Raw genomic sequence first — 72089 nt, 5'->3', positions numbered from 1 at the left:
TGAGAATCTTATAGAATATACAAAGACAATAGGTAGACCTACTTGGCAAATTAAATAATGCGAGCGCACAGCGCAAGCTGCAAAATGTTGATATTCACACCTTAAAACAGACATTTTTAGAGCACTTAAAATAAATCAATTGGTAAATCAAACAAAATAATGAAAGCTCGATGTCTGAGCTAAAATATGTTTTGTATATTAATTTCAAAGCCTTTTGAGCAAGATTTGTATATCATCGAACAGACAATGCAAGCGCGAAGCGCGAGTGAAAGTTTCAAAATATAGTGACATGAAATATTTTTAAAAATTGTTTTCCAAGTCTTCCCCTTATTTTATTCACTCGTCTTCCTCCTCTTATTTTTCCTCTTCTTTTTTCCTCCTTTCTTTCCCCGTCTTTTTTTCTTTCTTTCCCCATTTTTCATTTATTTTGCTCCGCCAATAGGGGGGCCCGGGCCCCTCGGCCCCCCCCCTGGATCCGCCTATGAGCTATTGAGAGGCGCTGGAAAAACCATCCACTATAGTTTTTACCCGGCCCTACCAGATATTCAACGTGACGAGGGGCAAATAAGATACAACCTTTATACATCCAAGTACATTAATGATAATAATAATAAAAATATTGTAAAATAGAGATCTTCACTATGACACCAATCTTTCACGACATATTCTAAAGATCATGCCAGTTTAGGTTTTTTGGAGCTGCAAGAGGAATGATCTCATCAACTGTATCAAGTAATAATGAAAATAAGTACTACGTACCCACTCCCTTTATCCCCTTGTATGGGCCCATCATACAAGGGTACAAGGGCACCCAAGGGTTCATTACATGCCGCCGCGCACAGAAAAATCAAGCCATAGAAGTCGTGTGTTGTGGACCCAAGAAGTGAGATCCCAGCACACGCGACCCACTAGTTAGAAATCCACTGCCAAACGCGGTTCTCTATGGTATACTAACCTCGCAATACGTGTGAGTGGTACAAGGGTTAGTATAATACTAACCTCGCAATACGTGTGAGTGGTATGGGCCAGCTACCAAGAATAATGAGAGTTATAATATTATTTCTGTAAGTTTTGATTTTTTTAATTTTTTTGTTTGTTTCAGATTTGTTTTGAGTGGGGGGGGGGGGGAGCTTCGGTTTGCATTATTAATTTACTTTTTCTCACGTCCATTGTTAGCTACCATAGATTTTGTCGATTGTTTGTAATTGTCGTCTAAGTTTCAAGCAAGAAACTTGCTACTAATCCTATTATTTTAGAATAAAAGCACTGGTAAGTGGTAATGATTAAAGTCTTTGGAGTAGTATAAAAATACAGTAGTGACGTATTTATTCGATATTGACTGTATCTCTTATCCATTTCTCTTTCTTTTCTCTCCTCTGCAGTGGTTGGTAGATCTAGATTATACACCGGTATCCGTACCGGTAATGAGAATTGTAAATGTGCAGTCCCAGATGCTGTGTTATTTGTTTGTGAAATTGTGTGAAATGTAATAAGATGCATTCACGAATATGTAACACTCATATATGTAACACTTATATTATAACCTCGTTCGTAGGATGAGTGACATTATAAAAAAAAAATTCCATTAACTTGATAAGAAATATATAAAATTCTGAACCGCTAATTCCTTTCAAACACTCTAGGCGACACGTACACCCCAATACTTACCCGTGCTAATAAACTGGGACTCCACTCACGCGCGTTTGGGCCTCCCTAGCTTAGAACTAAGCACTAATATCACCTTAAAAACTAAATCTACAAGGTATGTATAATCTATTTACAAATTTAATAATGTTTAATCGGTACTCACCGGTTCTTTTGTTGCATTTTCAGACCATTTCTCACAATTCTTCGTAAATATTTGCGGCAAATTTTGTCGCCATAGACAGCTTAGCGTCCATCTTTATTGATAAATGGAGCGCCCTTTACGATAGTTGTTAATGCCGCGGAGAAATCGTTAGGCATTTTGGCCTGTGTTCAAGGCGTTCTTTCTGTTTTATTTTTTATATTGAAGATTGTGCATTTGTTGAATAGCGCCGTCTACGTCAGGTATGAGATCGAGTGTATAAATACACTCTTCCAAAATAATTATGATTCCGACCTGGCGCTGTTTAACTTCAATCTCTTTCACCTAAATTAGCGATGAATGCTAGCATTATAAAATATATATTATTAACGTCTGACGAAAAGAATAACCAACCGATCAGCTGACGAGAACGCGAATCACGTGATCTTCATATCAGCTTCGATCGCGAGTCAGAAGAGAAGAGCAGCTGCCCAGAACATCAGGAAAAAGCCGTGAAAATGTAAGTTCCCCTTCATTTCTTTCATTTTTTGTTGTTGCTAACGATGCATTTACACTATAAAATTATAATTTAAATAAGAGAAAGGAATTATAGCTTGTACTTGTGATATAATGTTTAAATATCCTGTTCTCAGAGATTTCTAACCAAAAATACTACTGATGTCGCCTATGAGGTCCATACATGTAATGTTGGACCTCATTGGTACTAGGAGTGCTTTCAAATGATGATCAAAACTAGTCTTGAGGACGCAATGATGATGACTTAAATAAATAATAAAATCCTGTCATATACTTTTTCATCATTGACGTCTTGAACAGGCCTTCATAGACATGTAAGAGAACGAAGTAAACAAAGATGGATTTCCCTAGGAAATCCATCTTTTCATAACAGAATCGCGTGAAATACGTTTATTTTATTAAAGGAGAATGAAACTCTTGGAGCAAGTTAGCTTTAGTGAAAGCAGAAAAATCAAAGAATAAGATCAACAAAAGTTTGAGTAAAATAGGACTAGCAATAGAAGAGTTATGAGCATTTGAATGTCGAGATCACTAATGCTATGGAGATCCTCCCATTGGCAATGCGACCAAGATCTATGATGTCACAGATGAACAACTCTCCCCTTTTGGACACTGAAAATATAGGCCTACCCCAAAACATCTCTTTTTGCTCATTCTAATCATATGACAAACGATTCATCAATGAAATAATGTTGTGAAACCTCTGTACTTGTCCTCTCATAAAGAGAACACCTCACCTTGTGATAGACTCTATAAAAGTGAGAATATAAGTGAAATAAGTACTAAAGTAGTGAGGGAGTTGTACTTGTGTGACATCACAGATCTTGGTCGCATTGCCAATGGGAGGATCTACATGGCATTAGTGATCTCAATATTCAAATGTTCATAACTTTCTTATTATTCATTCAATCTTCCTCAAACTTTCAACAATATTTTTCTTTGATTTTTCTCCTTGATATGGATTCAGCTGGTTTCAAGGGTTTCATTCTCCTTTAATTTCTACACCTTCTTACGCATTCTTCCTACGGCATGCCCACTCTGGGGCGACACCGCTATTCCAACGCGTGTTGGAAAAGGCGACGCCAGAACGGGTACGTTTTGGCCTTGAATTTCCAGCCCATTCCTCTAAATTATGGCCTAAATTTAGGTCTAACTTATTTATTATATACTAATTGACTAATTATAATGTAAAATGGGTACTCACTGGTTCTTTTCTTTCCAAATCTTGTGTTTTCATCGCCTCTTCTGGCCAACTCTTGCGGCGGCTGTTGTCGCCATAGGATCCTGTACATGCAAATCCAGGGCGAGTTGTTACATGACGCTCGCGAGTCTCTAGGCTTTATGGCCTTTAATCAAGGCGTTCATTTTGTTATAATTTTATAATGACGCTTAAATATCGAAATCAATGTAGACGAGTCTGTGCAGGGGCATAACAGAGATGTTATATTCATTGAAGTGGTTAAAAAATCTTATCTCGGGGGTCTATATGGACATTTATCAATTCTTTGTTCTGTGATATATTGTAATATAAATTATGAACGTCTGACAAAAAGATAACTAACCGATCACTAGACAGGAATAACCGTCGTTTCTGGGGATTTATTCAACAATTTCTGACATTTTACTGTAATCCCCATTTACCGACGGTAGGGTGTACGTGTGGGCTCGCATGTGTTCTCATTCCCTCCCTTTTGTCAATTCACAGTCCAAAGTTTGATGTAATTTTACACATCGAATTTACAATCTAAGGATGTATAACAAACAAACTTTTAATATTTGATATTCCATTATGAAAATACTTAAAACGATATAGATGAAAAAGGCATGAAAAATATACTTTACCGATGTTTAATTGGGTTGAACACGATAAAAATTGTCAAAATATTTACAAACGAACGTCAACAATCACGAATGTGATATCGATATTGCTTTCGATATTATACGATCTGCTCCATATGCGAACGAAACCGAAGATAAACGATACTAGTTATACTAGTACTAGTACTAGTTATAATCGCGATATATCGATTCGAGACATTAAGTTAATAACGATAATGACGTCATTCAAGATGGCAACTTGCAAGAAACACCGTCAGGTCAGGTGAAAATGTCTTAGATGACAGATTTCTCAATCATCCAGAGGATTTTTTTCAATAACTCCGGCCCAAGGTATGCAATTACTTAAGTTATTTATATTTCCCTGATAATGGAAACCATGAAACTTTCAATTTTGCTTAAAAAACAGTTTTAAATCGCGATCTATAAAACGCTAGTTCACTATACGTTGGCTTCAGTCTATGTATGGTGAGTGGAGCCAACGTAGTTCAGCGGAACAACCAAAATACAGAGACTGAAGCTTTTGGTCTAACCGATCACCTGACCGATCAGCTGACCAGTACGTGAATCACATCGGAGTTGATCAGTCCTCACAGCGTTTGGAACACTCACCAAGAATTCAAGAAAAAAGACTGAAAATGTAAGTTTAACCTCAATCCATTATTTTTTAAACATTGTAAAAGATTATTTATGATGTTAAGAACTAATTCATACCAAAATTTTTACCATCCAATTTGTATTAAGGCGTACATTTGCCAAAGTCCTTGGGTGCAAATAGAAACGGCAATGTCTAACCGGTTTTATCACTTATGTCGCCTATGAGGTCCATACATGTAATGTTTGGACCTCATTGGTACTAGGAGTGGGCATGCCTAATGCGTAGGAAGGTTTTAAAAAATGTTAGATAAAAATGTAAAAAAACGAAGGTTTCTTACCTAACTGATGCCGCGTAGGCACTTGTAAACAACGGAAATACAATAGTGTCGACCCTTGAACGAGGATCGAGGGGTCTACGCGGCATCAGTTAGGTGAGAAACCTTTATTTTTTTACATTTTTATCTAACATTTTTTAAAACCTTCCTACGCATTAGGCGTAGGAAGGTGTAGAAATTGATAAAATAAACGTACTTCACGCGATTCTGTTATGAAAAGATGGATTTCCTAGGGAAATCCATCTTTGTTTACTTCGTTCTCTTACATGTCTATGAAGGCCTGTTCAAGACGTCAATGATGAAGAAGTATATGACAGGATTTTAAAAGTCATCATCATTGCGTCCTCAAGACAAGATCAAAACATAGTCATCTTCGATCCTTTCGTTGGTCATTGACATCGTAAGTTGCCATCTTGGATGACGTCATCATCCTGCCAGACGTCTTTTACCAGTCACTATATATTATATTGCAATTCGTGCCGCTGCTTTGTGCTTCTCGGAACTTGTCGCTTAGATATTGAAAATTCTAATCAGAAAGCCTTGATAAAAGCCTAACTCAACGAACGTAGAGGGCAGCAACACACATCTGCCAGTTTTTTCCTCTCCTGCCAAAAATTTGAAAAAATAAGGAATAAATCATCGGTAACATAGATTTCATCGGTAACATAAATTGATATGTTGATTGTTAATAAACTCATTACCGAACATAAACAAACTTATATAATTTCCGTATTGTTTGGAGTTTTTTGACAGGAACTTCTGCAACAACACATCTTCTAAATAAAACTTTCAGAATGATAAAACATTGAATACTTACAGAAAGAATATATTGATTAGTAATTATCAATAAGCAAATTAATTAGTTATCTATTCAAATCTCACTGCTGCAAAAAAAAAATCCTGATTTGGTATATTTTAAGTTTGCCTAAATAAATGATAAATTACATCCCAATTATATTACAACAAAATACTGAAAACAAGCTAAAATTGTGTAATGTGTATATTTATAATCATCAAAGGATGTAATAACTAATATAAATATAAACAAGTAGACTAGATCTCAAACTAAGGCAAGTAATAATTCAATCAATGCGATGCACAAACTGCTAGCATAACCCCTCTGAGCCGGTGCACCCATGCCAGGGCTACCGGCGACACTGCACTTATCATGATGGTCGCGTAGCACGCAACTCTCACGGCAGTTTGCTATTTCTGACAATCAATTTTGAGGAAGTAAAAAATAAATGATGGGATATTTAGATTCGATTTATATTCACCACACACCAAGAAAAATATATGAACAAGCTGTTAAAATAGGTTTAAAAACTGTCAAAACTTACCTTCAGGGCCGGTCACGAGGGTAAAGACAACATTAGACTTTCATATGAGCCAAATCCAACTTCCATGCGTCCGATCTTCAAAATTTGACATCGAGGCGAAGGGGATTTTTCTCAGCTACGTCATCAGTGAAAATAAGCCAAATTGGCGAGAAACCGCCAAATCTACACCCATTTAAAGCCACCCCTTACAGAGTAACCCAAACTCGTTCTGAAACCGCTGCCGGCACCGCGGTATTGAGATCACATCGCGCGATAGTCACATACCTATTAAGAGTAACGAAAATATTGGGCCATCGTTCAAGATTATACAAATAATGCATGCAGCCGAGTGCGTTAGTGGAAATGCAGAGCACGCGAGGTTTCTTTAGATAGGAGTCGCACTGTGCACGAGCCGCTTGCGGCGAGTGCCCAGTGTGCTCCATCTGAAGAAACCGAGCTTTCTCTGCATTTACTTTTACGCACGACAGAGCAAGTGCATTATTTGTTTTATAAAATAGCAACACAGAAACAATTTTTTAAAAAGTTACAGTACAGTTTTGTTGGACTTCTACCGCACTGGTTTGCTCGAGCGTGCAATGTCAATTTTCGTTGCACACCTTTTGCACTACCGTGCAGTGCACAAAAAAAGTTGGATGTCATGTGACGCGTATTGACCAATCGCGATGCTTGAAATATTACAGCTATTTTATAAAATATAATGTCATTTAGACCTAAAAAAAGAAATAAAAATCTAGACAAAACACTATAGGCCTGAGTTAAAAGAAACGATTACACATGCGAGCTCGCACTAATATTATGGTAAATGGGGATGATAGTAAAATGTCAGAAATTGTTAAATTAATCCCCAGAATTAAACGACGGTTATTCCTGTCTATTATTATTATTGGGGTACTCTAGTCTATGCTAAAAATAATATGATTTGAACACATAAAGAAGAATTAGACAAACAATCACTGAAAATTTCATCAAAATCCGCCAAAGGCAAGAAATAGTCTTCTTGAACATCAGTCAGACTTAATTTAAGTTAAAATGCCAACAACAGTCAACAGACAAATTTAAAACAAGTAAGTTATTGATATTATTAGGAAATTCAGTTGCGCGAGCGAAAGTGCGGACAAATCAGCTGGGCATAGATACTTGCATTGCAGTGAATGGTGAGCGCATATATCGTTAACACACATTTCGAATGACTTCGCTCCGATCGTCCCTTCGGCTGAGCGCTGGAGAACATTTTCTGAAAGTTTCATTGAATTTTGTTAAGAAAGAGCCAGCAATTATGAACTTCAATGTTGAGTGTTGTGAGGTGTTTGCGATTCTGACTTGGCCGATTGAGCAGGGTTGTTTTTATTGTATACATGTACGAGCAGCTGTGAGTGACGTCATCCCCGCTGCGATGGGCTCAAGATTAGTCTGGGTATTCAGACACAGTGGGTTTCATTTGATGTATATTTTTTTTAATTATGATTTGTGCTCTGTTAATTATGAAATTTTAATTGTTATTTGAAATAAGTATTAAGAGCAAAACTGCAAGTAAACTCCAAGAATTTTGTTTGATTAGGGATTTTTTGTTTGAATGCGTCTGAATGTCTAGAATATGGTATTGTTAATGAAGGTCGTATATTTGAATAGCACAGAAAGCCTTTTTCATGATCTAGAAATACATGTTTGAGATGTATGTTTCATGAATTTGATCTGATTATGGACCTTTATTATGGTGTTAATTGTTATTTTGAAGATTTAAATGAAATAATGAGACAATAATAATAATATTATTGAGACAACAATAATAATAATGAGACAATAATGATAATGAAACAATGATAATATTAATTAGACAAGAATAATCATGTAATTATGATTATAATAATTATTGAGACAACAATAATAACAATGAGACAATGACAATGAGATAATCATAATAGACAATCAAAATCAATCTGGCTTTATTTGTTTTGGTCTAAAAATCCTAAGATTATGATTTTTATTCTCTTTCTTTGATTTCGAGTTATATTGATTGATAATTTAATTTCTTAATATTCAAGCAAGAAAAAAACATATCAAGTCATGTTTACCATGTGCACAATTACCACAGGACAATTACCCCCAGAAATAGGTTTACATGTAGGTGTAGATTTTTGGATAGGGGTAGTTGTCCGGGGGGGGGGGGGTATTTGTCCAGGGGAAGTTTTCCTGAAACCAAAAAAGTCATATGCCAAAAAAGGTAATATGCCAATATGCCAAATCAATATGAGTACTTTCGGCCCCCCATTTTTCTTAATTTGCTCGTTAAATTTGAAAAAGTACATTAAAATGCCATTTCTTAGATATGTCTTATGTTTTAATTAGTAGTTAATGAGTAATAATGAATATTAAAAATCTGTAGACAAGTATAACTATGATGAACAATGTAGACCATTAATATGTCGAAATCATTGCACAAAAAGCTTTTAAAAGATTAAATGAAAAGCATGCTACATGTATGTAGTATAAGTGTGCCATGCCCAAAACAAAGAGAATAATAAAATTATGCAATCCTCTTTTTCCACAAAAAGCCCTGATTTTGTATCACATAGATGACAATAACTCGACTTCTGGGTGGCGGAATCTGAAAAATCAAACAGTTTTGTGAATCATAGATATTAAGCCTCATTGTGAGCATAGAAAACATGCTGGAAAGGCCTTTCCTAATTTTCACCTGAAGTGCCTGATATATTTTGGCAAAGACACTTTGAGCTTCCATGACTCCTCAGTCCTCATGCAAGCTCATGAGTAGTCGTTCTCAGCAATATAAATCCTACAAGAAGCGACTGGGAGTTACAGGCTTGCGCCTTCATCCCGTATCAGATGATGATGAAGGACACAATATAATATAGTATAGACTGGTGCGAGGTTAGCTATACTAACCTCACACTATGAACATGATTACTCAGTAGATTTTTTAGAAGTCGGTAAACATCGCTTCATAACAGAAGTAATGTTTACCAAAACTCATTTTTGCTCCACACTAAGGCTCTTCCAAGTGAGTAGCTTTAGCCATTACAAATGATATTAAAAATTTTCGCATTGAAATAAAAATAAAAAAAATAGCAAAATCTCTTACCTCGGCCTGAAAAGTGGTTTCACATATTCCATGGAAGTAAAAGGAAGCCTTGTGATGGCGCTAATAAAGTTCATAACCTTAATTCAGCTTATTGGTAGTTTTAAAACTGTTTCTCATTTCATTGTATGCACAATTCCTTTGATTTTTTGATAAAATATGGATACCAATATATGCAATACCTTCAAAACATACTTTGAGATTATTATTACTGATGATAATACTTTTTCAAAAATCATTCAAAGCGATCACAAATTGAAAAAAAAAAAAAAATTCTACGTGCCTTGAACGAAACCAGCAGTGCGAGCCTGGGGTGACTTTGGATACAACAGTAAAAAAAGTATTGTTTCATTTACATTAAATCTCCTTTTGCTATTGCCAGTATTTTTTTCCTGTATGTTATTTTAGGGGAATGTGTGAATATTACAAATGATTGTGCTCTTGTATGTTGCATTGCCTTGCATGGTTTTGTACTTTACTTTGCAGGGTTTTGTACTTTACTTTGCAGGGTCCATAAAGTGCTTGATGCCTTGATTTATATTGCCGCCAAACTTTTGGTACTCGAGGAATATAGAAAAACGGTAGCTCTAAAAGCTGATTGGTTGGATAGTGAACATTAAGGGATCATGAACCCACCTGTATAGTCATAATACCTGACCACCCTTGCAAATCTAAAAATAGGCCATGTCCAATTTCACCCCATGATTTGTCTTCACCTTTTGGGTGACTTTGGACATCAGAGGAGTACCAAATGTTTGACAGCTACATGTAAATAACTATTTTCTTTCTTTTTCAGAGTAGCAGGCATTGATGTGTTCTTTAAAGGCCCTCCCACCTTATCATCTTGATATTTTGCAAATATTAAAAGCTGACCTATACCATAACATTCATTCAAATGAAATTAGGCAACTATTTTGCAAAACTGATGTTATTCAATCTGGCCAGCTAGATATGTATTTTGATTTCCTGGCATTTTTATACAATGTACAAGCTGAAACTCTGCTTAAAACAGCCTTAAAGTTATTAATGTACAATTTTAAAGGTATTGTGGCATGTTATTTTTTGCACAGTTAAACAACTACAGTAAATGATCCAATACTTTACTTATCCAGGTGGTAAACTACTCCGTGCTAATATTGAGTAACAGGTCTGCAGAAATTCATGTAGTGCCCTTTTTAACTACACTTAATTTTTTTTTCATTTACTACATGTACTTTGAACATTTCGGCAAATAAGAATTCAAAATATCAAATTTAATCACAAAATCTGGTTAAAAAATTTGTGTAACCAAGTGTCTGTTAATGCCCCTTAAATGAAATTTCTTACATGTTTATTAATTGCAAAATGTTGTAGATAACATACCACCACAAAAACATATGTACAAGTTGTACTTGTCACTATTTGGTGGCTGTTAAAAAAATGAACAGGTTGGAGTTGTTCAGATTAAAGAAAAAAATCAATATTGTAGCCCAAAATTCTCTCATAAGGAGATTTACTTAAGACAATTAGCTATACGGGTAATTATGCAATGGGATATTTATTGTTGTCCAAAGTCACCCCAAACTCTGTCAAATGTATTGCTGTACACATGCGTGACCAATTTTTTTCCAAGCACCCCCTAAACAAGTTTAGTGCAGTTAGTGCAGTTAGGGTTGAAATACCAGTAAAGGAATACAATGTTAACACTGTAAACAAGTGTCATCCAAAATTCATTAGGTAATAATTTAAAAAGTCCCGGGGAAAAGGCTTGGGGGAAAAACATACCCTAAACACATTTTGCTATATTTAGTCTTAAAGTAAAAAAGCTTTGAAAAAACCCCGTATTATATGTTTGACCCTGCGATTGCCCATTGACCAGTCCTTCAAAACCAACCTTTTTTTTGAAAATCAGTCTTTTTGATACCCTTAATGAGTGCACGCGCGGCCCACGTCCAAAACTGAAATAACACCCCTTTAAATGCATTTTTTGTCATACATGTTTAAAGCAATTGTATTTGACTGCTCCCCCCCCCCCCACCTAATGAATATTCATGATGATATGCATATAATACTATTCACAAAATATTTCTAAAATTATAATTCATTAACTTTATTTGATGAAATTTTCAGCATTTTGCTTGGTGAATTTTATTCTATTTATATATAAATATTTTCAGCCTGGAGTAACCCTTTAACTGTGATTACTGTCGTATCCCGCTTGTTTTGACAAACAATAATTTGTCTGACTTTTTCCCAAAGCCAACGGGAATGGCTTCTAAAAATCTAAGGCCTGCCTGACAACCAGGGCAGGGGCTCCGCCACTAGGGTCCGCCACTAGGGTCCGTACCAGCATGACTAGGGCCCGTTGCATAAAATTAAATTACCTTTATGGTAGTTACCATTGAATGACAAAATTACCATAATAGTTAAACTTGCATGCAATTGGGGCCCAGGAAGTGCATACCACACAACAACAGAAAAATCATGAGACGGGTGACCTGATTAAATGTACCCAATTGAACCCAAAATAAGGTAAAACAAAGGAAAGTATGCACACACCTCAATTCTAAAATCTTTATGTTCTCTATCATCAAATCATGATTCAAACTAGTTCTCTTCCCTGTAAAATGATGCGAAAAAGATCAGCGTTCTGTCTTTTTCCTGCAAAACTACTCAACATAGCCAAGAATGGATAGAAAAAAGGTGGGTGGGTGCATACTTTCCTTTGTTTAATTTTGTTTTGGGTCGTTAGCCTAGCGATTTTGCTGTTGTGTGGTAAGACCCTGGGCTCCTCTGCTTTGCAACGAAGCCTTCTGGATTAAGGCCTGAGTTGAGTCAAAATGTTTGACTGATGTTCAAAAACTTCAAATGACCTTTAAAAAAAACGATAAAAAAAATTAGTCTATGAATTTTGCAAAACGTTTATTTTAACATTAATTAAGTTAGATCTTGGAAAAGTGACAACATGACCAAATATACCTACTTGCTAGCTAAATTCCTATCATGCCACTTCAAAAAGTTTTTCAAGTATATATTTGAATCCAATAACTGTCTTAGATGTGACTTCTAAAAAGAGGGAAGACCTTTAATAAAAAGGTCTTAAAAAGGCCTTCATGCTACACATGAATTAATGTGTGGACAAGCTAAGGGTTTCCTAAATGTACAGTTGATATTATGTACTGGTACTTTCTGGCAAGAGAATGCAGATACACCTGATCGATGAATAACCTGTCATTATTTCTCCTTTTTTATGAGTTGAATCAGTTGATGTACTAGTAAATAGATTTATAAATTGCTAAAATAAAATAGGAGCCATATTGGATTCTGATAAGCTTCAATATGAATAAGTACGTACACTGTAGGCATGCATTCCACCTTGTAATGCAAATGTCCCAAATAACAACATTAAATTACATGAAGATTGTGGGTCTATCATCAGACTTTGAAATCAAAGTAGAAACCAGATAGTCTCAGGTCTCTCCTTTTCTTCCCTTTAGGAGACTTTGGATAGAGAACACAACTGATGACTTCTACCTATGATTTAAGCAGTGTTGAACGTGAAATGGTGAATACATCAAGAAGAATGGGTTTAGGTGGTCGTATATGGGAGTATTGGCTGGCTTTCAAGTTTGTCTTCCGGTCACTTACATATAACTCTTTCACATCTAGCAGTACAACCATTGATGTTGCTATGGAACCTGTTATATGGATAGTAGAACACATCACTAAATACATGGGACCTGTAAGTATTTTATGGAGAGTGACCAGTGCCTTATTGTTGTTGCTGATACATACAAAATTCCAGGGGAAAAAAAACTTTCCATGGCTACTTCTTGAACTCGGCAGCCAAAATATGCTTCATTATATTCCATTTTACATTTGACCCTATAAGAGTTTCAGGGGCTATTTTGGGGCATTTATGGGGTAAATTTTCCTCTAGACCCTGTCCTGTGTACTTTTTCCCTGGGTAATCATTAGTGACAGTTTGTTTCTTGTCTTTATTGCTACATGTGTATTAAAGCATATAATTGTTTGCCACATTTCAACTGACGGGAACTTTGGTTGACAAATAGCTTGAAAGTGGGCCAAATTTTAATAATGTCCTCAATTGAGGCTTAACAGCATGCTCAGCACAAATAAAATGTAATGAAGATATTGATGTATAAAGTTCTGTAGGATGATCATGCTCACTGGATGTGCATTGATGTTCATCAATGTGTACTATGTATGTGTTGGCATTCAACTATGACTTTAAGTCACCTTTTGGTTTAATGTGGTGTTGCAAGAAAACATTTCAATCAAATTTACACTAAATTTCAAGACCTGTAATTGATTTTGTGACCCCCTATTTACTTGCAAGTTGATTACAAGTTTCTTGCAACACTACATAAGTCTGTGAAACACACAGTACCTCCTCTTCCAAATACCTTATTGATAAACCTGTATTTTCAGATGATGGTTGGTATGGTGATTCTCTTGACTACTGGCGTGGTACTTGTTATGTATACTGTGGTTCTACCTGTATCCATGGTGCGGTCAAGCTATGAAATTTGGATCCATCTTATTTTTGGTCAATGGCTACTGGTCAACATTTTATTCCATTATTACAAGAGTGTGACTACTAGACCTGGATATCCACCACCCGTAAGTACTGGTGTACAAGGGAGCATTTCATGAAATAATTTGTCAGTCATTTTAACTGCCAATTTTTATAAGCTACTGAAATGCTTGTATTTGATTGGCTGACAGTTGATCTGTCAGGTCACTTACAAGTTGTTTAATAAATGTTTGATTTTGGGAGGATTTGTTTTCTCTTTGATTATTGTTCTTATAATTTCTTTGATATTGTTAATTGCATTTGAATAGTGATGGTAATTGTCACTTGTGTAAATACTTGACGTTAGGTTATTTAAGTTGTGGAAGGGGGATGACACATGAGCACATGAGTTATCTCCCCTCCCCCCACCCGAACAATTGCTCCACTGATTACGCCAGTGGTATTTGCAACCCCTATTTTAGATTGCTCAATTATTTATTTACTAGATAAACAGCCTCTCTCTCTATCTCTCTCTGTATCACAGGAAGAAAATATGTCTTTATGTCTTTATGTGAACATTCTTCTCTTTAAAGAATGATCAAATCATTTTACACAAACAGAATAAGCTTAATTGCAATGATCGTTGTATTTTCTTTTATTGTAGGTTGTATCTGAGACTGGAGCAGGAGGTATATGTAAGAAGTGTATTGGACCCAAACCACTCCGAACTCATCACTGCAGTGTATGTAGAACTTGTATACTTAAAATGGACCATCACTGTCGTATCCTTTAATGTATTGTCATGGATATTTGTGTATTACATGTAGATCCGTGCACAAGGGTTTAAAATCTATATCACTACCTTCCTAAGATGGTTGGGCAATAAAGCAATTTTATCCAAGTCCAAGTTATGGTGGTGATGGTGGAGAAGAAGAAGAAGGAGGAGAAGGAGGTGAAGAAGATGTTGATGAATGAATTAATGATGAAGATGATGATGGGTATGTTGTAACTGATTGTGATAAGTATTATATGCTTCATAACAAATGCTATCCTAAAATTTGTTACATGTATCCATATCACTATGCTTAGAGCATGTCTCTTGTATTTCCAAAAGAAGAATATTTCTTTGACTCTGATGATAATCCTAGCATGGATCAACAACTGCGTGGGTCACTTCAACCATCGTTATTTTATGTTATTCTGCATCTACATGACCATCGGTACGATCTATGTCACTATCTCAGTATGGCCTCAGTTCAGGGATGAATTCTTTGATGCTAGAGTGAGTATATTAGAGACCCAGACTGGACCCAAAAGTGAAATTGACAAATCATACACCAGTCGAAAACTTATAAACTACTTAACTCAGAAATGCAAGCTTAATGCATTTTCACTGCTCTAATTGATCAGGCTTCAAAAATAGATTTTTTGTGTGCTTTCACTGGCCTTGAGACCATGACGTCATATTGTGTTAGAAGCATTGTGATTCCATAGGTTTGTACAAAAAAAAATTACTGCTTTTCAGATTACATATTTTAATTTTTTCACTTTTCTATTACAAAGAAATGTTTCCATACATTTGAGCACTGAATAGTTTTCAGTGCCATTTTGTCTGCAAATTGAAAACAAAAAATTGAATTCAGAATCTGAAAAGCAAGCGATGGAATCACAGCGCTTCTAACACAACATGACGTCACAGTCTCGAGGCTGGTGAAAGCATGTGCGAGAAAGCCTATTCTCGAAGCCTGATAATTAGAGCTATTCTTAAGCGAAATACTTAGCTGGAAAGCGGTGAAAACACATAAAGCTTGCATTTCTGTGTTACGTAGTTTTATAAGCTTTTGATTGGAATATGATTTGTCAATTTAATTATTGGGTCTTGTCTTGGTCTTTAAGAACTTTCTATATACTTAGGATGAGACCAACTTCTTATGAAAAACACCATTGTTTAGAGGGTAAGGGTGGTTGTAGTAATGGTGGTTTTGTTGCATGGTTTTGGTAGCAGACTGAAGTATTAGGCTGTGGCAACATGAGTATTACTATAAAATAATGTTTTTGTATGCCTGACCACCACTTTTATCTCTACTCTATTTTTTTTTCTACTTCACTTTATGAGCTGCAAAAGCAATGATATTTACAACCTTTTTTATGAACTAGAAAACAGAAAAATCCACTCTAGTCAAGCCCCACATAGGACTTTCATATTTCATGAAATTGCCCAAAATTAACAAAAAATATATGTAATGTTTTATTTGTAGGATTAAGGCAGTTTTAGAAATACTGTGTTAATACTAGTAGTGTGGCCTCGATTTTAGATTGAGTTCTACAATAATTAGGTACTTGTAGATATTGCAAGTATTGAAATACTTTAGACTTACTCTTTATTTCCACACTTGTTTTATTAGATACTTATATAGTTACTGCGAGGATTAAAATCCTCCAGCCTTTCTTTCAATTTCCACACATATTTTCTTCCCTGTTTTGTTAAAATATTCAATTGTAATCATTTAGCTCTCTTTTGCAAGAATTTGCTTTTAATTAAATTCTAACACGATGGATGTATCTCTTTTGTGAATGTTCTGCAGAAAACTTTTGAGAGTTTGTTTGGTGATTCTATATTTGCCAAGTCAATGGAGATCTACAATCAAGCCAAGGTAAGTATACATGGACCCTGTGTTATAGAGATATAATCAATGCTTATTATTGATCTTATCTTATTTTGTAGGCTAAAGTCAATCATATATTTGTAATTAATGGTAAGCCTTTATAAGTCTAATGTTTGCTCAAGTCAAAACACATTTTTAGACCAGATTATGCAAGGTACATGTACAATGCAGAGGAAGACAGAGGAATAGATGGCTGGAAGGAATTATTAAAGAAACTAGGAAATCTTTGAGAAAACTGAGCATGCTTTTACTGGATAGAACAGCATGGAGAAAGGGAATGATTCCTTGACACTTAACAACAACAAAATGCAAAATAAATCAAATTTTCCCACAATTAGTTTTTGTGCTCTGAATATATTTTACTCATGATTTCAATAGCAGTTCGTTTTCGGTCTGATTCTTGCAAAGGAAGCGTATTTATTTTAGTTATGTTTTCTTTTCAATTGCAAGTTTTTTCGTAATTTCTTTACTCTTTGTTTATAACAACCCTTGTTACCCTACTCTATATACTGGTAGTGTGCATATATTCAATTAAAATGTATACTATCAAACATAAAGACTGTCATGACAACATTAAAGCTTACAAGATCCTTTTTTTTTATTATGCTGAGTAGATTCCAAGTATTGTAGTTTATTTTGTATTGATGTGTTGATTCTCCATGTAGATCTCCAGGAAAGATATATATATTAACATGTTTGCCCCTTTATCCCTCAGTTTTGATGGGGCTTTTTGGACTGAAATATTTGTCATTTAAAAAAATATATATTCACACCATAGCACAACCATGTATGTAAAATGTAATAAAATTCAAATTGATGTAATCACTATTTAAATTTCTAAACTTTATCTACATTCTATAATTTGTAACTTGTTTGCTTTCACCTATTCACCCATATTTGTTATAGGTGGCAGAGGCAGCTAGTAAGATGAACGAGACAGAACTAGCAAAGAAGGGAGTACCTGTTGTCCCACCAAAATACACTTTGACTTTTTCAGAGAGCATGCACCATAAAGCAGTCGTTTATGAATTCTTTGTCTGTACAGGAGTGACCATAGCTCTAGGTAAGATGTATCTCGATAACTTTGAATTGGGGAGGGAAGTCTATCAGAAGTGGTATCAGACCTATGTTGTACAGGCATGTTGTTCTTCCAACTAAAATCGGAATTCCAATTTTTTTTTCTTCAGATTTTTAAAAAAATTTAATTTTTTTTTTAACATGAAATCCTTTTTTACTGCTTTTTTAAAGTCAAATGATAAAGCTATCATGCAGACCCACCTTGAAAAATCTCTTTCGATTTCTTTACTATGCAAGAGCTTGTAATCCCGACCGGGGAGTCTCGGACTTCTGCAGGGACTTAGCTACCCTTGGCTACTTTTCAGATTTTTTTTTTCAGAGGGGAATATCATACCTAGTTGTACAAGTTGCCAAAAGGGAAGATTAGACATTGATTTGGAATTCAGTCTTAGTCAAGGAGGGACTGACACTTATTAAAAATGATCTATCTGAGGAAATTAAAACAGTCAACTCAGACTTTCAATTTTCTACTTTTGTGAAATTATTATTATTATTTATCTGAAGCTTAAGTTGCCTGTTTATAAATCACTTAAAAGAATCAAAGAAGATTGGCTTGATTCTTACTGAACAATGCTGATTGTTTTCAGGTGGCCTAACTCTGTGGCATTCAAGATTAGTAAGCAGAGGAGAAACAAGTATAGAGAAACATATCAATGATGATGAGAGAAAGAGACTTAGTAAAGTAAAAGTAGTAAGTATGAGGAAAAGAATATTTCTTTTCAACTTTAAGTACAATTTACTGTAACAAATTTTAAGCAAAATCATCCATTTTTAAACTTCTTGTGATATACATGAGAGACAATCATAATGATCATCCCAATTCTATGAAGAGAGAATTGATTTACATTATTTTTACAATTTCTTATATTATATTAATACTTTTAATTAATTTGCATAATAGCCCATGATATGCAAACCACTGTTTCACACATAAAAAATAATCAGAATATAAAAGTATAAATGTAGCATGGATAAGAAAGTCTCTGCAATCTGATTGGCTGAGAGCTATGCATGAATATTTATAAGGCAGCATGATTGATATCAATATTCATGATATCTGCAATCTGATTGGCTGAGAGCTATCAATGAATGTTTATAATGCTGCATGACCGATTTCAATATTCATAATATCTGTTGTAAACATGCTTTTGCACAAGTTGGTCACATATTCCAAATCAAAGGCTGTTATGAATTGAATTAACAATGCATTGATGGTATCAAATAGGTATTCACACTTATTTTTTTGCCTGAAAAATATCATGATTTGAATGATATTAAAAAATTCAACCAATTTTGCAGTGTGGTAATGATAATGATTACCGGTATAATAATTATTAGGGCAATAATTATAATAATAATTATAGCCACTTGATTTGACAAGTCTCCATTATTTCATTGTGCTCTTTTTCTTTTTTTTGTGTGTAGGTCTACAAAAATCCATATGACTTTGGAATCTGGAAAAACTGGCAAATATTGTTAGGAATTAATGTGAAACATAGGTAAGTCCATATGAAAGCTTTCCTTCTTTGCCACTTCTTGCTTTTCAGTAAGGTTATTAGTTTCAGTTTTTATTGCATTATTTTGAAAATATAGGTAACTCTCATGAAAGTTATTTGATGTCCTTACAATATATAAAATTGGCCTCTTAAATAATGACTCTAAAATTAGAATCCATCATATTAAAGTATAAGGCATTGATATTATCATGGACCTACAACAAATGGACATTCAACAAGAGAATTCTGTGGCCACCACCACCACCTGTTTTCATCTGTCAAAATTGCTGTCACACAGATAACTTTCTATTTTACAGTGTGTTTATGACCTTGCCTGTGGTGCCGCGTGTTTACGTAAGGCTTGTGTGAAGCTATCATAGTCATCATGTTTTCACTCACCTTCTTTCGACCACAGACGATTATGTTCCAGCTCTGAATGACCGCACGCAAGGGAAAGCCCCTGCATTATATATACTGTACCAACAATGCAATGCGCAAATATTTACATTAGGTTTTCAGAACATGTTACGGTATTGATATTGCGCAATTGTCATCTAATCATCAAAATTAAATCCTGCTAAATTCTTCTAAAATGATGAAATTTTAACATCTTTCCGTATATTTTTCTGACAAAGTTTGGCTGCATTATCGTTGTTGATATTTTGATCTGCACAGTTATAGCAATGAATCTGTGTGCAGTTGTTTGCGATGTACGGTACTTAAAAACAGAAATGTAATGCTATTTTCTTGTTTCTGTAATGATACCCTAAAGTTGAGTGGAAGGGCTTAGCAATAAAATATCAGAACGGTACGTGGCACACTCTCTCCGTTCACCACAATATGAACAACAAAATGAGAAGGTGGAGAGTAAAATACGTTGAAATGTCTTCAGTTCTTTATTAAACCAAAATCTGTTGAAAACTTGAAATCACAGAGTAAACATCTCAGTGTCTATATCACATTAGAAGGTTGGGCTGAACTAAGCGAGAGCTTACATAGAAAACATGTTCACTAAATGGGAACGCAAACTAAACTCATACTCTCGCCCCGGTCATGGTAAGCAAGGCCATGTGTGTTACAAATCCCACGTGTTTTATACAGAGAGATAGACGGGCCAATCAGAGATGGAAAATGCGAACATTTAAGCATCCTGCATAGAGACCCCAACCAATCTTAGTATCACTCCCTAACCACACCCAATGCCTGACTTTTCGGGTTAAAAATGGGCGGAGCTTAAGACCCTGAAAAAATGTTGGTTTTGAATGTACACTTCCACATGTGTACCAAACTTCGTTAACACTTAACAACCAATTGTATTGCAAATTACTTTGCCCAACAAGGCCTGTTACTAACCAGTTGGTATCAAGTTTCCGCATGGATCTCTCCCATTCAATTATAACCCATGACCGAGCATTCACCAACCCAAACTTCCCCTGTCTGTAATAGCTCTTTATATTATTTAATCACTGATAAACAAGTTATACCCTCTGTCTAGTATTTTCCACAATTTAAATACTTCACAAAAAATTGCGATTTGCTACATTTCTGCAATCATTTTGTTGCAATTTGGCACCAGTTAGGTTTCTTCGCTGTGTGTATTGTTTTTGATGAACAAAATTGTGATGTATGGGAGCAACACACACTTGATTTCTGCTGTAAGTGACAGCAGGATTTACGATCCGCTTGAGGAGCGTCAGCGCTTTGTTAATAAATGGAGTGACCGTGCATGCTTCAAAGGAGGAGATTTGTTGAATGTCTATATTTTTGTAAGTCCATGCTTTTATTAAGAATTAAATTTCCCTTTATAAACTGAAAGAGAAGTACCTAGGGCTTTTTCATAAAGTTGATCATAAGATATGCATGATCTTACATATGACTGGTGATCCTTTCTTGTGCAATAAAAAACTTTCTTCTATTATCAAATCTTGACAAACAAAAAACTCTGCATTGAAATGCGAGTTAACAGCAATATTTCAACCCTAACTTACCTGGGCTATTTTGCGAACTTAAAGTCCTGTGAGGGGCCTAAAAGGCTCCCCCCCACCTCAGATCTCGGCTGCGGATCGCATGATCGTGACAAAAATTTGCACAAAGGTAGAGAATGACATAATCTACACCATTTCATAAGCAAATTGCACAAAATTTATTATTTGTTTTATATGAATTAATTACCCTATGCTAATTTATTCATGAAAGCATACTTTTTGTTGTAATTCACTAAATAAAGCTCCTTGAAAGGTCATTTTTGTTGAAAATATTCTTTATAGCATTCCTAACAACTGTAAAGGAAAAAATTCTGGTACCAAAAGCAATATCTTATGTATTTATTTTATTATTTTTAATTTCTTATGTACTTCTTTCTTTTTTACTGTAATGCATTTTTTCCAAAATTATTTAGAAATCATTATTATTGCTTTTTTCAAAGAAATTAATCAGGGACATTATTTCAGTCATACCTGTAAATAGCATCCCATTAAATGACTGTTGTCAATAAAAATGAGAATAATCACTCATTTATCAATTTTGGTTGAAACAAATTTTGTATTGACTTTCTACATGATATATTTTCGTTTCTGACATGCGCTTTATACTTAATGCTGCATAATTTTGTACCTGCATGCCCGGGCGTCCCACATTTGGTATCAAAAGTTTTGCAAGACTTGAAAGTAAAGAGTCAGCAGTAAAAAAATTCATGCAGCGGATACAATATATCACAAAAAAAATGTTGAGGGGGGGACTGAAAAGGCCTCTCCCCCCAGGTAAGTTAGGGTTAATCTACCTGTAAGAAATTTGAAATTTTACTTGAGCTGGTGAGAATACAAATCATTGAGAATCTGAGTCCGCTCAAGAAAGGTTTATCGATGGATCATACAGTGTTTCATAACTTAGAAACAGCTATATTTAGTGTTCACCAATTCATTTACTATTCCCTAGGGAGAATTCAAAGTGAGTTCTATTGACAAGATACATACTACAGGCTTTAGATTTTTTTTTATCAAGGGCACTTTTAATGAAATTACATCCTAAATGGGGAAAACTCATAAGGGCACACAAATATCCACAGTCAATGAATGAGATTGGTATTGAGATCAATCAATATGCCATCCAATGCAGTGATCTTATAAGAGCACACAAATATCCACAGTCAATGAATGAGATTGGTATTGAGATCAATCAATATGCCATCCAATGCTGTGATCTTATAAGAGCACACAAATATCCACAGTCAATGAATGAGATTGGTATTGAGATCAATCAATATGCCATCCAATGCTGTGATCTTATAAGAGCACACAAATATCCACAGTCAATGAATGAGATTGGTATTGAGATCAATCAATATGCCATCCAATGCTGTGATCTTATAAGAGCACACAAATATCCACAGTCAATGAATGAGATTGGTATTGAGATCAATTAATATGCCATCCAATGCTGTGATCTTATAAGAGCACACAAATATCCACAGTCAATGAATGAGATTGGTATTGAGATCAATCAATATGCCATCCAATGCTGTGATCTTATAAGAGCACACAAATATCCACAGTCAATGAATGAGATTGGTATTGAGATCAATCAATATGCCATCCAATGCTGTGATCTTAGTTGGTCTGTGATTGATTTCAGCCATGATATTAAGATATGTTTGTATATTGGTTTACATTTATAAACTGCAAGTTCTGTAACTATTCTTACACCATTTCTTATCCATGTAGCATATATAATAATAATATAGTAACTTGTATTCTTCTTCTCAATACAGATCTTTCATCATGCATGTGCTCTTACCATCATCTCATTTACCAGAAGGAGATGGTGTACATTGGATCAATCAACTGACCCCTGGTTATGTTCCTAAGAGTGTGCCTTGACCATTCTCATAATCATGTACTACAAACATTTTTTACCCTATTTATGCTATAACATTTCTTTATGTTTTGTAGCTGTATATTTTGTAAGTGTAGTTATGAATTGCTCCAGAGAAAATCCATCTTTTTTCAATTAAGCTCTTAAACAACATTTTAATGTAATGCATTTTTCAAAATTATTTAGAAATTATTTTCCTGTCCTCTTTCTCTCTCAGTCCTTAACTCTTTGTGTGCTTGATTCGATTGCAGCATTTGAACACCCATATTTATGGTGTCCTTTCGCCCCGAGATTGTTATGGGTTTCGTGTATGCTAATTTGTCTAGTTTCCAATACATTAAGGCATGTAAATTTCTGCATCCATGACATTTATGAATGATGTGCTTTATCTTTCTAAACTTCCAAATAGAGCATATCATAGTTTGTTTATGATCCACTGAATAGGAACCTCCATAGATTCCTTCACTTTCAAAATCACTAAGTGAGATAATCCTGATATCCAGGAAGTTAAATGAAAGAGAGGGGGGTCAATAATCCCCCCTATAAACAGTTCCCAGTAATAGGACTGAGTTGAAGCTTTTGTAAAAGACACTCCCAAATATTACTCCCTCTCATTTTCACTCTTACTCTTGTATGTTTTTTTCTAGTCAGATTATCACAATTTTGTATCAATGGAAAGCTTGTTTCATTATCTGTGCAATTAAAAAATACATAGCAATTTTGCCACTGATACAATAACCAAATGAAAGAGGATAAAGTTTTTGAAAATGCCAAATAAATGTTTTAAGAGAAAGGATTCTTATGGACATAAGCGCTTGAAGTATTCAATTCTAATTTGTGTGATTAAAAAGTCCATAAAACACTTCAAATTTACAATGCAAAATTTTGTTTAAAAATGATCAGGTGAAAAATTATAGCCATCTAAATAAATAACACAGTTTTTTTTTACCCTGAAGAAGTATTTGGTGCTGGATAATGCAACATACAGGGGTTTGAAGGTCAATACCCCAATGGAGCATAGTGTTATTAAAGGGGCTGTTCAGCCTGGTATGACTTTGTATTTTTATAAAAGCAGAAAAATGAAAGAAACTTCTTGGTGAAAATTTGAAAAGCCATCAAAGATTAATAGAGTTCAAGTTTTTGACGTCATAAGGTAGGAACTCCCTGTTTATAGTCATTATTGGATAAAGTGCAATTTTCTTAGAAAATTGAGGATGATTAATTCATTATATCATCAGACACATAATTTCATTCCACATACTGTATGAACAATATTTCAGTTATCATGAACCATTGAAAAATGGGAATTTATTTGATTCACATGTTTATTACATGACCTGCTCCTCGCATATGGCATTACGGATTCCCTACAAGCAATTTGCTTTTTTTATGGTCCTAGCCATATTTTATATTTTCTATAATATATTATTATATTTTATTATTATGGAGCGTTGTGGCCCAGTGGATTAGTCTTCGGATTTTGAAACAGAGGGTCGTGGGTTCAAGTCCCAGCCATGGCGTAATTTCCTTCAGCAAGAAACTGATCTGCACTCAACCCAGGTGAGGTAAATGGGTACCGGTAGGAAGTAATTCCTTAAAAAGCTGTGTGCGCTATGAACGCCTAGCTTAGCCGGGTAATATAGGAGCGCCTTGAGCACCTAACAAGGTGGATATGTGCGCAATATAAATACCCTATATTATTATTATTATTATGTACACTCACTCTATGATTTGTATATTGACATTTTTATTGCTGAATAAATTGAAATTGATATTGTTGAAAATTTCCAACTTTCTTGAATACTCGTAGATTTATTTTCATTGAACTTTCACAAATATTTATTTTTTTCTGCTTTTATTAAAACGCATTCATCACTAGGGTGAACTTCCCCTTTAAACGCTTATTGTAATACAGAGGTAAGGCTGTGGTCTTTTTATAAGCAACCAGGGGCTTTTTGCAGATTGAGTCAAAGACAAGTTTATTTTCTGCCAAGCAAAAGCACATGTTTGGATTTGCGTTCATCTTCTAAGTTGAATTCAAACTTAACTATTTTTGTGATGGTTCCCAGAGGAATTTGCTTTACACCCCCTCCAAGGGACCAGGTAATGATGATTGCTGTATCATGTTTGTCTGGGTTGCAATCCTGGGTACACAAATTACCTAGGTCATGAGTGGCAGATGTATTTTGATACTTTTTAACAGACATGAATACTGCACAATTCAATGAAAATGTGTGCCCTTAAGCACTTACGTAGCTGTCATGAAAGTTGTCATTTCTTGGTCAAATGAACAGATAACTTCAATTGATAAATGCATTCACCATTACCATAGATGACTTAATGCCTAAATGCATATAGCACAAGTATCTCATGGTATAAAATGTCTGTAGTGTAGTTTGTAAATGTAACAATAACTTTATGTAAGTTTGAGATGTTTCATTAGGTTGTTGTCCTGAAATGTTTGTACAATATTATTCTCAAGCGTTACTGTCCATGGTATTGCAGTCTTTTATCCCGCATTTATAATACATTTTTGAAGAAGGTAAAAACAAATTAGATCAATACTTATGATCTGCAATACTAGTTTCTATGATAGATTTGCTCTAACCAAACATTTTTTGAGACTTTGGTAGCGTATTGATAAAGCTTTGTAATGTACTTTGTAATGATGTCCGGTTGTAGTTTTAAATGGACAAGAGGGCATTTAGGTAAGAATAGGATCTTGTTGGAAGTCCAAAAATTAATTCTGATGTTCAAACCAATGTGTTTGTTATTTCATTGTGTACATATATGTATGGAGTGTGAAATGTCATCCAGACTTATGTGGCAATAATGCTCTTTGAAGTTTGCATATGATTTGTTTTGTTAAAGTTTTGATTTTATGTCAATAAGTATTGCTATTCAACCTTGATTTTTTTTATTAATGTTTTGAAACATTAATTGATGATATACAGTCCTTTTAAGGACTACACTCAATCTATTCTCTAACTTCCACTTTCTCACCTGTCCATTTCACTTCTACCTGTCCACTTTTCTTAATCTTTCTAGGACTTCAACATAGTGTACTGTAAACCATTTCTGTGATTGAATTGAGAACACAATACTGCATTAACCCGTTTATAAAATATTTCCCAACAAATGGTATCAATTTGTTTTGGGATAAAATACTCTAAAAATTGTCTTATGATGTGAAATTACACATTGCTACAAAAAGACTTTCAGAATGATTGTTTAGGTGCAATTCATTTTCACATGGTATTTTGTTCATGATAAGAACCAAAAAGTGTAATTATTTTTATCTGAATGGGCATCCACAGAAGTCTTATAAAGGATGCAATTGATTTGAAGAAGTTTCATGTACATGTATTTGCAATTTGGCAAATTGTTTATTATGTACATGTTAAACTATGATGTAAAATTGTAGCGATGGTCTTTTCATATTTCCTAATCATTCAGTTATGAGTACATGTACTTCTTTCAAATTGAATATTTATATTGCCCAGTGTTTGTTTTCTTTCTTCAGAATCAATGTACATGTATCATAATGAGTGTGCAGAAGTATACAGGTTAAGTACATTATACATATTTAACTACTACTATCTTCCACTTACTAGAATGATGGTCACATATATGTCAAATGTCACATTCCAATTATATTGATATTATTTATGCATTATTTGTTACATGTTTGTACATATTGATGATACCATTGTATTGTGCATGTTGCTTCCACTCTAAAAAGTACATATAGCCCCACTATCTATTATTACATTCATGTGCTCACCTAGGTATTGTTGTGTTGGCAACTAATTAAACACTGTACTGACATTGCCATCTTCCTTGTTGATTTCCTTGCGAATGACATCATAAAAACTAATGTGATTGTCATCACGTCACTACCAGTCATCACGTCACTACCAATATAATTATCACTATTGTCATGGTTTTCATCATCATCGTTATCATGATCATCATAAAAAAATCAAAATCTCCATCGCCATCTTCATCAACACCACATCAACATCATCACCATCATCACTAGCAGTGGGTCCCTGATTGACCTGGGGTGGGGTTGCACTATTTCTTCCAAAACTCTGTGATAGGAAAGAAAAGGGTTATCACTCAATATCACAGCCCCCTCCCCAGCCTGTAACCAAATATTTTTTCCATATTGTCTTCTCAATTTTGTTTTCACATATTTTCCTCTTGATCCAAGTCAGATAAATAAGAACAAGCCAAAATTATTTCAGAGCCAGAGCATGGTATATGGGGCAAATTTATAAAGAAAATTTCAAATGAGTGAAATTGGTTACCCTTTTAACATGAAAATCTAATTTTTAGGTTGATTTGGAAATTCAAAATATGTTGCATTTTATAAATTTTCTTAATTTTTCCCTGGTTGGGGGAGGGGGCAGCCTCCACCATCCATATGTCAGAAATGACATCAACCAGACATGACCATTTTATTTTGACAGTCTGAGCCTTTTTCATACAAATATATTAAAAAAAACATTTTCATTGATTATGATAATAGTGTAGACTGCATTTCTCATTTATGAGATGATATGCAGTACAGATTTCATATTTGACATTTTGAACTATGTATCATTATTTGTACAGTTATTTATGTTTAAGATTGTTTTTGATACTGTGTTATTCCTTTCAGCAGTACTGATTTTTACTGTTTTTGTTACTTTGTTTTGCAGTGCAATGTCAATTCTATTTTGTAATACTGCATGGTATTTAGAGATGTGATATATACTTGTAAATGTAAACCTTTCACTAAAGACAGACCGGGGAATTCACCAAGCCATCAAATTGGTTGAAATAAAAGCTAAGAATAAAAATTATCAAATTTTACCATTTTATCTCCTTTGATGTCAGATCATCAGGGGAGTGTCATATGAATCATCTTGTCAGTGATTTTCACTCACCAATTTGCTCTAAGCCAATCAGATGCAAGGATTTCAGTAGCTTATAACAGGTGTCAGAGTTTAATCTGCCCAAGACCAAGTACATACCAATATTCAGTTGAGGTATAGAGAGAAGAAAATCTGACAAATATAAGAGTGGAAATTGTCAGGAAAATCATGTGTAAAGCATTTTTACATTGTTTTTCACAAAGCATGGATTGCATCTAATGATTGAACTGACCCAACACACTATTCCTGGATTTTTTTTATAAGAATGGTTGAAATTTCAAATACAGGTAAACATCTACAAGTTAAGTATTTGCCCAAGGCAAACCAAATTTTTTTAGACCAGGGCTCCGTAACACAAAGATTAGCGATCAATCGCTAAATGAAGTGACCAATCAAGATCAATTTTCCCCGCGCATTTGACGCAAAATACCGACCAGGAACCAATCAGAAGTCATCTTACATAATTTATCGCTAAGCTTTGTGTTATAGGGCCCAGATTATGCAAAACGGGTGTTACCGGAATATACACCAAAAATCAAATTTTTCCATAAGACAAACAGATTCAAGTTGGGGAAAAGCTACCTGTATTTGAATTTTCCTTGCTGTGATTATCATTTATTTTTATTGAAAAGTTGAACCATGTTTAGCTTGAATTGGAGCAGTGGCTGTGGGATATAGTTGGTACAATGTGTACAAATCAATCAGTGTAATGTAATTATTTTCATGAAGCTCTTTCAGTTCAGTAAGTTAAGAATCTATGAAATGAATGACTGTATCACTTTATATGTTATACAAACAATTTAACTATTTTCTCTTGTTTATAACTGACATCAATAAAAAAAAACACCAAACATGGAATTATTTTTTAAATGTTTTTTTGTACAGATAACTTTGTTTCTTTTTACAATGTTTAAACACATGAAAATAGTAAGAAATAAGAATACAACAATACATACAATATTTGCTGGTATTCACATTCATCATGAGGTCTAAATACCATATAAATCTAAAACTAACATGAAAATATATTTGAGGTAAAACAATCTCCATATTAAAAACTCAATATACAAGTATTTACAATCACTGTTGTACATGTGTATATATTATGTGAAGCAGTAGAGGCAGAGGAAAACAAAAATTCAACTAGTTTTTTGGGGAAAACCAAACTCTTTATGGGCACATCGTTTTGAAAGAAACTTGAGAAATCATATACATGCTCACATTTTACGGTCATATACAAGCTGAATTGGAAATATTTTTGAATTCTTAGTGTTCAACTGATGCTAGGGTAATTTCTAGTTTGAGTTTGATTTATTTATAATACAAAAATTGATCTACATCATGCAAATTACAACTTATCACTTTTAGAGGAAAAAAATGAAAAGATATATTAGAAATCCCAGACCTGCCTGAGTTCAGATTCTAACAGAACGTTTCAACCACTTTAGATAAGAACTTTTTCTGGAATACTAGTCACAATATTGTAGAGATACATGTACTAATATAAACACTCTTTGAAGTATCATTAGGACTATTACTGAGAAAAACATTCTTCTTGGTAAAGAAAGAAAAAAATTGGACAAAGACATAGCTAATTTTATTTTAAAAAATTCAGTGCTTTAGTCAGGTCAGTTTTCTATAAAGGCTATGTCATCAGAATAAATGAACACTTTGTTAAAAGACAATAAAAACAATTATGCCAATATTTGCACTGGAACACTATTGTTCCTCAAGTCTCTTTGTTTTTGGTAAAATCATTAAAAAGCAACCTAGCTGGCTGAAATGAATGTTATAATTCTAAAAGCTCCCTTTTACATCAATATAAAAATATACTTTTCCTATTAAAAAATGAATTGTACATTATTGAAAAAATGCATTTGATGTCCCTCTCGAAAAAAAATCAAATGTAACACATTTTTTAAAGAAAATGAAATAATGGATGATGAATTTAAAAATGTCAAAGCTGAAATGTTTTTAGTCATCTACAAATGGTAATGGTCTGAAAGATTTAAAAATGCATTTTTTTTCCCTTCCACATCCGACACACTTTTGCATAGAATTGACACATTCTTCATACAAAAATTGGCAGTAAAAAAAGTTGCAAAATCTCATTCTCTTAAAAAATATTGAGAAATCCCTCAACTTTGTAAAACTGAAATCTAATTACTCACTTAAGTGAATTTTCCTAATTAACCCTTACGCTACAGGAACCAAGTGGCACCTGTTCAAAGTCTATGGGAATTAGATAATACAGCATCCAAGGGGTTAATGATCAAGCATGAATGCTCAGCTGATGGATACCATCAATTAATCTTTTACTAAAAGCTGACGAGATAATACAAAATGAAAATAGTAAAAATTAATTTCTTCTGATTATCCAAGCTATTTTTTTCATGGTTTACAACCCATGGTATTCTTTGATGTAGAACGAAAAATTCAGTAAACTTAATAAAATTTTAAAAATGTCGTGACACGTTATTCCTTATCAATAATGTACAATACATATCACAAATTTCATCTGCAGGTACAAAGGAACTTGTCAATCTTCAATATACATGTAAAAAGCATGAATATTAAAGGAAAATGAAACCCTTGAAACTAGCTGAATCCATATCAAAGAGAAAAATCAAAGAAACATATTGTTGAAAGTTTGAGGAAGATTGAATGAATAATAAGAAAGTTATGAGCATTTGAATATTGAGATCACTAGTGCCATGTAGATCCTCCCATCGGCAATGCGACCTAGATCTGTGATATCACACACGTACAACTCCCTCATTACTTTAGTACTTATTTCACTTATATTCTCACTTTTATAGAGTCTATCACAAGGTTAGGTGTTTTCTTTATGAGATGACAAGTACAGAGGTTTCACAACATTATATCATTGATGAATCGTTTGTCATATGATTAGAATGAGCGAAAAGAGATGTTTTGGGGTATATTTTCAGTGTCCGAATGGGAGAGTTGTACGTGTGTGACATCACAGATCTTGGTCGCATTGCCAATGGGAGGATCTCCATAGCATTAGTGATCTCGACATTCAAATGCTCATAACTCTTTTATTGCAAGTCCTATTTTACTCAAAGTTTTGTTGATCTTATTCTTTGATTTTTCTGCTTTCACAAAAGCTAACTTGCTCCAAGAGTTTCATTCTCCTTTAAAGATATAACCGTTTTAAAGATATGTAACTTGATTGATGCAGTAATGAAATGCCTGAAGTAGCATGTCCTGATCATAAGAATTTGGAGACAAAAAACAATAAACTATAGAATGCATCACTTACATAGCAAATTCCAAATATGGCCTTCTATAAGGAAGAATTATACATATTATGGAAAGCTCAAATGACAACTAATCAACAAGCAAATGTTTCTCAAATAGATATGACTCTTGATTTAAAGACTGATAAGAATGCACTACAGAAATAAGACCATTGTGTGTGTAATGAACACAATACACATTCTTCACAAGCCCTGCATTGAATCATGTAACATTTGCAGACAATGTTTACGTTTGTGAAAGGCATACTTTGATCTCATTTATTGATGATACTTTGAACCAATCAGCTTTTCAGATTCTTATGTGAATGAGGGCATGGCTTTTCACCTACACGTAGTACTGTTGCTGGGAATCATTTCAAATGTACACCTTTGCAGAATGTTGACAATCTTTTTCATTCTCTATTTAATAAAATAACTCCATCCTCATTTATTTCTGTTTTTACGATATTTACAATAAAAAAAAATGCTGAAAGAATAACTGCTTACTAATGTATAATCCACCAGATGAATGAGATCGATGACTTCAATGTTTGCTAAACGTACATGTATGCTGCTGCAGTCAGGTCTTCTACACAAATGCAGACCTGCCAACCTCTGGGAATGAAAAATTGTATTCTGTGATAAAAAACCTGTATTTCATAATAAAAATGCGTGGCGCGCACACTTATCGCAACGCTCAAGCTGCATGGAAGCTAAAATGCTCACTGCTCTTGCAGATGAAAAAAAAAGCAACATTGAAACATGTTTATATCTCACCCTGGTTTTAACAAAATGATTGAAATAAAAACAAGTTACCTGAAATTACATTGATCCAATAACCATATTTGTGTAAGTTTTATGAAATAGAGACATATAGAGATGATTTTTCTCAATAACTTACAATTTTGTAAAAATCGTATTTTTTAAAGAAAAAACGTACCGTCGTATTTTGGTTGCAAAAACGTACTAAATACGCCAAAAACGTACTGGTTGGCAGCTCTGCAAATGTTGTGTATCGCTTTTTTTTTACTACACCAGTTTACTAGACTAGAATCTCTCCTGGGGCAAATCAAGTTTGAAAAGTAATTGCTTATACTCTTACTATCTCACAAAGTTCTAATCTAGAATGAGCAAGTTGACATGCTTCTTTTGTTACTTATCTGTCTTCATTTTAGTTCATGAAACAATCACAAGTCTTGGATAAATATCACATGCAATTTATTCATAGCATCACATCATCCTCAGAGATGAGTAACATGGATTCTATAGCACAAGATCTTCATCTTTAAGGAAACATTCATCCAGATTAAACTCATCAAATATGTTTGGCTTGTGAGGTTGCTTTGGAGGATAAGAGATGGAAGGTTTAGGATGTGTCAGGTTGTTGCTACTGATAACCTGAAAGGTATTGTTGTTTGGCATGGTGGATGATAAACATAGAGGATTGGTGTTGGTATGAAAGTATGACTGCTGAGTAACTACAACCCTCTGCAAAGCTGCTACTAAATCATTAGTGTTGAGAGGTGGTGAGGAGGGATAGGAGTCTGGTTCTGCTGGAGTGGCATTCGGTGTAGGAATCTTAACCATCGTAGAAGACATACTATCTGGGAAACCAGTCAAGGTGTTGTCTTCATCATCTTCAAGTTCTTGATAGCTTTCACCATCGGCTGTACTAGCCCTTGTCTCCATTGCTTCAATCTCTATGGTTGGTGTACAACGTTGACTGCTTTCATTGCTAGCCAGATAACAATCACTGATACTTGATGTCATGGATGTATTCATCAACTCACTCTCCATCTTCACTTCACATTCTGAGGAAGCTTGAGAAGAACTATCGTAATAAATCATGGCTTGCCTGCAAAAAATCAAAGAGGGAGATAAATATTCAAGAATTATAATCGAATAAAAAGAAAAATGAAACACATATAATTGAATAAAATATGTAATAAAACATTTTAATACTGATTTCTTTTTTATGCGCTTTTGATCAGAATCCCATAAAGAGTCTATAAACAAAAAATAGCAATTCCGAGGTTTTATGTACGTCCAAATATTCACTTTATGCATAAAATAATCACTCCAGCACCACCAATAGTGACAGAGGAATATAATAAACAAGTGGAACGCCTCTGGCAGTCTCGCCTGCATTACGCGATTTAATATAGCAGCAGTGCTAACTTTGAAAACTACTATAAAATAATCATTCACAAAAACACCATTCATATAATGACATAATACCACGTTCATCGACCATAAATGACATTTGAACGGTGACTTAAGACTTGTCAACTACACCCATGTCCACATTTCATTCACTCTATCCATAAACTTTCAAAGTTATGATGGCAATTCAACAATTACCCCAACATGGCCTAAGTTTATTGACCTTAACTGACCTTTGACCTTGGTTTTGTGACCTGAAACTCCAGGGGATGTTCAGTGATACTTGATTACTCTTATATCCCAAGTTTTATGAAGTAGATCCATAAGCTTTCAGAGTTAGGATGGTAATTCAACAAATACCCCTAACACGGCCAAAGTTCATTGACCTTTAATGACCTTTGACCATGGTCATGTGACCTGAAACTTGTACAGGATGCTCAGTGATACTTGATTACTCTTATGTCCAAGTTTTATGAACTAGATCCATAAACTTTCAGAGTTAGGATGGTAATTTAGCAAATACCCCCAACACGGCCAAAGTTCATTGACCTCAAATGACCATTGAGCATGGTCATGTGACCTGAAACTCTCACAGGATATTCAGTGGTACTTGATTAACCTAATGTACAAGTTTCATGAACTAGATCCGTAAATTTTCAAAGTTATGATGGTAATTCAACAAATACCCCCAACTTGGCCAAAGTTCATTGACCCTAAATGACCCTTGACCTTGGTCATGTGACCTGAAACTCAGGCAGGATGTTCACTAATACTTGATTAACCTTATGTCCAAATTTCATGAACTAGATCCATAAATGTTCAAAGTTATGATAGTAATTCAACAAATACCCTCAACTTGACCAAAGTTCATTGACCCTAAATGACCTTTGACCTTGGTCACGTGACCTGAAACTCAAGCAGGATGTTCACTAATACTTGATTAACCTTATGCCCAAGTTTCATGAACTAGGTCCATATACTTTTTAAGTTATGATGTCATTTCAAAAACTTAACCTTCGGTTAAGATTTTGAAAATAATTCTCCTAACATGGTCTAAGTTCATTGACCCTAAATGACCTTTGACCTTGGTCATGTGACCTGAAACTCAGGCAGGATATTAAGTAATACTTGATTAACCTTATGTTCAAGTTTCATGAACTAGGTCCATATACTTTCTAAGTTATGATGTAACTTCAAAAACTTAACCTTAGGTTAAGATTTGATGTTGATGCCGCCGCCGTCGCCGTCGGAAAAGCGGCGCCTATAGTCTCGCTCTGCTATGCAGGCGAGACAAAAATTGAAAGAAATGTAGCTACGTAACCATATAGTTAATATTTTCACCAAATTTTAGTTGTGCCTGCACTATCAGCTGAAATCAAGGAAAGGGGGCTACATTTGCAGCCCTAAACTTTACATGATCCCCGGCGCTTATTGAATGATTTCTTCATTACGAGAATCAATGTAATTTGTATCCAGCTGTCTATCAGTTATCAACCCATCGCTGGAGAACGTGCACAGATATGCTGCATGCCAAAACATGTGCTGACGCCACTTCACGCAGTAGAAAGAGACGGAGCCAACCTGCCAAGATCTTCGAACAGCAGCCAAAGCGTTCATGCATCGATAATCGTCGGAGCTTGGGCATTCATGACATGGCATCTGTGTACATGTACGTGTCGATAATATTGGTGTCAATGGGCAGCTTGTGCCATTCGCAGTCAGTACATATGTCCAAAAGCGCCCTCTTGATATGGGGATTGTGCACCTTTGGCCAGAGGATGTAAATGGAATGCAAACATGGAGCAGGAGTTTACCAATGCAACAATAAACCAAGAAAGGTTTCACAGTGGGAACAAGTCTGCCACTGTAATGCTTGGAATTGAGCCCATTGGATGTGAGGATGATATAATAAATAAAAAGTGCACACAGAGTATAGCGGTTCCATTTCTTTGAATATAGGATAAAAGAGCACTGTTGATTAAATGTCTTGCTAACAAGCATATGTGCTGTGGCCAGGGATCTCATTCCAGACTTTTATGTGTTTTAGACAGGGGCCTTGAACCACTCAGCCACAGCACCACCAATGTGTGATCATATGGTCAAGCTTTTTGCTGCAAAAATAGCTATAAAAACAAACAACCAATGTTAATATTGTCTAGTTTTGCAGCAGCATATACTGGCAGTACCTATAAATGTAAAGAATAGACTTGCTTACTTGGCCTTTGCAGTCTTGATGCTCATAAGTTCAGGGGGGTCAAACTCATGAAGTTTAATCCTCCATAGTTTGATCTGTTTGTCCCATGAACGACGACTTGTTAACTGAAATTTGTTTGGTGTGATGGGATGTTTACCCTTCATTCTGTTCCTCCTGTATACAAAGAGAGACACACACTAAGCATTAAACCTAATGGGATCAATATTTCATTCAATATCAAGTTCATTAAAAATGAAATTGTTTGTTGGACATTAGGATACTAAGGGTAGCTTTCTATTCTAAAAGATATCTAAATCTGTGAAAGCTCAGAGGGAACAACATAGTCTCACTGTTTGGATATCATATTAAACATAACATATATTTTATAAGATTTGTACAGTGCGTCCCAGAAAAAACGAAACCGAGATTTAGCGATGATTTATCATAACTTAATCATAAATAAAATAGACAAATGACCTACCAATGTAAAGCTTAGAATCTCCACTTCCATCTGATATTACTTAGATAATTCCTCATTCACGCATGAGTGAGCAAAAACAATTTAAAGAAAGGATACCAAAAACTCATTTGGCGGGGGGTATCTGAATTTCAAAGAGAAAATCACATGACTGAAAAGTTCAATATCTGCTCTTTTATTTGATACCTTAATCACAGAAAATGGTCAAGAAGTAAAAAAGTTATGATCCCTCGAAACAATTGCTTGTATTTCCATAATTTCATTAAATAAACGTGTTTTCACTGGTTTCCCACAGAAGCTATCGCACGGTAACAAAAGACTTAATGCATGGCTGATCGTCAACAAAACGGAATGTCGAGAGAGTTTTTTTTTAACGCTAGCCTGTAAAACCTCTTCATTTTATGAAATTATTGAAATTCAAGCCTTATTTCAAATAACCAGAACTTTGTTATTTCTTGACCATTTTCTGTAATTGAGGTATCAAATTAAAGAGCAGATATTGAACTTTTTAGTCATGTTGTTTTCTTTATAAAACCCAGATACGGCTTGCCAAGTGAGTTTTTGGTGTCCTTTTTTCAAATTGTTTTTGCTCACTCATGCGTGAATGAGGAATTATCTAATTAATACCAGATGAAAGAGGAGATTCTAACCTTTAAAATGGTAGGTCATTTGTCTATTGTATTTGTGATTAAGTTATGATAAATCATCGATAAATCTCGGTTTCGTTTTTTGTGGGACGCACTGTATTATTTGCTGATATTCACAAATCATATCATGGCAAATTATAATATTTAAAAACAAAGAAGACTCAAGTTTTCAAGCTTTTCTAGATGACAAATTAAATTTTCTATTTTTCTGGGCAGTTGACTTTAATTGAATTTCTGTTAATTCTTCATTAAATCAAATAAGACTAGTTTGATTTTGGTGAAAATTTCACATTTTACTAGACATCAAGTTTTTAACACAGAATATTGGGTTTAACCCTTATTAAAATTTGCGCAGCAGCATTGCAGCTAAATTTGGCGAGGGGGGGTCAAATTGACCCCCCCTCGCCAAATTTAGCTGCTATGCTGCTGCGCAAATTTTTTTGACTGCGCCGCTCGCGAACTTTTTACCTTGCACATCTTTTGAGACCAATTTTGCAACGCCTGGGGACACAGTTCCGAAATTACGCGATATTTTGTAAGCGCATGTCAGTGCCAAAAATTGCTCAAAAACGTGATTACGTGTACAAAGTTAATGCAAATTGTGTTTTTCAACCCAAAATTATAAATGTATGATTTTTACTTTTGTTGGTTTAGATGGATTTATTTCATGTTATTCAGGATCGCAAAAAGGGTCCCGACAAAGTTCATAGAAAAAAAACACAAAAAAACAAAGGTTTGAAAAAAGTAAAACAAAGAAATACATAAGAATGAAAAAACGATAAGATACATTAAAAAATTGATTATTTTCGGCACTTTTTTGTATGTTTTTGTTAGAAATGTAAAAATCTATATGTTCACAAAAAAAATAGCATTCTACAAGCTATACAAATTGAGTTAAAGGCAAAAAGCATACACAAAAAAAAAAATAGGGCAAATTTCATACGCTTATTTGTATAATTAATTAACAAAAATATAAGCAATTAATTTTGTGAAAATTTTAATACACAATCTTGCAGTTTACATCCGGCCCGTGCAAATTTTTGCGGCGATCGCGCAACCAACGACCAAGATCTGGGGGGGGGGGGGTTAAACCCCCCCCCCCCCCCCAGTATATGTTGGTCTGAAATAGCCCAATCAAGACAGGGTTAAGGATATTAGCCCTAGAAAAAGATCTAAATATCTCTCTCAAATTCCCATTGGTTTCAAGATAAAACATCATTAGGTATTAGGTATGAACGGAATCATAGTTCCCTCAAAGAATTTTTTCTGTACCTCTTGACCATTGTGACGTAGTTATCATAAGCTGCTGTGTTCTTGCCAAAGTCAATCTGCTTCTGCCTACGAATGAGGACATCTCGATCTGTCTCCAACTCTGGCTCACTCTTTGAAGTTCTGGAAAAGAAAAGATAATGATCTGCTTCATTTTGGGGCTTTAGGTAAAGGTTATCAAGAAAATTGGCAATGGTATTGTATGGTCTTTAACTGACTCAAGAGGGAAATTGGGTTTTAGTAAAGACCAAAGCCGTGAAGGATTAGATTCATCTTATGCAGGTGGTCCATGCTACTGTACTGCATCTTGAGGGAAGAATAGCTTTTAAGATTAGATGAAAAGTATATAATCTAATGCAAGGATAATATCAAACCATTGGATGAGGGCTACCAGTATTAATACACATACATGTATAGTAGATTGCAAGTGGAATGTTCACAACAGAAAATATATGAATATATCATGCTTTGTTCAAAGCATGGATTTGTCTGTGATACTAATAATTGTGACTTTGTTCCTCAGTACTAGCATGATCTGTACAGGATCACAAGGAATAATGTTCTGTGTGTATTGTATTGTCCCAGGTTGAGTCTATAAAAATATTTGCATCAGATTTAGTAGTTGCTGATCATGACATCCCCAAAGAGCAGAAATAAATGAATAAATAAGTTAATGAAATAGACCAGTAGAACAATAAAAATAAGAATTAATTAAGAATGAATAAAATATAATAAATAAATTAATTAACAAATAAAATCTTACTTGTTTTCCTGATCTTCACTGCTACAGGATCCAGACCCAGACCATAGCTCTAATCTTCTCCTGTATTGATGAAGATCTCTCTTAGCACGAGCTTCCTTTTCCTCAAATTCCTCAACCTGAATGGCCCAGTCCGTACTAGATTCAGAAACTCTACGGTACTTATGTGGCAGTCTTGTAGGGGTGCAGTTGTTACTGTAACAACAAATCAAAATGTAAGAGGATTTCTTGAGATTTCTTAGTCTTATTCTTTTGGATTTTGAAAAGATTTTCTGACAATGCTAGGACTCTCTCATTGAAACATGAATATTTGATTTCTATGGCCCATCAAATAAATGTGCTTTAAAATCACAATGTTTTAAGATCAAATACATAAACTGGTTCAAAATATATTCAGTATGAACCCTTGTATGAATTTTTATCTTGATGATTTATCGTGATGTGGCTCAGTGGATAAGTCCCTGGATTTTCAATCACAAAGGGTGGGGTTCAAACAAATCCCACCGCAGCACTTGTGTCCTTTGGCAAGGGCACAAATTGCCACTCTCATCCTCGAAGTAGTAAATGGGTACCTGTTAGGAAGAATTTCCTTGAATGCTCGAGTGCACGATTAGAGTAGTCATGTTAAGCCGGGGTAAAAGCATGCAGCACTATTAAAGAAACATTGGATTAAGTGCTACATAATGTTGCATATCACCATAAATTAATTTTCAAAAAGATTTACTAATTGATAAACACCAGTATGATTCTCGTTGTCACAAATCACAATGCTTAATCAATGGTGTGTGCAAAGGTGTCACGTATTGAAGAATAGGCAATTCTTCAAAAGCATTCTTAAAACCTCATCAGAAATGATTAACACTTGGGGATGTTAATGAATCAATTCATTTATTGTTATGTGAATTTGATTCGTATCTGAATCAAGCTTTTGAAAAATTAGTTATATATGTGCAATTTTCTTAATACTAACTTAACACCTTTGTTAAGAACTGATATGCCATTGATCAAGCATTTATTATGATTTGTGGTACATGTAGCTAGATTGTTAGATTGCAGAATCAAGATGTAGATTGGGATGGATGAGAAAAGTTAGCTTCTTTCGATCCTTCATGTACATGTAGCTGGTAGGAGTTTAATAATGAGAAATAAAAGGCAGGCTTGTGTCAGAACAGCAATGGTATATGGCTCAGATACATGGAACATGAAGAAAATAGACAAATGTATCTTGAGAAGAAGACAGATACCCATGATACAATTAAAGATATGTGGTGTTCTGAAGCTGAGTGGATGGAAAGGTTGTACTTGAATAGAAGAGAAGTTTGAGATGGATGGGCAACATGTTGGAAAGGGAAGATGATGAACCCGATAACATGGGAACTGGAAATGGATGATATTTAAAGGGATGATAAAAAATTACATGGATAGATATGATGATGAAGTAAAGCAGTAAGGTTGGTCTGAACGAGGAGGATCCTCAAAACAAAAGAGGGGGGGGGGGGAGTGTCATTATGGCATGAGAGCTAGTGTATCCTTCATTATATGGGAAACTACTGACTGAAATCAATGATAATAAAACAGAAGACTATTTACCTTTGATCATCACTACTTAGTGAAGGATATTCCTGTTCATCTACAGTAAAAGATGATTTCTTGTTAATATCTTTGTTCCATCCTCTGGCTCGGTCACAAGACCAACGGTGAGATCTCCTGTAAAACATCCAAACATTAAGAATTGATCAAACTCTGAAATTAATTGAGCTTAAACATTACCAAATGTTTAATTTTCCAGCTCATAATTGTGCCCCCCCAAAAAAAAATAAAAAAAAAATATCCAAATATTTATAATAATGCATGAAAGCACATTTAAAGACTTTAATTTTGAGGAATCAAACATAAAAAAAAAAAAAAAAAATTGATATGTATGGATCAAAAATTTGTTTAAAAACAGTGTTTCCATCATCTTTTTAACATGCAAATGTTATGATACCACTCAAGGTATATATCACCTATCTGATATATTCATTCTGATGTGTGCATATTTTTTTTCTCAATATCCAAACTGAAAGACTCCAAGGTCCAGATCATGGATGCCTATTTGACTGGCCTAAATGCCCCTCCAACATGTACATCTTAACTTGTTACTAAAATTCCAATTTGCACTATAACAGAGAATATCCAAGATTTGACATTGCCCTTCATGTACACATAGCTACATGTAGAATCATTGACTTCATGTAGAAATAACATACCATATATGTAAAGCTATGTTTAAAAAATCGTGAAATACTATTTAAAAATAAGTACTACAAATTCTTAAATTTGTACCGTTCATTCTGATCTATCTTTTGCTGCGAGTCCTTCCTTTCCTTGTCATCGTGATAGCTTCTCCTTTCTGATCTCTTATGGTTGGCATGACGACTTCTCTTAGAATCATCTCTTACATCACATCTATTTTCCTTCCTCTCATGTCTTTCATTTCTAGAATCCTCAGTTGACCTGGAAGCAAAAATCACAAATTATATAAGACCCCTTAATGACATGGAAATCAATGGTACAGACTGAACTCTAAGCATTTGTTCTTTAGATTAATGAAAAAAAAAGGATAATTAAAAACAAAAACAACTACCCACCAATAAGAACATACATGTACAAACTTGAGTTTCAACCAATGAAATGTGCGTATCACTCGGGACTGACTTTTGATTTTATTTTAGTTGCATTTAAATGCAACTATTTCTGCAACCGGACCCAGCCTTTTCCAATGTGTCTGCTATATGTAGTAAAATAGATTCAGTATTCCTACATGTTCACTTTACTGAAGCTGAAATGCATCTACTGTAGGTGCCTTACAGGTGATTTCACCCTGTAAATATGGATTTCCTAGGGAAATCCATCTTTGTTTACATCTGTCTCATATACATATATGGGAGGCAGTTCAAGGCTCCATGATGAAGAAGTATATGTCAAAATATTTAAAAAACATCATCATGGAGTCCTCAAGGCTAGGGTGCTGTACACTTTTGACTTTAGGTACCCCCAGACGAAGACAGGCAGACACTTCGCAGGGCCATGGCAGCAATGCTCCATCGAGCTCAGAAAAAGACAGAAGTGCATCAAGAAAAATGGACATGTGGAAGATTGAACTCGAAGGCGGAAGCTTTGTCCAAGTTGTGGCCAAAATGACAATGAAAAGGAACTTTTATTTCAGTGAAGATAATTCATAGATTTACTGGTTCTCTTGTTTATTTTTCTTAATAAACATAGGCCTACAAATAAACTTTACGCTCATTATGTTTGTGTGAATTCTTTTGTCTGTTTCAGCAGGTAATTACCTGACTTGGCACAAATGGGTTTTGACACTTTTTTCAAACAATAAATTATAATGGCTGTTTTGCACTCAACCATAACAACATTGAAACAAATTTTACCAAGTGACAGAGGAATATTTACTCTATCCATACATGGTAGAAATTCTCTCTGAGTCCCACATTTTAAAAATGTCATGAATCGATAACAAAAAAACTCTAGATTGTAAAACGAGAAAACAACGGATACGACGTCCTTGTTTAACTAACTTTTTTAGAACTTGGTCCTATGAGATAGAAGTAGTTATGGTCACGTATTGTATTACCGGACACTATCATGATTCTGGACGCGCATATTACTGCGTACGAAAACAATTTCATGCCGTAAGACTTCCGCAATTCAATTTCACAGAGCAATACATAGAACAAGATTGCAAAAACAAGGCGAAAAAATCCAACTTTTACCCTATTTATCTCTAAAATGACAAAAAATGCTTAAAATATCATATAACAAAGTTTTGTATTAACAATTGATATATTTTCTGATGGAAATATGTGCCTGATTAATTTGCCGAATTTCAATCTCGTCCGCTCGCTCCTTCGATCGAATGTTGAGCCTGAAGTGTGGTGTATTGTGGGTGATCGTCGACAGCTAGTTCTCAAGGTACCCGTGCGCGAGGTACCATGATTGGAGCCTAGCCATCGACGCACAGCGATCAACAGCGCATCGATAGAACATGAGCGTTACGATACGAACGAGCATAAAATTGGAAAGTGCCATGTAACATGTAGCTAACAGGGAAAGGTAGTTTTCAAACACGAGTTTATTAGTATTACCAACTTCTGCTCAGATTCGATATGAATAGAGCAAACAAAAGCTTAGAATTTATGCATGATATGAATTATGATATATGAAGAAACAAGTGGAACGCCTCTGGCAGTCTCGCCTGCATTACGCAATTTAATATAGCAGCAGTGCTAACTTTGAAAACTACTATAAAATAATCATTCACAAAAACATCATTCATATAATGACATAATACCACGTTCATTGACCATAAATGACATTTGAACGGAGACTTAAGACTGTCAACTACACCCATGTCCACATTTCATTCACTCTATCCATAAACTTTTAAAGTTATGATGGCACTTCAACAATAACCCCAACATGGCCTAAGTTTATTGACCTTAACTGACCTTTGACTTGGTTTTGTGACCTGAAACTTACAGGGGGTGTTCAGTGATGCTTGATTACTCTTATATCCCAAGTTTTATGAACTAGATCCATAAACTTTCAGAGTTAGGATGGTAATTCAACAAATACCCCAACACGGCCAAAGTTCATTGACCTTTAATGACCTTTGACCATGGTCATGTGACCTGAAACTCGTACAGGACGTTCAGTGATACTTGATTACTCTTATGTCCAAGTTTTATGAACTAGATCCATAAACTTTCAGAGTTAGGATGGTAATTTAACATATACCCCCAACACGGCCAAAGTTCATTGACCTTAAATGACCATTGACCATGGTCAAGTGACCTGAAACTCGCACAGGATATTCAGTGGTAATTGATTAACCTAATGTCCAAGTTTCATGAACTAAATCCATAAATTTTCAAAGTTATGATGGTAATTCAACAAATACCCCCAACTTGGCCAAAGTTCATTGACCCTAAATGACCTTTGACCTTGGTCATGTGACCTGAAACTCAGGCAGGATGTTCACTAATACTTGATTAACCTTATGTCCAAGTTTCATGGACTAGATCCATAAATTTTCAAAGTTATGATAGTAATTCAACAAATACCCCCCACTTGACCAAAGTTCATTGACCCTAAATGACCTTTGACCTTGGTCACGTGACCTGAAACTCGAGCAGGATGTTCACTTATACTTGATTAACCTTATGCCCAAGTTTCATGAACTAGGTCCATATACTTTCTAAGTTATGATGTCATTTCAAAAACTTAACCTTCGGTTAAGATTTTGAAAATAATTTTCCCAACATGGTCTAAGTTCATTGACCCTAAATGACCTTTGACCTTGGTCATGTGACCTGAAACTCAGGCAGGATGTTCAGTAATACTTGATTAACCTTATGTACAAGTTTCATGAACTAGGTCCATATACTTTCTAAGTTATGATGTCATTTCAAAAACTTAACCTTAGGTTAAGATTTGATGTTGACGCCGCCGTCGGAAAAGCGGCGCCTATAGTCTCGCTCTGCTATGCAGGCGAGACAAAAATCACCCAAATTCTTTCTTACATCATTATAAATTATAATCAAGGATATCTTTACCCGTCCGGCGCGCGTCCGGAATCATGATGTAATTTGTCACTCACGAAAATAACTGTTTTTCGTGGAGGGGTATGCGACAAGTGCGATGCAAGGAAAACGGATGGTAAATGTAAAATAATTTTATCATGTTGGCCTTCTTAAAATCTTAATTTCCATAATATTATTTTAGAATAGCAAGTGCAAATTTTTCTTGATTACAAATTGTAATTTGTATTTCCTCGACAATCATGCTACTTTTGCTAGTTGTCATTTTTAAAGCACTGAAATAAAGGTGTCCGGTAAGGATACACCATGTAGGTTTTACACTGCCATATTATGATATTACAATTAGGCCTACCGTAAAATACATGGATACGTACTGATGAAGTGGATACATGGATACGAGGCAAAATACTTAATTTAAAAAGTGTATAATTTTTTCTGACTCGGCACTGCACTGACACCGTCTGTATTTTTGTAATTGTATGTCTAACGTTATGCATGTTATGATATGATTCGAATCAACATTTTCTGTGGTGGACTTGACCTTGTTCTTTATTCAATTTATTAAACTAGGCCTAGGTCTAGATCTATAATATAAACATCGGTTGTTAGATTTAACATCTAGGCCCTATTCTTACCTTTTTTTATTTGTGGTATTGTGATAACGATGTGACCTCCCCGACGATGTCCTCTCATTGGAACCCGCTCTGTACCTTGGCCTTCCTCCGCCAGACGACCCAGCCGGGCGGGTACGGGACGTTGTGCCCCTTTCATTCCCTTCGTAATCGTATCGGTCTCTCACTCCAAGTTGATTTCTCGGCCTCGCGCTGGCACTGAAGCGATTGTCGAAAATGTCATGACGATCTTGGACTTGGACATTGTCCATACTAACAGTAACACATTCTTTCGAGTTCAAACATGACATTATGCTATTATTAATCTGAAAACCACCCTATAACGTTTAATGGTATAAAATGGAGGCTTCTGATAGTATAAAAATGTCAAAATAAGTTGACAACTTCTTCACCAGCGAGTCAGCATCAGAACTGTATCCAAACCGTGTACGTTTCCCGCGAAACAACAAAAACGAACCCGATTGAAATTTCGCGCGAAATATTGTTTCCGCCCAACGCTAATGAATATTCATGACGCGACGGTCGCAAACTGAACGCGAGAGGACGTCTCGACGTCAAAATGGGCGCAAACAAAACGCGCGACCGGAAATTTTTGAAAAATTGACATGAAAATAGGGCACTGGCATAGGCGGCGGAAGCGGGGAGGACGTGCCCCCCCCTAAATTTTGGGTGGGGGGACGGTCCCCCCTTAAATTTTTAGTTGACCTTTTTTTTTTTTTTTTTTTTTTGCTTGTTTGTCAATTTTTTTTCTGCGTCCCCCCTAAAATTTTTGGTTGATAACTTTTTTTTTTTTTTTGCTTGTCAAAAAAATTTTGTGGTCCCCCCTAAAATTTTTGGCTTCCGCCGCCAATGGGCACTGGAACGATTTTTTTTTTACAGGGGGTGCTGAATTATATTTGACAAGCGAAAAAAAAAAAAAAAAAAAAAAAAGAGAATGGGTTTTGACTATACAATGTAGGTCAGTTTGGTCCACAGAGATTTGACAGCTAAGCAAAAACAAAACAAATGTTTAGGGTTAGTTTTATCTCTCAATGTTTCTCAAATGTATGCTTAAATTATAAAGAGAAATTAAAAAAGAATGGAGCAAACTTTAAACTACTGTCGAACTAGAAATCTTTCTCTAATTGGTAGAGTCTGTGTTGTCAAAACTCTTATTTTGCCACAGTTATCTTCTTTCCGTTCATTCTGTTAAATTACCCAAAGCCTTTAAAAAAAATCAAATTATTATTATTTTGGAATGGAGGCAAGGATAGAGTTCAACGTAAGATAATGTGTAATGATTATACTCAGGCTGGACTTAGAATGATTGACCCTTTTTCTTATTTATTTATTTATTTATTTATTTATTTCAAATATTTAAAAGAAGGGTAGCTCAATCAGCAACAAGCTGGTTTTCGTTGAGGCCCTTCGTGAACAAACACAAATATAAAACATGGTAACATATTCAAATATAAACAAAGAATAGAGCATAAATACTAATATTGAAAAAAAAAATGAAATGAAATAAGCATAATTAACTATGGAAAATAACAGAACAAATAAAATATGATACTGTACAGATGTTACCTAAAACTAAACGAAAACATTATATATACATGAAAAGAGATAAAATATGTACAGAATGAGGAGAAAGAATAAAATAGATTCCACCATTAGTCCCTATTACATATTAAAGGTTTTTTCCCATTTAGCCATTTCCCGTTTGAACTGTTTAATGTTTTCTATGAATCGGAGGTGTTTGGGTAGTTTATTCCAATGTAATGGGCCTGTGACAAAAAATGATTTCTGATAAAAGGTTGTACGAGCATATGGCACCCTGATTATCATCTTATTTGTGCTTCTAGTTGTTCGGGATGATATTTTCTCTATATAAATAAACTTATCACAAAGCACATGGGGAGCAGCTTCGTGTAAACATTTATGAACCATTAAGCGAGATGCTCTAAAAAAAGACATTGCGTATTTTGGGCCAGGATAATATTTTGAAAATTTGTTCAGATGGAGTTTCCCAAGAGAAGTTAGATACCATGTATGCTGCCCTCTCATGTAATCTCTCTAACTTACTGTGATTAATTTCAGATCTTTCCGACCAGACGGTACAGCAATACATTATATGGGGCATTACAAAAGCCCAATACAACTTATTCAATTGTGCTTTATCAAAATACTGTTTACAGCGGCGAATAGTTCCTAGTTTTTGTTTTGCAATTAAAGATATACTGTCAACGTGTTTTTTAAAGTCGAGATTGTTATCTATGATAACTCCTAAACATTTATATTCATTTACACATTCCAATTGACATCCATTTAACACTATCGATAGCATATTGCTGTCTAGTGACCTTAGCTTTTGTTTTGATCCTAGTAGCATCGTTTTGGTCTTGTCACTATTCAAAATCAACTTGTTTTTATTGAGCCAAGAGTCCAAATCCCTAAGAGCTTTTGACAGTTTTAGCTCAACCTCTTGCTTCGATCCCCCCCAAACAGAAATAGTAGTATAGTCAGCATACATTTAAACGGTGCCATTTGGTATAGCGTTTGGGAGATCATTAATGAATAAAGTGAAAAGTATCGGGGCTAAGATCGAACCCTGTGGCACACCCATTGTAATGTTTCGTAGAGTAGATTTTTCTTTTCGTAAAGATACATATTGTTGGCGGTTTTTCAAGTAAGAATCAAACCATTTGATGACACTAGGTGAGAATCCATATTGATATAATTTATCTAATAGTAGGGAGTGGTTAACCGTATCAAATACACGTCGAAGGTCTATAAAAGCTATACCATTTAGGTGTCCTTTATCTACATTCTCTGACCATTGATTCACCATGCATAATAAAGCTGTTTCGCATAAATGCTTAGGGCGAAACCCAAACTGATTCTTATATAAGTAGTCTTTCTGAGATATATAATCAAATACGTTTAAATACACTGCCCTTTCGATTATTTTAGATAAAATCGGCAGTATAGATACAGGCCTGTAATTTTTCAGTGTGGCTGAATCCCCTCCTTTTGGAATCGGTTGGACTCTGGCTATTTTCCAAGCATCAGGGTATACAGAAGACTTTAAGGACAGATTCAATATATATACTAAGCTTCCAATTACACAAGGAATATCACAAATATATTTCAGTATTTTGACGGAGAGTTGGTCATATCCAGTTGCTTTTTTGCAACTATAAGATTTTATCTCTTTGATGACGAAATCTATAGAAATAATAGAGAAATTAAACAAATCACTTTTTGTCTGCTTTTCCGAATTTTCTTCATTAATGTGTTCACACTCTTTGGAATTCTCAACACTTTGTTCAAAATTGTTAGTGAGTTCCTGAACTGAGTCAATAAAATATGTATTGAAGAGCTCAACAATTTCTCTCAAGTCAGATATTTCGGCATCGTTTACGTTCAATGTCATATTTTTAGGTTGCTTTTTCTTAGTCAGACGCCGCATAACATCCCACAGTGCATTTGCGTTACCTGATTTAACATCTAATAAAGAGGTAATATATGATTTTTTAAGCTTATTGAGTTCCCTTGTCACCAGGTTTCTATACCTTTTATATTGATTCCAAAGATATGATGACGACAGTTTGATTGCTTTTTCATGTAAGTAATCCCTTGTATTCATCAATGCAATTACATCACCTGTCACCCACGGACACGCCTTGTTTCGTATACGTTTTCTTTTGTATGGTGCACATTTGTTTATAATTTCCATCAGCGGCTTGTACCATATGTCCCATGCACAGTTTACATCTTCACATTGATATACATCTTCAAAATGAACTTGGGATAATAAAGACTGAAATTCAGAGAATTCAAAGCCTTTGAAATCCCTCCATTCTATAATATTTTCTTTTTGATTAATATCAGTATCACCGAAGACAGTAAAAATCATAATAGTGATCACTGAAAGATGTTTTTATTACTCCATTCATTGAGTGGTTGTCTATATCAGTGGAATATATAAGATCAATAATAGTTTGTGACGTTGTCGTCACTCGTGTTGGTATATCAGTTAATTGATCAAACAAAAAACCAGTCATGATTTAATCAAGAGATCGAGACAAAGAATCAATATAGCATGGAGACATATCACAGTTCAGATCTCCAAGTATATAATTTTTACATCTGTGTTTGTAATAGCTTGATTTAACATTCTGTTCAATAAATTAAAAAAAATAGACGCCGAGTTCGGTGGTCTGTATATAACACATATAAGCATTGTTTTTTAGTGTTTTATTGACAGTTTAACCCAAAGAGCTTCAATATCGTCACACACGATATAATTTTCATATACAAACAATTTATGTCATCTTTCACGTAAAGTGCTACACCTCCTCCATGTCGATTGCGGTCTTTGCGGAAAACATTGTAGTGTTCAATATCTAATTCAGAATCAGATATTGTACCATCACATTTTGTCTCCGAGATGGCAACAACATGGAAAGGATGATTTCGTAGGAAAATTTTAAGTTCAGATAGCTTTGACACTAGTGAATTTATATTAATGTGACATAACTTTAAACCCTTCTTTGGAAGAAATCTATACAATTTGGGTTCCGAAATATTTACATGTATGGGCCCAATTTACATCATGTTGTGAGTAAAATGAAAAAGTACTCATAGAGCTGTTTTCATCACAATTGTTAACATTTAACTGTGAGGATTGTTTAGAAGGTTCTTTGCTGTCGTGAGACAGTCCATCCAATCCTTTGGAAACATTCTGTTCTCTGGTTTCCGTCGTGACTTGGTATAACTTCGCCAAGGAAAAGGTGGAGGTTCGTTGCTCATTTGAGAGTCTTCATATGGCGTCCAACGTGGATACAAATCACGAGTTGATGTCAATGCACCATCTGCTCCATTCCATGGGATTCCGTCGTTATTCAGAGGAGGAAAGTCAGCATCATAGGACCTATATCGCGAGTATTTCGATGCAGATCTCGATGTACGCCGGAGAAAACTGATAATATTTTGTGCGAAGCCGGTACGATTTAGATGCACGCCATCTACGTTCAAGTGACGGTCGGGGACATAGAGATGTATACTAATCACAGAAATATAATACACGTAGAAGGATTGTTGTCATTCACCGTACACACACCACGATGGCCCCGCTCGAGCGCACACGCCGCCATCTTGTGTAGAGCAAAGATCCCCGGGCGTCTACTGTATGTGCGTTCACAGCTAGAGCACTTTGCTGAATTGAAATTGTGAATTTATTCATCATGAAACGGGCATTTAATTTTTATTATTATTTTTTCTCTCTCTTCTATTTGCCACTTGTTATTTTTTTCTGCCTTCCCCTTTCATGCTTCTATCTAACAGCTCTTCTGCCCCCTCTCTACTAGCTATATCTGTCTGTTCTTGGTAATTTATTTCTTCCATTTTTCTCTTGATTCTCCTCCTTTATTTTTATCACAAATTTTCTGCCCACCCTCTCCCTTTATCCTTCTTCCCTCTATAGCCATCTAATGGCTCTTGGAAATTATTCTTGCCCCTTTTTCTCTTGAATGTCCCCATTCTCTTTCTTTAGTTTCATCCAACATTGCTTCTGCCCAACTTCTCTCTTTATCCCCCTCTCCCTCTCATGTCATCCAATAAATCTTGGCAATTATTTCTGCCCCCTCTCCTCTTGATTTCTCTCTCTCTCTCTCTTCTGCCAGTTCTTTTTCACCCATCTCTTTCTCTTTGTTAAGTGCTGAATTTGTATTCGCTCACTTTGCTCGGAGAATCCAATTCTCTTTCCAATTCTGCCTTTCTCACTACCTCCTTATGTTTTTAATATCTTTCTCCTCTTCTGCCTTTTTTTCTATTTGCTAATAATAAATGTCAATATGAGCAAGTCAATTAATGACATAAAAAATTGATTCCATGGTTTCAAGAGTTTGATGTGAACAATATTTATTTCTGAGCTGTGGCAATAAGAAATGTGATAAAGATTCTTGTTAAAAATACAAGAAATGATAGATAAATATACTGCAGAACAGCACACAAACAAAATAGTACTGAAGTGGTGTACAATACATGTATATTTTCAGGAAATGAGTTGACTCCACAAGATCACAAGTCGTCCATAAGCCAAAAGTAATCTTTACGAAAAACCAATCTGAAGCTGAACTTCATGCAGTTACAGCAATAAAATCAACTTATTTGTGTCAATTAACTGCATAAAATCATTAAGGAATACCGTTCATCGAGAAGTGTAAAAACATCTATATTTAATTTGCATACTGTACCTATCCAAAATTTCACAGCATGTTATATGTATGCTGTACTAGTATGAGTTTGAGCAAATATTGAATATCGTATGATAGAATCAACATAGGAGTACAAAGATTCGGAAGTACATGTGTTTATTACTGTGCACGTAGAGTATACTGTAGTTTCCTTTAAACTTGGAACATATTTAAACTTATCCCACCAGTAAAATCAGTTAAATAAAAGAAAAATCAAACAAAACATAGATTGTAAAACACTGAAAAAATTTCACTTTCCATCATAAACAATTATAGGTACATCCTGGTTAGTATGCAAATGGGGAGCATCTGCCTACAGGTGCAACAGTACTTCAAAATATAAAAATGATATCTAATTAATGAGCACTAATCACAAGAAATCTAAATGAAAATGTGATTAGAAAAAATAATTGAGTTATTGAATTCCAAAGTTTGGCAACTTTTTCTGAAAACAGCTCTTTGCATGCCATGAAGAATATGCAATAGGTGGGCTGTACATGTATAATTTCTGTGGTTGTATTCCTCTTCCAATACTTATATAATTTCATTGTTTTGTTCGTCAGATTTGCCTCTACTTGTTCACATATTTTTCAAGCGTGGAATATGTACATGTATTACTTAAAAAATAGTGAACATATACATGTAAATTTCAAGGTATGTCATAGACTAATACATTTAGCTGCTTTCAAATTTTCATCAAAATAAAGAATTTCTTTATTTAAAACACAAAAAGAAAATGTGTTGCAGATTTAGAATAACCCTGAAAATATATTATTTCTCTAGCACTAGGTAGCATACAAAATAAATGACATGGCATTTACCCATACTGTACATAAGACATTTACTTTTCAATCATCAACAATTATATGTATTCATATTGCAATAATGAAAGAGACAAAATATTGCAACACTATTAAGGCAAGTTTTGAATAGATATTTTGGCACTGAACACATGATCAAGGCTTAAGCTATAAATTTACAATTTTGTGTGAGACATGCACACTATACTTGAATACACGGTGCTTGAATGGTTAGACATCTTGTGCTAGCTGTCTTGATAAAATTCTTTTGGATTATCAATAAGTACATGTATTGATATTGCAATAATGAAAGAGTCAAATGAAATGTAAATATTGCAACACTATCAAGGCAAGTTTTGAATAGAAATTTTGGCACTGAACACATGATCAAGGCTTATGCTATAAATTTCCAATTTTGTGTGAGACATGCACACTCTACTAGAGTTCATGGTGCTTGAACGGACAGACATTTTGTGCTAGTTGTCTTGATAAAACCATCAGTCCAGACGGATATACCTGGTAATAGTTCATATTGTAATGATAATGAAAGAGTCCAATGAAATGTTTATATTGCAACACTAATAAAGGCATGTTTTGAATACACATTACGGTACTATACACATGATCAAGTCTTTAAGTTTTCTTGTAAAGATCATTCATCAGCCTGAATGGATAACAATAATTAACATTGCAATGATAAGGAAAGTCAATGTTTTAATAATGCAACACCATTAAGGCTACATATTTACAAATTTGTGTGAGACATGCACACTATTGGTGTTTGAATGGACAGACATTCTGTGCTGGTTTCCTTGCATCAGTTGCATGCTGGCTAAACTTCTAAAGGCATCAGCATGAATTACAATTTTTTTCTGGAAAGATGTATTTTTTGTAATTTGTAGCATGCATAAAACAAGGGAAAGTTGCTGGCACTTCCATTCCCAAATTTTGCAATCTGGTAAAAAAAAAAAAATCCTTTGCCGGTGGAATTACAATGTACATGTATATGATTAAAAACAGGTCAACACTATGCAAAGTAATAAGTCATACGTCAAACGAGTCCAAAATGACAATTTAGGTTAATATATTGGCGTATATGGTACTGGTATGGGAAATATTTTTGTGCAACAAACAATTATAATGTGAGTATAACACGTGAATGCCGTCTTCAAACTCCACTCTCATATTCTCCATGTGAGATTCACTGGTGTTTGAACAATATTAATTTAGATAATTGTTTTCTTACAACAGGTCCACTCAGCTTCTCATTTTTCCTTCTGGCAAGATGATGCATTCTTATCTTGATGTAAGATAAAGCAATACGCTTGATAAGAATATAGATATGATTATTGTCAGCTTCACAATCAAACATATGGTCAGACAGGGTATTGAAGATGACATGGCAATTGACCTCTCCTAGCACAGCAGATGAAATGGCATTAGAAAGTCCTGACGTCTGAGGAAGGTCTCCCCTTGTTACATTCAGTAACCTCTGAAAGCACTTCTCTGTTGTTTCACATACTTTAACAACGTCAAGAGAAGGTCTAACCAAACCACCTCTATTTTTCTTTTCGAGCAAGCTTCCTGCCATGACCTCTCCTGTAGTTAATGCAGCAATGCACTCTTCGCAAGAAAGATGTTTTTCCGACATCTTTACAACATATCCAGCAATATACGCTATCACACAGTTCTTATAATCGGAAAGAGTAGAGACGTTGGGTATGTCTGCATAATCATGATCCGACTCAAATGGGTTCCTTAAAGTCAGGTCATACTTCCTCATTAAGAGCATGTCACTCTCATTGCTTACAATGGCAGCTCTTGTTGTTGCACTCGAAACACTAAGAATGCTCGTCTTGTCTTGGGCTAGGCAGTTCCCATTAACTCCTTCAATTTCATGGCGAACAAGCATCTTCCTGTATGATGTCGAAAACTCTCTAGCAGTAGGATTGTTGTTGCTACCCAAGGATGACCGCATAGCACAGAAGAAAAGTTCCAGATGGTCCTGACTCATCTTATAGGTAAGAAGATACTTCAGGTTAGGCTGATCTGCTGCAACCAGCTTCTCATACATATTCTGCACACTCTTTATGCCAGCTAAGAAACCAATGAATGGGGTCTTTCGTGGAGTGGTGAACATTTTCCTGCCACCTGCATCAGTTAGCTTGGCGATGTACTCATAGGCATCTGACATGAATGGTTGCCACACGGGATAAGTTGATTGCCTAAGTGGTCCCTTGAAGCCTCTTGCTTTGGGGTTCCGTGAATTGAGGACATCGAACAGACGGTCGATTGTGCGGATGAATTTGATGGTGGCATCACAACCTTGAAATTGTGGAAGGCCTTGATCTCTCAAAAACTCAATGGCATCTGCAACGCTAGTGCTTAGTGTTTGGGCTGCTAAGTTCACTTTCATTTTCTGTTTTTGCCACTCCATATGTGCATTCTTCAATTTGTTACCCAATCGGAGCCCTTCGTCTTCTTGGATATTGTGAAGCTCTCTGATGTACTGCCACTTGATTGAGTTCCCTTCATTGTCCTTGATTATACCATATGATGCCAGAGTGTTCCTCATCAATTTGAGCATATGACAAATATCCAGGAACACCTGCACTTGATGACTTGGATTCTGCGGATGTGGAAACGACGGTGAAAGGTCTGGGACTGTCATCTTTGCTCCTAGTGTTTCCAGCATACTGAAATGGCACGATGGGCCATCACACGTGAGAGACTCGATCCATATGCCAACATCAGATAGCTTGCTGATGCATTGCTGTACCAAATTTGCTCTTTCCTGCCCTGTCATTCCATTAATCAAAAAATATCCAACAGGAATCTTCCATGCCGCATTCAGGGGGACAACCATAAATACAAGTGCCTCGGAAGCTATGGGATTGGAGTCATCATTGCAGTCTGTGCCCATATCAACATATCCATGGAATTTCTTACCATCCCACTGCACATGTTTTTTTATTGCCATCTCATCAATCATCAGACTACACACAAGTTCATGTCCTTTCTCTTTAGCCATCTTGGCCTCAGCTTCAAGAGAGGAGAAAGCTTCTGCTGTGAATCCAGGCTGCCCATCTATAGTTGAATACCACTTCCGAATGACAGATGGATGGGGCAACTGAAGATCAAATGTTTTGCGAACAAAACGATATGCCTTTGCTGAATAAAAATTCAGCGTTAAGGCAAACGCACGAAGAGCTGGAGGATACTTCTCCTTGCTGGGGCAACCTTTGTCTTTTGCCTTCACAAGACGCTTCATCAGTGCAGAGGGGACGTTGCAGGATGATTGGAGCATTTCAAGTCCATGCTCAGACACCAGGTTTTTATGTCTCAATGTTTTCACAACAGTTTCCAGAGTGTCTACTTTTTTGCGAAGTCTACGTGATTTCCGTTGAGTATTTTTGAGCCGCTTTTGTAACGAAGTGACCGTGTCCTGCATTTTCTCCAGCTTGCGCTTTACACTCCTTGGACTTTCGGACACACAGTAGGTATGATCATCATGTCCACTCTGCTTGATCGGAGTTGTAAATGTACATGTAGGATTGGTAGATGTACCCGCCATGCAGTGTGGTGCTTCAGTTGATACTTCAGTTGAGGTGTCCTGAAGATTTCTTGGGTGTGGAGGTTTGCGTTTTTTCAAGGTCTAAAAGGAAATCAGATACAAAAAAAATAGTAACACAAAAATAAAAATTATATTTCCTAACTCATTACCTTGTTACTTCTTTTCTTCACATTGTCTGATTGAATTACCCCCATCCCACCCCAAATGATAACAATCTACTTGCTCATTTCAGCACTTACTAATTTCACCAATACATATGTGAAGCATACTAGTCTAACACTAAAAAAGTGACATTGAGCAGGATAATTACAGATAACAATTGTCGCATTTATGTATCCATCTGACCTGTAACTGCTGTAACAGTCAACACTCTTTGTTTTCTTCTATGCTAAATAATTTGCCCTTCCAAAACTCTTACATAGTGTATGTTCACATTCATGAGTATAATTATTCATAGCTGCCTACATGTACACATTGTTTTGTTTTTCACTTATTCCTACTGCAAATGATCGAACAAGAGATTGTAAAAATACATGTAGGAGAAGTTGTGGTATTATATTAAATTAGGAAAATGAGAGAAAAGAAACCAAAGTCATTTACAGCCATGTGTCAACTGTCAACTAAAACTTTATTCCTTAAATTTGTCAAATAAATTTATTCACCTTTTGGAGATGATCAGGGAAGTTGAATATGGTTGGAATTGCACCATGACGGAGCCTGGTTGTCTGGCCAGTGCGGTCAAAGCACTCTGCTTCAAAGTGGTCTGAGCACAGGGTGGCATACTTGCTCGGTGTCCACTTGTCTCTTTTCATCTTGACCAGCCATTCCTTTAGATGGGCTGAACCAGCTTTGGGAAATCTAAAAATGGATAGAGAACAAAATAAAATGATTTAATCACTTTTTAATGTATTTGGCAGATAAAATAAAATGAAGTACTAACCTCGCACTAGTGTGAGTGGTCACAACTAGCCAGGAGGCTCCTAGAGATTAAAGTCATACCACTGACGCGTGTAATCTCCACGGAACCAGGGATGGCATACCATTGCACTACACGCACCGCCATTTTCGCATAACTTAGTCAAAATCGAAACTTTTCTCTAGGGTTTTGAGCCCAAATTTACATGTATTTTTACAAGTAGTTTAACTCCCCAAACGCACTAATATTTATTCAAATGAAGTGTTAAATTTTTAAAAAATAATACTAGTGTTTACTCTGTCTGTTATTGTTGCAGTCATGTCTTCTTTGTTATGTAGCTTAGCTTCCAGACACGTTTAGAGGGCGGCAAAATCATGAGCGGTGCTAAATACGAAATGTGTGCACTTGCCGATAAAGATAATGAATCTTACCTCGATGCTAAATGGCACTTCAACTGGTCTAGCGTGCAGGACAATTTAGCATCGAGGTGAGATTCATATTTATCGGCAAATGCATGCATTTTTTATCTAGCACCACTCATAATTTTGCCGCCCTCTATACACACCGGTATCTAGGCTACATAACAAAGAAGACATAACGGCAACAATAACAGACTGTGAGTAAACGCTCCTGTTCTAATATTATTTTTTTTTAATTTAACACTTTATTTCAATAAATACACGCACCATTTAGTGCGTGCGGGGGGGGGGGTAAAATATATTGTAGCCGATTTACATAAGTTTGGACTCAAAACCCTTAAGAAAAGTTTTGATTTTGACTACGTAAGTTTAGTTTAATCGTGGAAAAAATGACGGTATATGTAGTGCAATGGCATGCCATTCCTGGCTCCGTGGAAATTAAGCATGTCAGTGGTATGACTTAAAAAGTTTAATAATCTCTAGTCTAGTAGGAGCATCCTGGTTAGTTACATCACAACAAACGCGGGACTTGTCCATGAAATATAAGGCAGACATGGGTACTCTCCAAAATGGGGTAGAATGGGGTCGCAAATTCGCAATAGCACTCCAAATAAAATTGGAGAAAATAAATTATGCACTTAGCTCGATAATATGGATGAATCATGAAGGTCTATTGTGACTAATCTTGAGGACGCAAGGATGATGACTTTAAAAAATAATGACATATACTTCTTCATCATTGACGTCTTGACACTCTTCCGTTAGATGCATAAGAGAAGGACCAAAACAAAGATGGATTTCCCTAGGAAATTTCTCTCCATTGGAGAGAAAAATTACGTGAAGGTTATGAATTTCATTGATTTTAACACCTTCCTACGCATTAGGCATAGGAAGGTTTTAAAAAATATTATAGAAGGTGCAAGTCAGTAAAATTCATAAACTTCACGTCTATCGTGACAAAGAATCCTAACATCGAGGCACAAACTGGACCCTCAAAAAAAGAGGAAAAGTTAGACCTCTATGTTGCCTACGTTCTCGGTATCGATCAGCCATTTTGTTGAAAGAAGAAGAACGAACGAGACAGAAATTTTCCTTTTTGGGGGTCCAGTTTGTGCCTCGATGTCAGGTTTCTGTGTCACGATAGACGTCATCCATATTTATAACATGTATAATCTACTATCTAGGTTACGTAGGTAAGTGCATAATTCATTTTTTCCTTTTTATTTGGGGTGCTATTGTGACCCCATTCTACCCCATTTGGACTCTTGGAGAGTACCCACTGCCATGGCTAAGTATTGAAGTAAACTAAGGACAAGACTAACTTCTTCTAAGCCTAGCTAGGGGGACGAGTGCTGCGCTCTAGCTCTGACACGCTGCCTTGGGACCCGGAGCTCCACATCATCATCATCATGATCATGCACATGGCCTGGGTTAAACTAACCCAGAGAGCTCCCGCCCGCGTAGCGGGCGGGAGCCCAGAAGCTTACCGTGTATTTGACCATATTCACCGGACTAGGGTGATTTATGGTCTAAATATTTCTCCAAATGAATTGTGAAAACAGAAAGTATACAATTACCACGATTATATGGATGAAGGTCTAACGAGTGGCAGTTTCCTGACATCTGGGAACAGACTGGAACCTCAAAAAAACGAAAAGTTATCTCCTTTTACCCCCGTTTCGATCGGCCATTTTTGTTAAAAATCGTAACAAAATGGCCGATCGAGACTGGGGTAGAGGAGAGAACTTTTCGTTTTTTTGAGGTTCCAGTCTGTGCCCAGATGTCAGGAAACTGCCACTCGTTAGACCTTCATCTATATAATCGTGGTAATTGTATACTTTCTGTTTTCACAATTCATTTGGAGAAATATTTAGACCATAAATCACCCTAGTCCGGTGAATATGGTCAAATACACGGTTAGACCAAAAGCTTCAGTCTCTGTATTTTGGTTGTTCCGCTGAACTGCGTTGGCTCACTCACCATACATAGACTGAAGCGGAGGGGGCCCCTGGCTACAGCCAACGTATAGTGAACTAGCGTTTTATAGATCGCGATTTAAAACTGTTTTTTAAGCAAAATTGAAAGTTTCATGGTTTCCATTATCAGTGTAATATAGATAATTTAAGCTAATTGCATACCTTGGGCCGGAGTTATTGAAAAAAATCCTCTGGATGATTGAGAAATCTGTCATCTAAGACATTTTCACCTGACCTGACGGTTTTTCTTGCAAGTTGCCATCTTGAATGACGTCATTATCGTTATTAACTTTTTCATGTCTCGATTTATCGCGATTATAACTAGTATCGTTTATCTTCGTGTAGTGTATCGTATCGTATTATTTTATTCGTATATTGCCATGTATAACGTTAGGTGTGCTGATTGCTGGTGGTAATTTTATTTGATTCATTAATTCATTTTAGTAATTATGGCTGACTACTGGTGTTGTAATTGTGACCGTAATTTGAATAATCATCCTAATAAAAGAAGATCTTTGAATGCAAAATTGGATCACCGTGATTACACCACTGCTGACGCTGTCGAATCATTGGGAATTAAAGTGACACCAGATCAAAAATCAAAAAAATTCATTTGCGACAGATGTTGCAGAATAATTTCATCAATCTATTCTCCATCAATCTATATTCAAAGCAATAGAAAGAAAGAAATCAAATATTGAAAACTTTTGGTTTTGATGGAAATGCATCATTGACGTATTTATAACATTGTTGTGTTAATTGATAATTAACGGAAATGATTTGATCAATGACTCATTATACACTTAACATGGAGACGATAGGCCTATATTTTGGTGAAAAATTCCTGCGCTTCCACAGAGATTCCAAGTTATGACAGCCCCTCCCCCATATTCACGAAAGTGTATATTTAAAGGATGTTTGATTCGTTTAAGGTCCATAGTTATCATCATATTTAAAAGTCATTGGAATCTTATATTAAAAAATTGAATTATTATAAACATATTCCCATTACGCAGTGGATATAAATTAACCTCTGCAATAAGCTAAACGTAGTGATTGTCAAGGCCAAATTAGATTAAGCGCGGGGCAGAGCGGCCGAGTGAGAAATTTTTCATCTTTAAAATGGAAAAACTTGGCCAATTTAAGCACCTTGACTGCATTTAAAGATAAATCCACATACTAAAAGTTATTGACCATTTGATAATTAAAGAATATTTTTTTTCTGTGTTGAAAAGTGTGGGGGGGAGGGGATGCATACCCCCACCCCCCTCTGGATTTACGCTCGTGTCATGAAGAGTAGACATATCTCACCAATCAGTGGAGTAACTACGGGGGACATGGGGGCACCCCCCCCCCCCTCGGCTGGCAAAAATATTTAAAAAACGGGAAAAGGAGAAAAAGAGGGAGAAGGGAAGAGAAACGTAGCTTTTGAGATATGTACATGGATATGGATTCCTAAAATAGGCCTATTGTCCTTAAAATGTCCCTGTTTGGGGTCAATAAATACAAACATTTCAGCAGTTTTGCATTGTTTAGCGAGACGGGCACGTATCATAATTACAAAAAAATGCTTGTGTCCCTTTTTAGGTCTGAATATCAAAGATTTTCAGCTCGCGCTTGGCGCTCGCATTATTTTTTATCAGTAATATACATATCCGTTTAATGGCACTGCCCTTAAAATGCCTCTATTAGTATACTCATTTTTTTTTGCTGGTCCCCCCATGCCGTGACACACGGTACGCCACTGTATGGCCAATGCACTAATGTCAACGTAAGCACGGACTGGAAATGTTTTATATTTAGACCTTAAATGCGGCAAATGTAGTAGTCATTAAAAAAAATCAATGTCACTACATACAATAATTTTGAAAAATCCGAATACAAGGAAATATATTTGGTGTATATTTATGGACTTGGAAACGGGATGATTTAGAACCATTTAATCTCCTTAAACAGGATTATTTATCTCATCAAACAGACAACGCAAGCACCAGTAGGGACTAACATTTAAGCAAATTATGTTTCATAAATAGTTCTGAAATAAAAATACACGTAATATAATTTCATATATTATAACATACTTTGTATTTTTCTCTCTGTGTTTTTCTTTCTTTCACTGCGCCTCGGGCACCCTGCCGAGTGGATTTGGCGCATTACACATCCATTATTATTATCATTATAACATAGGTCGACAATAATTCTTCTTTAACCCCACTTTCTTTCTTCCTTTCTCTTTCTCTCCTTTTTTTTCTTGCCAGCCGATTGGGTGGATCTGAATTGGCGTTCACTCTGTGTAGCATTAATTGGTCTGATTGTCTTTAAAGTTTTGCGTTTTTAGAATAGTTAGACCTAAAGGTCCTACATGAGAGTATAAAGGTCAATATGGATCTAATATTACGAGTCGTCTTAAACAAGCAGTATAGCCTCTATTGTGGTGATAATAGCGACGCAAAGGAGACACTCCCCTTTCCTTCAAATTTGAATGGTTCGATGATAAAGCCTATAATTGGAGCCCTCAAATAACACTTTGAATAGATAGCTATTGCAGAATTTTAACATCATTTCTTAGAGTTTGTTCCCCCTTTTTTTTTTGGGGGGGGGGGGTGTTTGAAGGTTTCTTAATCAGACATTTAAATATGATAGGTATAAAGATGTTGGAAATGTCTTTTCAAAATTGACTCATATCCCCCTGAGACGACAATCATAGCAACTCTGTACAGCGATTTGAACGTATAGGCCTATACGAGAAGATCCAGGACTTGACTGTGTGGATTGCAATAATCGACGTTATACTTAATTTCAGTCAGTGTTCACATAGAAAAGATTTAAAAACATTGAAATAAACAAATGCATTCAATGTGGCCAGTCATCAGAATAGCCCAACACAAAATAAATAGTGTAAAATGAAAGAAGAATAGAAAGAATAAGGTGTAAATAAACGTAATAAATTGTGTATTTGATTTAACTGGGACTGTATGTCTGGTCAGTTGGAGTAGTGGTCTATGGGAACTTCTAACCTATAAAAATATTTTCTGTTAAAATCATTTTTTCACTCATTTTATGTTCAGTGTTAGACTAGTATGCAGATATAGCATCATATAAGTGTTTTAGTGCCATTTGATATCCCAGAAGGAAAAACCAGTAAGACCAGTAAGAATTTTTACTGGTTTCCAGTATAATTTTACTGGTTTCCAGTATAATTTTACTGGGCCAGTTGATTTTTAACTGGACCAGTAAAAATAAACTGGAGACCAGTTCCAACAATTGCATTCCAGTTGAAGAAAAGTAGTAATACCAGTTAAATTGTTTTTCATCAAACTGGTGTTACTGGTCCAATAAATGGTTTCCAGTAGATTTTTACTGGTTTCCAGTATATGTTTACTGGACCAGTTGATTTTTAACTGGACCAGTAAAAATCAACTGGAGACCAGTTGAAGCAAAGTAGTAATACCAGTTTAATTGTTTTTCATCAAACTGGTGTTACTGGTCCGATAAATAATGACTTTATTTCAAGTCAGATCATTTGACGAATTATGGAAAATGAATCTTGCAATTCAGAGAAAGTTATAATCGTTATCGATTGTTATCATCATTCTTCTTATAATTATCATAATTATTATTTTCATGATTATTATGATCATTGTTGTTATCATTCTTATTACTGTTATCATTGTTATTGATATTGTAATTATTATTATTAATATTATCATAATTATCAAGTATTAACATCATCATTGAAATATAATTATTTCCTTTAATTATGATTAAGAGCAAGATATATTCCTCTGATATAGTCAACTGGTCTACAGTATAATTGTTTGAAATTGAACTGGTCAAGACCAGTAATACCAGTAATTCTGATGATGCTGATCACGTGGTTTACCTCATTTGCATATTTCCTGTTTTTAAAAAAAAATCAGGATTTAGAATGGAATATCCTTGCAATGGCACTCATTGTTGTTTAAAAACTTTCTAAATAAGTGTGTGAACTAATTCACAATGAAAATGTGTAATTTCATATATCACATTTAAAATAACAGCAGAAGGATTAATTCACTAACCATCTTTTCCATCACATTTCACAGACCATGGTATATAACAAACCAAATGCATGTATTAAATTGATCCAGTAAGACCAGTACGAGGACCAGTTCGACCAGTTCGAAGACCAGTCAGACCAGTAGAAAATACCAGTAAAGACCAGCTTAAATTGGATACCAGTATGAAGAACAGTGAGACCAGTAAAAACCACCAGAAACAAATATTTACAAGACCAGTATAAAATTCCAGTAATTCAAGACCAGTTTAATTTTTAACTGGACCAGTAAAATTTTAACTGGACCAGTATGACCAGTTAGACCTGTAAACCGATGTTCCAATTTCCAGAGTTACCAGTTAAAATTATACTGGTCTAACTGGTCCAGTGGAACTGGTTTTTCCTTCTGGGATTCAATTGAAACGATTATGTAGTATAAATAGGCCATATGTTTATACTGCTTGAATTTAAGTGATCCACAAACCTAGATCTGGGTCTAAACGATGAAAGCTGCATTTTGAATGTCAAAGTTAATACTACGGTAGTTATCATTTTCCCAATATTTTATAATAAAGTAGGCCTATTAAAAAATTAATAACCTTTGATTTCCATATCGGAAAGACGGTGAAAATCGCCGACTTTCCATGTCCAGTGGGGAGCTGGACCCACAGGTCTCTCCCGTCCTCCAAACACTGTAGCGCTTCCCGCTGGTCAGGCTTGAGAGTGAAGTGTTCCCCAAATATCCCCTTGGCTACAGCATCCATCATGCAGGCCTTTCGTTTATGCTGCTTGAACTAAAGTGATCGTTTGATTGTCGTCTGCTACTTGTGATCGTAGCGGTTTCGCTCGCATAAGGAGCAGATCGTATAATATCGAAAGCAATATCGATATCACATTCGTGATTGTTGACGCCCTCTCCGTTCGTTTGTAAATATTTCACAGTTTGGCTGCCATATTGACTATTTTGATCGTGTTCAACCCAATTAAACATCGGTAAAGTATAATTTTTCATGCCTTTTAAATCTATATCGTTTAAAATATTGTCTTCACTAAATATCATGGTTTAAAAGTTTGATGGCTATACATCCTTAGATTGTAAATTCGATGTGTAAAATTACATCAAACTTTGGACTGTGAATTGACAAAAGGGTGGGAATGAGAAAACATGCGAGCCCACACGTATACCCTACCGTCGGTTAATGGGGATTACAGTAAAATGTCAGAAATTGTTGAATAAATCCCCAGAAACGACGGTTATTCCTGTCTAATACACGGTAAGCTTCTGGGCTCCCGCCCGCTACGCGGGCGGGAGCTCTCTGGGTTAGGGTTAAACATGTTAGGCCTAAACAAACATTATTTATTTGAACATGACACAACCAGTATTCATTCTAATTATGTTCATCACTTTCAGTTTCACACGCACAGGGCCAGGCCACCCACCCAGGCCAGGGAGAATCTCTCTCGAGCTCTCCCTCTTCAGTGTCACTCGATAATATTCACACAAACACAAAACATAACGGATGGGACCGAAGGTCAGTACTGACTACGACTGGCGTGCAATGCGCGATGCGTGAATACAAAACGACTAAAACCTATCTTTAAACTCTTATTTTATCGATTATTTGTGATTAAAGTACCACTTACTTGTGAAATGTTTTTCCTGACCCTTTCACGAGTCGATTAGTACAGTTGATTGCGGCACAAGAAGGCATTTTGAAGGATGATAATGATATCTTTCATTGTAAACATGGTAAAGCACGTACGATCGGAAGCTAATTCTCTTCATGCGCTATCCAAGATGGCCGCCGGCTCGCACCGGAGGAGCCAATCAGCGGCCTTTATAATCCTTCTACCTAGTTAACAATTCGTTGATACTAATTATCTCTATGGTCGGGGACGATGTTGTCGTTGCTAATGATGAACCAGCCTCGCTGATTGGCTGAAAGTTTGATAGCTGCGTTCACATCTGAAACTTTGGTGTATTCTCTGTGGTCTTCGTTCTGTCTGTGCATGATGGTTGATACAGCAATGGTTTTGACTCCTGGAATTTCATATATTTGTTCAAGAAGGGATATTGTCTTGGCGATTATTTCATCTGCCTCATCCCATCTAATGTTATTTGTGCCGAGATGCACCACAACTTCGCTCACTCCGTATTCATTGGCTAGTTTATGTACATCACTGTACGCATCTTCAATCCTAGCTCCGTTCAAAGTTCTGCAAACTATTTTCTTACTTCGAGAAAGTTTTGATGGTCTTATTTGTTTAGTCATAGAGTCTCCAATTATCAGCACATCTGCTTTCATTTGTGTCTGCGAAGATTTCTTTGTATTGTGCTTACTTGCTGGATTTTCGTCTTTTTCGTTATTTCCTGTATGCCGAGAGTCGATTGTGGTTTGGACGTCATGTCTCATCATAGCATCTTCTACCACAACAGTATTATCCTTTGCATGTTTAATGTCATGGTCCGATTGAGTGTTATTATCATCATTTCTGCCAGATAATTCATCGTTTATGCTCAAAAAGTGGTCTGGGTAAAACACTTATTGGATGAGAATTTTGATATGCTCCGTGGAAAAAGATGAAGTAGCCTTTTTAGAAAAATGTAATCATGGTATTCAAATTCTGTGGAAATTTCATGCTCCTGAGAGCGTTGTAAACAGTCTTGGTAATATACAATTATCTGAAGCACTGAGAATGTCGGTATTCATAGGGAGGAAGCCGCTGTCGATTTTTTTTTGGTAACAAATTTTCAGATTTGAGTGGTTGTCAATTCCATAACAAATTAATTCGTTCAAAAACTTAACAGTATTTGAGAGGAATGTCTTAATGTTGTCAGACTTGTTTAATCCTTCTCTTTTAGGTACTCCCCCAAACAGACAGAAGGAAATATATATATATTTTTTTCAATTAATTGCATCCCCAAAGAAGTGGTTGGTGAATTTTGACCCTGATGATATTCTTATTGGGATGAACGTTTACCAATACCAGTGACTATCAATTTGGAAAAGATACATTAGACAAATTTTTTTGTACCATTGATACTAAATTAAAATCATTCTATATTAAGATTTTTCATAAAGCCATAGCATTAAATGATATCTTATATAAGATTAAATCTAAGAATTTACCCAATTGTGTTTTTATTTTGTGATAAAAGTGAGGAAACAATAGTCCACCTGTTTTGTGAATGTGAAAGGGTAATTTCTATTTGGCAATCCCTCGAAAATTTCCCAAAATAATTTTCAAATAAATGGTTCTAAGTTTGAAAAAAAATGTTCAGACTTTTAACTGATTAGTTCATTTCATAAATCTTTTTTTTTTTACTTTTGAAGTATTATATTCATACATGTAAGAATAATCTTCCAAGTTTTGCTTTATTTAAAACATTTCTTTAAAAAAAAACTTTGAATGTTTGACCCTGTTTGATAGCTAAGAAAAAAAACGAGTTGCCCGCTAACTTTAAGAATTGGCGATTTACCTAATTTAGTTTTCGTAAAATTTCAGCAGGTTATTATATACATGATCACTAACATCACATATTTTGTATACCAGGCTCAGTGGCCCATTTTCTGTAATAAACTGCACTGTATATTGACTTATTTCAGTTGTATGGTTGTATACAATCATATCTCATATTTTGTCATGCAACTTGCACCTTAGTTTCCTCGATATACTTGTTCGTTTAAAAACCTTAATAATGTCGTCTGAGATTGTTTACTGTCGTCTTTACAAAATGTATGTAATTTTGTTCATATTTCTCAATTGCTTCACACCTACCAGAATTCCAGGGGGTGCTGCGTAGTGGAAAATAATGCACGCAGCACCCTCGATCAATACTATCTTGTACTCCCTATCATTTATACTTGTCATAATATACACTCTAAATTACAGGGATTTAAAACAAGTCCACATGGACTGTAGTTAGGGACCAATCGAGTTCCGGATTTAGTTTGAATCCTTAAGATTCATTTTTAAATCTCGAAAGATTTAAATTTAAATCATTTGAGATATAAATTTAAGTCGTTAGGATTAAAACTAAATTCAGAAATCGATTGGTCCCTAGCTACAGTCCATCTGGACTTATTTTAAATCCCTGTAATTTAGAGTGTAGAGCGTCGCGAGGCCTTTTCCAGTAAGGGGGGGGGGGGGTGGAGGCCCTGATTACCGATCCCGATTACCGACGTCCGACGACCATGAGTCATGGTAGAGTCCCCCATTCTCCTCAGTCACATTTTCTTTCGTCCTACCCAGGGGCAGATCTAGCTGCTATCAATAGGAGGTAGCGGCACTAGCGATAAGGGGGGGGGGGCAGACTGCCCCCCTGACGAGTCACAACTCATGCAGGGGATGTATCCCTGCCCCCCTGACGAGTCACAACTGATACAGGGGACGTGCCCCCCTTCCCCCTTTTGAACCTGAAGACCCCCTTTTTTTTTTTGCGGCTTGTCAAATTTTTTCGCGGACGAAATATCCTCCAAAAAACAAAATTTGCTCCCCTTCTGGAAAATCCTAGGTACGCCATGCAGTGGGTAGCGGCAAACTATTTTCATTCACACTTTCCCCGTCGCGGCCGCCAAAAACCAAATAATGCGAGCGCGAAGCGTGAGCTGATATTTTTGTATATATTGACCCCAAACAGGGACATTTTAAGGACTATTTTTAGGAACCCATTAAGAGAATACATATCTCACCACAGTCATATAATACGAGTGCCAAACGCTTGCTGATTTTGTTAAAATTACATCTAAAAACATGAAGCACTTTTTGTAGTCATTGTAATCATGATTATATAATATAATGTAATATAATATAAAATAACATATTAAAATATGAAATATTTTTTTCTTTCCCACTACATTTCTCTTCCATTCTCCCTCTTTTTGTTCCTCCCCTATTTTTTTTTTTTGGCCAGCTGAATTGGGGGAGGGCATGTGCCCCCCGTGCCCCCCGTAGTTACGCCACTGCCTTTTGTAATTATGAATAATGTGCGTAAATAAATATGCAATTCATGCGAGCGTGAGCTAAAAGTTTTTATTAACTGATCGGAAAACCTGTTTATGACCGTCTGCAGTGAATCATTAATATAATACATTTTCACTAACCAAATAGTGCGAGCGCGAAGCGCGAACTGAAAATTTTTGAGATATTTAACCTTAAAATTGGACTGGTTAAGCACATTTAAAATACAGAATACAGTAAACAAGCGCGAAGCGCGAGCTGAAGTTTTCTTCAGATTTAAAACTAAAACAGACATTCGAAGCCCATATTTTCCCCGATGGGCCGCTCAAAGTTGATTTTTGTTTGTTTCTTTAAAGGGGTTGTCTATATTGAGGGGTCTTAACACGGCATATTGCGTAAAATTAATAAGACGTTGCGAGCGAAGCGAGCGAGCATAAATTTTGACATTTTAATTACAAAAATCAAAGTTTATGATAGATTTTGAAAAATGATAAGCCTATATTTCGATCATACTTATCCCTTTTCTTTTCTCCCCATTTTCTTGGTCGTGAAAAATGGTGGGGGGGGGGGGGCAAAACGCCGATGTCCAAACAGTCATTTATTAGCTTTATTCTTATAAAACAACATAAAAATGTATTAATCTCATTTTTGGAATTTCATGTATTTTGTCCTGAAAATTAAATATCCTGGGCAATGTTTGTGAACCTGAACAAGATGCGTATGTAACTAGATAAATTACTGGCTTGACCGAAAAGGGACCTGTTAAGGATGATTTGCAGTTAGCCTTTAAGACGATACATATTTCAACTTGTAGATAATGCGAGCGTGAAGCGCGAGCTGAATTTTTTTTGACATTCTGACCTTAAAAATGACATCCTAAGCACTTTTTTAAATAAACGGTTTAGGTATAAAACTAAACAATTGATGCGACCTAAACAATTGACATTATAAGCACTTTTTGAAATAAACGGTATAGGTATAAAACTAAACAATTTATGCGAGCGCGAAGCGCGAGCGGAAAAAATTGAGATTTCAGACCTAAAATGGGACACTCTATTCATGTTGTGTAAATCATGAAAAAGGAAGTTCCTACATTGATAATGCGAGCGCAAACTGGATAATTTCAGCACGTTTGGAATAAAGATCAAGCCGCGTATCTCAATACACATGTGTGCGCGTGTTTAAGAGTTAGATAGAATCTGGGCATTCTGAATACATTTCATTTTTTATCATGAAAATCAATAATGCGAGCGCGAAGCGCGAGCGGAAAATATTTGATATTCCGGTATGAAAAGGGTGAATTTAATCACTATCTAAAGCACTGTGTAGGGAACATGTGAAGTGTATGTGGATAGCACTTAATAAATGATGCATGTGCGAAGCGCGAGCTGATATTTTTATTATTATTTTGACCTATGACTTGGACATTCTAGGCCAAAGGACATATTGTCATCATATGAAAATGATGACTATCTTCCTATTCCTCTTTCTAAGCGTGATATGAAACTTGTCGATATTCCTTTCTGAAAAAGGGACAATTTAGTTATTAGGAATTCATGAAAATTTTATTATCATATTTATTAATGTAATAAGCCTAATGAGTGAGTGAAATTTGTTGACATTTGAGGCCTAAAACTTCCATATTTTAAGCACTTTTGTAATCATTAATAGGATTTATGAGTTGATATATTTTAACTATAAATGCGAGCGCAAATCGCGAGACGAAATTATTGATAAACTGTCATAAAAGGTTGATTTCAAGTAGTTTGTTATAGAATTTATAAAGAATTTTATAGAATAAACAAAGACAATATGTAAGCCTACTTGGAAAATCAAATAATGCGAGCGCACAGCGCAAAAAGCTGCAAATGATATTCACACCATAAAAAACGGACATTTTACAGAGCACTTAAAAAAATCAATTTGTAAATCAAACAAAATAATTAAAGCTCGATGTCAAAGCTGAAATATGTTTTGTATATTGACTTCAAAACTTGATATTTTAAGCTACATATTAGCCTATTGAGCTAGATATGTATCTCATCAAACAGGCTATGCGAGCGCGAAGCGCGAGCGAAAATTTAATAAAGTGACATGAAATATATATTTTAAATCATTTTCCAAGTTTTCCCCTGACCTTATTTTATTTACTCGTCTCCCTCTTCTTATTTTGCTATTCTTTTTTCCTCCTTTCTTCCTTCCTTTTTTTTTTCTTTCCCCCCTTTTTGTTTTGCTCCGCCAATAGGGGGGGGGGGGGCCTGGATCCGCCTATGCGAAGCAATAGCCATGAATATGGTGGGAATAGAACTAATCAATTGTTTCGAGCGCGAAGCCGAGCAGATTTTTTTTATTCTACAACCTGAAAATTGGACATTTGATAACACTTTTTGCAATCATGAACACGATGTGCATTTATACAAACAAGCAGTGTATCCCAATAAACATTGCGAGCACGAAGCTCGAATTGAAATGTTTGATTTACTGACCCGAAAGGGAACCTTGTAAGCACCATCCAACGCAGTTTTCGTATTCATGAAAATAAAGAGCTTCAATGAATGATGCGAGCGCGAATAGCGAACTTAAATGTTTTTATATTATAACCTAAAAATTGACATTCTAAACACTATTTGCAATCATGAACACGATGTGAAGGCTATCTAATCAAACAAGATTTGCGAGTGCAAACTTCTTTTTTAAAAGACTTTTAGACTTGAATTCGGACATTCAAGGTAGTTTTTGTATTCATAAAAAAAGAAAGGGTATCAATGAATGATTCGAGCGCGAAGCACGAGCTTAAAATGATTTTTGTCTTGAAAACTAAAGATTTTTACACGTTATTATATAAGAACAATTTCAGATTCCTCATCTGTAATCAATCAAGCTGTGTATCTCAATAAACCTAATGCGAGCGCGAAGCACGAGCTTAAATTTTTGATTTACTGACCCGAAGCCGAAACCATTTAAGCACTATCCAACATGAAGAAAAATTGATTCTGATGTAACGAACTACGTGATGCTAGCAAAGCTCGAGCTGAAGTTTTATTATGGTTATTAAGACTTTAAACCGGGACATACTTTTACTGTCGGTACAGAAACGCAAGCTGACAACTTTGGATAGTTTAACTTGAAAAATAAACATTTTACACGATTTTACATGCAGAACAAACTCAGATTCCGCATTTGTAATTAAACAAGCATGTATGTATGTATGTATGTTTTATTTATTTAAATACGGGATAAAAAAAACCTGCTATCAGCCGCAAGGCTGTTTTTCAGCAAGTCCGTACATAAAAGTTGAAAAACATAAAACAATAAATTATAAATCATGAACAAAATAATAAATACATGTACAAACATTTGAACAGATATAAGTTACATTGTACATGATAAAAATAAAGATTTGAGATAAGAAAATAAGAACTAAAAAAGCAACAAAAAATATATAAATATATACACATTGTATCTCAATAAAAAAAACAATGGAAGCGCGAAGTGCGAGCTGAAACTTTTGATAAACTGACCGGAAAGGGAACTTCTTAAGCACTGTCTAAGGTGTCTAGAATGAAGGAAATTTTTGGAGAGGATAATTATGGATCACACGAAATGATGCGAGCGCGAAGCGTGAGCTGATTTTTTTTTTTTTACAATTAGACCTTAAAGGAGAATGAAACTCTTGGAGCAAGTTAGCTTTTGTGAAAGCAGAAAAATCAAAGAATAAGATCAACAAAAGTTTGAGTAAAATAGGACTAGCAATAGAAGAGTTATGAGCATTTCAATGTCGAGATCACTAATGCTATGGAGATCCTCCCGTTGGCAATGCGACCAAGATCTATGATGTCACAGATGAATAACTCTCCCCTTTTGGACACTGAAAATATACCCCAAAACATCTCTTTTTGCTCATTGTAATCATCATCATATGACAAACGATTCATCAATGATATAATGTTGTGAAACCTATGTACTTGTCCTCTCATAAAGAGAACACCTTACCTTGTGATAGACTCTATATAAAAGTGAGAATATAAGTGAAATAAGTACTAAAGTAATGAGGGAGTTGTACGCCCGAGGGGTGGGGCACTCAGTATA

At 35.3% G+C, this 72089-nt stretch overlaps 2 protein-coding genes across 3 annotated transcripts; one reads left to right on the top strand and one right to left on the bottom strand.

Moving 5' to 3' along the window:
- Window positions 1-13005: 13005 nt before the first annotated feature.
- On the top strand, window positions 13006-24546 carry LOC129273305 (palmitoyltransferase ZDHHC16-like). The gene is made up of 9 exons (XM_054910319.2): window positions 13006-13249; window positions 13960-14151; window positions 14709-14826; window positions 15193-15326; window positions 16630-16698; window positions 17617-17773; window positions 18375-18478; window positions 19213-19286; window positions 23050-24546. The coding sequence occupies exons 1-9, from the start codon at window positions 13031-13033 to the stop codon at window positions 23156-23158; spliced, it is 1176 nt and encodes a 391-aa protein (XP_054766294.1). The 5' UTR covers window positions 13006-13030; the 3' UTR covers window positions 23159-24546.
- A 4415-nt stretch (window positions 24547-28961) lies between these two features.
- On the bottom strand, window positions 28962-45649 carry LOC129273304 (uncharacterized). Of its 2 annotated transcripts, XR_010295328.1 has the most exons (8): window positions 45082-45649; window positions 41175-41345; window positions 40440-40556; window positions 38853-39044; window positions 38093-38212; window positions 35717-35869; window positions 31249-33193; window positions 28962-30666 (listed from the first exon to the last, which is right to left on the bottom strand). XR_010295328.1 is itself a non-coding variant. In XM_054910318.2 (7 exons), exons 1-7 carry the CDS (start codon window positions 45366-45368, stop codon window positions 32602-32604), a joined length of 1632 nt encoding a protein of 543 aa, XP_054766293.2. In that variant the 5' UTR covers window positions 45369-45649; the 3' UTR covers window positions 28962-32601. The 2 variants fall into 2 exon arrangements, 1 of the variants encoding a protein (XP_054766293.2); XM_054910318.2 differs by having other exon boundaries at window positions 28962-33193.
- Between the last annotated feature and the right edge of the window lie 26440 nt (window positions 45650-72089).

This window comes from Lytechinus pictus, chromosome 12, assembly GCF_037042905.1.
Source record: "Lytechinus pictus isolate F3 Inbred chromosome 12, Lp3.0, whole genome shotgun sequence".
In the NCBI taxonomy this organism is placed as follows: Eukaryota; Metazoa; Echinodermata; class Echinoidea; order Temnopleuroida; family Toxopneustidae; genus Lytechinus; species Lytechinus pictus.
This window is presented reverse-complemented; position numbering and strand designations above follow the sequence as displayed.

What these genes read in the sequence shown, in the direction of transcription:
- LOC129273305 (XM_054910319.2), top strand. Translation starts at nt 13,031, where the DNA reads ATGACTTCTACCTATGATTTAAGCAGTGTTGAACGTGAAATGGTGAAT. An exon ending in GACTTAGTAAAGTAAAAGTA is followed by an intron (nt 18,479 to 19,212) that starts GTAAGTATGAGG and finishes TTTTGTGTGTAG; the next exon opens with GTCTACAAAAATCCATATGA. An exon ending in GGAATTAATGTGAAACATAG is followed by an intron (nt 19,287 to 23,049) that starts GTAAGTCCATAT and finishes TTCTCAATACAG; the next exon opens with ATCTTTCATCATGCATGTGC.
- LOC129273304 (XM_054910318.2), bottom strand. Translation starts at nt 45,368, where the DNA reads ATGTCATGTTTGAACTCGAAAGAATGTGTTACTGTTAGTATGGACAAT. An exon ending in AGTGAAGATCAGGAAAACAA is followed by an intron (nt 38,213 to 38,852) that starts GTAAGATTTTAT and finishes TTTCTTTTCCAG; the next exon opens with AACTTCAAAGAGTGAGCCAG. An exon ending in TACGTCACAATGGTCAAGAG is followed by an intron (nt 35,870 to 38,092) that starts GTACAGAAAAAA and finishes CTTTGTATACAG; the next exon opens with GAGGAACAGAATGAAGGGTA.